The sequence below is a fragment of the Ornithodoros turicata genome, chromosome 1, assembly GCF_037126465.1.
Source record: "Ornithodoros turicata isolate Travis chromosome 1, ASM3712646v1, whole genome shotgun sequence".
Lineage (NCBI taxonomy): Eukaryota > Metazoa > Arthropoda > Arachnida > Ixodida > Argasidae > Ornithodoros > Ornithodoros turicata.
The window spans coordinates 83,203,251-83,264,198 of NC_088201.1; the positions used below are offsets into that span (position 1 = coordinate 83,203,251).

Consider the following 60,948-nt stretch of genomic DNA (forward strand, 5'->3'; position numbering starts at 1 on the left):
GAACTCGCCTGCAGTTTTTCGAGTACTTAATCGGTTTCGGTTTGCATAGTTCTTGCGCGGAGCAGCGCACCAATGCACTCGTTCGCTCAGGTATACGGCTGCCACTTACGTAACGTAGTAGGTCAGTGCATCATTCATTGCCCATTACGTATTCATCCGCCTGTTTCACACGCAGGGATGACGGAAGATAAGGAACAGACGTAAGAGAGCGCTTCGGTATGTCTTCTCCTTCCCTACACGACCAGTACACAGCGCTCGCGATGGACTCGCATGGTCGAGATAATGGCACGCAACCTCACCTACCCAACGGCGCACAGAGAGCGCTAAGTACCAATCGGGTAGAAAAGGAAAGGGAATACCGAAGAGACCCTGGTGGTTGTTCCTTACCCTTTCGGCCCTGGAGGTTTTAAATGTTCAGTTGAATTTTTTCGACCAGATTTGGTTCAAGGAACCAAAAAATACAAAATACCAGGTTCCTATTTCTTGGTTATAAAAGATGGCGTCCTGTATTAAATATAGTACATCAGGGCTCAGTGGAAATATGTTTGACGCTATAATTTATTTTGGACCCTGTACAAAAACGGGAAATTGCACACGATGATCATCTTGAGGTAACAGTTGTCAAAAATACTGCAGCGCATGTGGAAATCCTTCTAGAAGATGAACATTTATTGTTTTAGCCCCCAAAATTAGCCGTTCGGCTTCTTCATTAGTCGGCCTCGGTGGCTCAGTCGGTAGCGTGTTCGCCTTCTGATCCCGAGATCGCGGGTTCGACTCAGGCCGAGGACGCCAGCAACTTGGTGGCAGCGTACAAGTTGCTTAGGCACGCCGTCTTTCGCGAGGGACGTTAAATGCGGGGTGCCGTGTGATGAGCTTTCATCGCACGTTTAAGAACCCTCAGGTGGGCAAAAGCAATCCACAGACCGACCGCTGTGGCGATGTGGCATGATCTCAGTTGTCTCGCGACGTAAACGCCCAATTATTAATTCTTCATTGGTTTATTTCGCCATTATACCTTCCCTGTGATTCGCTTTCTTCAAACTTGTCCGTTAGCCCATGTAATACATGATGCCCGTCGTCCGCCGCACCTTTACGTGCGTCTTCACCTTCTTCGTCGTCTTCTTCCTCTGTTCCAGGACACGCGAGAGCGCAACAAGCGATGCAGATGTGTATTAGCATGCCTTACGAATATTTTCGCTTCTTCTTTGCCAATTTGGGCCATTTCATTGAGGCGTCAAAACAGATCTTTGTTGTGTACTTTTTTAGTACACCAGGGGTGCTAGACTCGTCCCATCTTGAAACACGAAGAAAGTTCAAGAGATGGGAAGGAAGGCAACTATTGGATGCTTTCTGTGGCCCACGTGAGCGTGCCTGACTGTCAATCAAACCGATACGCGCGTACTTGGAAATATTTCGTGACATGAGAATGATGTTTTGGATGCTCGGGAGGATGGTGTCTTTGCAGATTTCGACAATGTAAACAGTTCTGGAGATATGGGGAAAGACAGCCGTTGGACCGTTTCCCTGGCCCACGTGACGGCGTGTGTTATCAATCAAAGCAAAGTTAAGGAAAGAGAAAATGCAGCTTTTGGCAGAAGTTCGGTTCCGCTGTTGAACGATTTCTTTCTTTCTTTCCCCCCCTCTGAGGCACAGAAAGACGGGTATAATTGGCGTGAATGCAGAGTAACGACCGGAGTAACGCGTTACTTTTCTACTCGTTACTCAATTACATTTGGAGTCCAGTAATTGGTAAGGGTAGTCAGTTACTTTTTTCGTACAAGTAACGGTAACGGTAATCAATTACTTTTTTCGAGTAACGGGCACAAGTCTGGTTGTAATGCACTATCGTTACTCACTACTTTTTCAAAAGGTAACGCGTTACGCTATTCGTTACTGTTGCGTTAGTATGTGACGCATTACTAACGCCGTTACTTCTGATAAGTAATGCCATTACTTTTGCAATACTTCACCAGGAATCCTTATAATATGTACGATATTTTGGTTGAGTCACATAAGGGCATTCCGCAAATCAACGCCAGCAATGTTAGGCACAAACAACGATCACATGAACACAACTTAAAGATAGGATGTATTACAACGCAGAAGTAGTTGGTGTTCAAAATTTTCGTTTGTGAACTTCGCCCATTTGGTTGAGAGGACGCCCTTTGCCGTGACGTGACCTTTTATCTCACACAGTACAAATCCAAACAGCCAATCCCTACTTTTTCACTTGTTCAAGGGGTAGAGGCTATTTTTCTGTCGCTTTCGCCCCATTCATAAAAAAAAATACCAGAGGGAGAGAAAAAATAAAGGTGGTGAACGAATGTGACATCTCAACAGGTGTATGTCAATAATACTTCTTTTGCGTTCTTCGTGGGTGCCGACGTGACCTTCTTGTCATTGTTAAAGGCAAATAGAAAAATTCGAGATTTTCCCGGATTCTGCAGGCACGGTCCTCAGCTCAAGCTTTCAAGTTTAGACAGTGAAGCAATGTTCCGGAACGCGCAGTAACGCATGACGCCGTTACCCGTTAGTTAGTAAAAATGTAATGACGTTACGTTACTCATTACTTTTCTCCCAAATGTAATGCGTTACCACATTTCACTACTCGAATGTAAAGCGTTACCGGTAACGCACTACTTTGTAACGCGTTACTCCCCACCTCTGATCATGAGCATGAAGACACGTTTGAAATGCCAAACGAGGATCTCCGCCGGTGTTACCGCCTGTGGAAGGACACTGTTCGTTGACTGTGTAACCATCTGCGCAGCGCCTACATTCTCAGAACAGAACTTCACCGCATAGCACGTTGTGCGCCAACCACTTCCACGAATGATATGGTTATCGCTTCTGATTTGAAGAGAGAGAGAGGCGCGTACGCCTTCTTTTTTTTTTTATGTAGCAAGTATCATATATTCAAGTCGCTACAAAAAGGCGTACACCCCCCTCTCTCGTCAAATCATTCGTGGCAATGGTTGGTGGACAACGTGCTATGCGGTGAAGTTCTGTTCTGAGAGTGTACGGTTCACGCAAGATGCGCTTCACGTCACGGATAATGATATAATTGCGCACAAGGTTGTTGTGTTCTCCACGTATTACACTGTACCTCCCATGGTTGCAGATTCCGTGATGTTCTCTTGCTGTTTCCTTGCTGTACAAAAATTAGGTTTTTCATTGAGAGATTGAGAAAGACAACAGCTTACCTTCTGATTGAGAAGTGCGGCCTAAATATGAAATGTATACAATAGAAACCTGAACACTGCACGTGCAGGGCGTTGCAAAGCCTCGGTGCTCTTCCATGGAGCGGAGCAGCACCTCGAAATCAGCGCTTGCAAGTGCACGGACCCAGGGTTTTTCGGACATGCGACTTTTCCACCGTTTTTACCATAAAGTGGTGGTGTCGGCGCAGTGAGGGCACTTGTCTGTTCACATGTGCTCAAATTTACACAAGGCCATTTTGAGAAAGAAGCGAGGAGATACATAGAAAAAGGAAATACAAGCAAATAGGTTTATAACCAACCCGTTGTTGTGTTCACTGATCCCGAATACATGTATAGCGCACATGCGGATACAGTGGGTAAATCATGTAATGTGCCACAAAATAGATGTTTAAAAATCTACTTTGCGGTGTCACTGGTGTTTGTCATCGACAAACTTTTGGCGTGACTTGCAAGCATTTGATCGATTTTCAGTCGCGAGAAATCACGTTTTCTGGATAGAACTCGAAAATGTGCCAAGTAAGCGCAACTTTTTTTTATTTTGTTCGTTGCTTGCATCCTTTTTGTTTTTCTTGTCCGAAACATAAAGGGCATTTCGTCTTTTCCCCCAATTTCAACACAAAACACGTTACCCTACTACAATGATAGTAGCTCTCTCTCTATATATATATATATATGAATGTATAACTGAGTACAGATGGACGCGAAAACAAATAGACTACAAGTAATGAAGAGACTTAAGAGGTCGTATGAGGGTTAAAAACACTTGCTACTTTTATTACATTAATAATTAAGGGGGCGCTAGGAATAGATTTACAGTTAGGGGTCGACGTTTCGGCAGTCAGCGCTGCCTTCAACAGAACTGCCTTCTGTTGAAGGCAGCGCTGACTGCCGAAACGTCGACCCCTAACTGTAAATCTATTCCTAGCGCCCCCTTAATTATTAATGTAATAAAAGTAGCAAGTGTTTTTAACCCTCATACGACCTCTTAAGTCTCTTCATTACTTGTAGTCTGTATATATATATATATATATATATATATATCTTGAAAAGTTGGAGTTGGATCGGATGGCTACGTAATTATAGTTGAAATAAATGGGAGACAGAAGACGAAAGTAGGGGAAGTAACAAAAAAGGGGTTTATTAAAACTTAAAAATTATAAAAGTTAGGGAGGATGTCTACGTTACGGCGGAGGCTCCGCCTTCTTCGGGACAAAAGAGCTAAATGTGGCCACGAGGCTGATAAGGGGCTTGAGAATGACGTGGTCGGTTGGGGGAAATTCCCGCCACCTGGCGGTTGTCAATTGGGGAAACTCCAGAGCGCTTTTGTCTCAGGTCCAGGAGTGGGGTCATCGTCCTTGTGGGGACCTTGTGGGGACCTCCGACCGCTCCCGGGAACAACGGGAATCTTACCTAATTTACAAATTCCGATCGGCCATTAACGAGGACACTGGCATGCTGTCAACAATAAGAAGTTTAACAACCTAGATACGACCCTGTTGCCTTTTTTCGTTTCAGCCAGATCAAAATCCCCACTGACCCACAAGGACGATGACCCCACTCCTGGACCTGACACAAAAGCGCTCTGGAATTTCCCCAATTGACAACCGCCAGGTGGCGGGAATTTCCCCCAACCGCCACGTCATTCTCAAGCCCCTTATCAGCTTCGTGGCCACATTTAGCTCTTTTGTCCCGAAGAAGGCGGAGCTTCCGCCGTAACGTAGACATCCTCCCTAACTTTTATAATTTTTAAGTTTTAATAAACCCCTTTTTTGTTACTTCCCCTACTTTCGTCTTCTGTCTCCCATTTATTTCAACTATATATATATATATATATATATTTATAAGTCCCAAACGTCGCCACACCAATGCTGGTGTGGCGACGTTTGGGACTTATAAACATATGTTCAACGTGCAGCCAAAGAGCGTATGCTATTTTTCTTCATTTATATATATATATATATATTTGATCGGCAAATTGTCGACCTCGTGAAGTACTCGGTCACGTAATGTATAAATATGTGGAAAGGAACGATGAGTCTCCCCTACAGTTCCCTCTTCCATGCTTCTGCGCATAGCAGCAGCAAGGTTGCAACGACACAGCCATATGAAGCAACAGTGAGGAGATAACAAGAAAAGGCGGGTCGCCGGGTGTTGCGTTTCGTTTCGGTTCTTTTTTTTTTTTTATTGCTGTTGCATAACTAGACGGAGGACTGCCCGGCCGGCAATTTCCGCGAATCGGAACAACGGTTTTCCGTTTTCCGTTTACTATTATTAAGTAGCGAGAGTGTTTTGTATTGCTATGGGACCAATCTTCAAGTCGTGCTGTTTCTGTATTCGGTTTGGAAGAAACATTGATTCGATTCAAAATCCGTGCATACAATTCCGTATTCGATTCGAGACACAGTTATGCGCCCCGATATCCGATATATTCCAATGTTCGCACAGCCCAAATATATAATATTTGACAATCTACGATTTGACCTGAAAGCTTTCAAGGATGTATTGCTGTACATTTCAGTCTTCACCGGAGCGGTCAGAAGCGTTGCACGTTCTCGTTCTTCATTCTATCCCGCTCGTGCCAGTGGGCGGGTCGCTCCCCAAGCAGCACGCCAATATTGGACCCATATGGGCTGCCAAGATTGCCAATATTGGCCCAATATGGGCTGCCAATATTGGACCAATATGGGGAGTGCAACCAGGCTCCATATTGGACCAATATGGGCTGCCCATATTGGCAAGCCCATTTTGCGCCAATATTGCCAATATTTCTGTGATAACACCTACGGGGAGCCCGTGTAATAATAAAGCATTATGCTGTATAATATTCACTACTTTTGTATGATTTTTGCTTTTTTATTTCTGCGGATCTAATTGATCCACGTTCACATCACTGCAAAAAGAAAAAGAACGAAAAAAAGGAAAGAAACACGGCATTGCCCAAACACACAAAAAAACGAAGAACAGGTGCTACGCCCGCGCTGAAGATCACAAGCAGTCCCACAGAACTGCCAATACCTAAGATCCCTCAGAAGCCTTCATTGGGATCGCAATATTCTGTGGAGCAACAGTTTCCACCCCTGCTCCGAGAATACAAAGCAGCGAAACACTTTCGTGGCGGTGACGGACACACGCTAGAGCAATTTACACTGCTTGCAGCAACTTGAAATCACCTAACTTTACAGAATAGCCATCCCTTCTTATCAAACATTGTGTTTTTTACTTGACCTGCCGCAATTTCGTTACCATTACAGCACCCAGCGACATTTTAGCCCTATGAAACGTCCGTTCGGGCTGTCGCGCATGCGCATTAGTTGTAGGACGCGTGATCACGCTCAAACAACTCGCTTGCTCACAGTCGGCTCGACCGATTGGCATTGGGATCGCGAAGGAAGATGGCGGCGACTTTCAAGACGTGGAATGTTGAGGTGTCGAACTCTAGCGAACTTTACGTTGGGAATGCCAAGTACGTTGACTGTTTCGAACAATGTGTATCATCTGCGGGAAGTTGTTGAATGTAACGATGTAGTGAATAGGGTATTTCACACGCTTCAACGTTCAATCTTGCCGTGCTGCTTGGGCATTTGTGCAACACGGCTACGTACCCTGTTCAGTCAATATGGGGTTTACGCGTGCAATATGGGGCCCATATTCCCAAGATTTTCCCAATATTGGCTCAAAGTGGGCAATATGGGGCCCATATTGCCAGGATTTTCCCCATATTGGCTGAAACTGGGCAATATGGGGCCCATATTGCCCATTTTCAGCCAATATGGGGGAAATCTTGGCGAAACGGGTCCCATATTGGACCCGTATCGCCAATGACCAGCCAATATGGGTCCAATATTGTGTGCTGCTTGGGTCACAGACTGATTTCAATCCGCACTGACGTAGACCCAACTTCAGTTGCCGAGAAAGGGAAACATTTTTCTTGAACATGCAATGTTCAAAACTCCTCCCCGCACGATGTCACCTATTGAACTTAGTTCAGCGTTGACGAGTTTAGCACCCCAGAGCCGAAAGGGTTAACTTCCGCTAACCCCGTGTGTGACCTAGGCGGATGAACACCTAATCTCGAGCCGGATAGCTGAGCGAAAGAGTGCATTGGTTGGTACGCAGCTACCGCGCAGGATATATGGCAACCGAAACCAATTAATTACTCGATAAATCACTAGTATCGACGCGTTTCTTTATTGCATTTTTTTCCCTTTTAGCTGGAATATTTTTTGCTCGAGATTCCGATCGCTAAAACAGAGGTTGCGAAAGCGTACGAACAAGTGAAATTTAAAAGTTAGAAATTTTACATAATTCGCGAGCGTATGCAAATGAACCGCTCACTGCTCCGTTCTTGACCGATGTCCTAGGCATGCTCACTGAAAAAGAAGGCTTTTCGATGGGGCCACCTGTTTACGAATTATTCAGCCGGGGGCCCTTCGTGAAACACCCGGTATAGCCTATACCAATGCAACATGCCACTTTTCTTAAACAGTTTTATGCAGCGAATAGCGACACAGCTTTGTAATTTCTGCAAGAGTTGCACCGATGTTGGCGTCTCTTTAATGCATATCACTAACATAACTAGAAAAAGTGACCCTAAACTGCTTACACTCCTGCAGTGACCCGTTCCCACCAGCAACAAAAAAAAAATCATTATTTTTTTCTATGGGCTCGCACAACAGTGTTAATTGCCACACCGAAAGAAGCGCGTATACGCCTTCGGTCGAGGAGGAAATCAAATATTAGTCCTTTTTCCTTTTTACCGCATATTCAATGTGCGTTAAGGACATCTTCCTAGAGTGTCCTTGAGGTCAAGGTTTTAATAGAAGCATTGATTGCCAACTAAATTGCCTTAAGTAATCAGGCGATAGCTGCGATACATAAGTAGTCCCAACGTTGAAGGCTGACATGCCATTTAGCCTGCGAAAAGCAACTTCAACGGCAGTTATCAATTTCTTTTTTACACTAAAGAGTTAGCCATGCCAAATATGAACCAGAAAAAAACGTGAACGGGATGTAAAGGAAGTCCGACAATTACAAAAAAAAAAAAAGCGCAAACGTTTGAAAGCAATGGCACAGCGAGTGTGTTCACAGCCCAGAGACCCTGGGCTGCTCCACGTCGTCACGATCGAATAACATGGCGTCGCCGAGCGGCAGCTTCGTAAAACGGTGCATATGATTCTGTTTGCACGTCTGACAAACAGTTCGGAGGTTAATACACGCAAAAGGTTTCCACCAAAAGCAACGAAACCGAAAAGCAGGGATGGGGAGTATTTGAAGTACAAACTTTACGTAAAGTACATTGCAAACCGTGTACTTTGTACTGTACTTTAAGAATAGTTCTTCAGCCATCGAGGAGATGCAATAAAAGCGAGACAGTTCAATATACAAGACGAACAACACACTGAGGCTTATATGCATCGATAGGACAGGGAAAAACACGAACGTTTTAACTATAAATACAAGCGCTGACAACACCGTCGGGTACGTCATTCGCTGAGTAGCATCGATGGTGGTAACGCGTAGGGAATACAAAGGACGCAGGCAAACAGGTGGCAGAACGAAGATTAGCCGGCTTGTGGATGTCGACTGAGCCACATCTGAGCCAGATGTGAGTGCTGTGTAGCATGGAGGCTGGGCTGAGAGCGTTTATGAAACGGGTGTACTCAACTGAGAGGAAGTACAAAGCCCCTGGGATCGCATGGTGGACAACATGTGGATCCCCACAACAGCAACTGACATGACTGACGCGACCTAGGAGTTTAACGGTAACTCCGACAGATGGCAGTGCAGGATAGTACAGCTCACACTCTGTCACAATATGTAACCCTCTAGCCTCTGCGTATTTGATGTAGGAAGCATAATAGCCTACATGACAAAATACAATGTCAGTTGTTTGTGCTCTATTGGTGGGGTGCGATACGATTCGCCGGTTCTCCAGAAAGAGGGAAAAGAAGCACGCGTATAGGCAGGGTGCGCCGGTTCACCAGAAAGAGGAGCAAAAGCACGGGTAAAGCTATGGTATGACGTCACGTGCACGCCACCTAGGTGGGGTGCGATAGGTTTCGCTGGTTCTCCAGAAAGAGGGAAAAGAAGCACGCGTATAGGCGGGGTGCGCCGGTTCACCAGAAAGAGGAGCAAAAGCACGGGTAAAGCTATGGTATGACGTCACGTGCACGCCGCCTAGGTGGGGTGCGATAGGGTTCGCCGGTTCTCCAGAAAGAGGGAAAAGAAGCACACGTATAGGCGGGGTGCGCCGGTGCACCAGAAAGAGGAGCAAAAGCACGGGTAAAGCTATGGTATGACGTCACGTGCACGCCACCTAGGTGGGGTGCGATAGGTTTCGCTGGTTCTCCAGAAAGAGGGAAAAGAAGCACGCGTATAGGCGGGGTGCGCCGGTTCGCCAGAAAGAGGAGCAAAAGCACGGGTAAAGCTATGGTATGACGTCACGTGCACGCCACCTAGGTGGGGTGCGATAGGGTTCGCCGGTTCTCCAGAAAGAGGGAAAAGAAGCACACGTATAGGCGGGGTGCGCCGGTGCACCAGAAAGAGGAGCAAAAGCACGGGTAAAGCTATGGTATGACGTCACGTGCACGCCACCTAGGTGGGGTGCGATAGGTTTCGCTGGTTCTCCAGAAAGAGGGAAAAGAAGCACGCGTATAGGCGGGGTGCGCCGGTTCACCAGAAAGAGGAGCAAAAGCACGGGTAAAGCTATGGTATGACGTCACGTGCACGCCACCTAGGTGGGGTGCGATAGGGTTCGCCGGTTCTCCAGAAAGAGGGAAAAGAAGCACACGTATAGGCGGGGTGCGCCGGTGCACCAGAAAGAGGAGCAAAAGCACGGGTAAAGCTATGGTATGACGTCACGTGCACGCCACCTAGGTGGGGTGCGATAGGTTTCGCTGGTTCTCCAGAAAGAGGGAAAAGAAGCACGCGTATAGGCGGGGTGCGCCGGTTCACCAGAAAGAGGAGCAAAAGCACGGGTAAAGCTATGGTATGACGTCACGTGCACGCCGCCTAGGTGGGGTGCGATAGGGTTCGCCGGTTCTCCAGAAAGAGGGAAAAGAAGCACACGTATAGGCGGGGTGCGCCGGTTCACCAGAAAGAGGAGCAAAAGCACGGGTAAAGCTATGGTATGACGTCACGTGCACGCCACCTAGGTGGAGTGCGATAGGATTCGCCGGTTCTCCAGAAAGAGGGAAAAGAAGCACACGTATAGGCGGGGTGCGCCGGTTCACCAGAAAGAGGAGCAAAAGCACGGGTAAAGCTATGGTATGACGTCACGTGCACACCACCTAGGTGGGGTGCGATAGGGTTCGCCGGTTCTCCAGAAAGAGGGAAAAGAAGCACACGTATAGGCGGGGTGCGCCGGTTCACCAGAAAGAGGAGCAAAAGCACGGGTAAAGCTATGGTATGACGTCACGTGCACACCACCTAGGTGGGGTGCGATAGGGTTCGCCGGTTCTCCAGAAAGAGGGAAAAGAAGCACACGTATAGGCGGGGTGCGCCGGTTCACCAGAAAGAGGAGCAAAAGCACGGGTAAAGCTATGGTATGACGTCACGTGCACGCCACCTAGGTGGGGTGCGATAGGGTTATTCAAGAATGGACCCACGACTTCGAGAAAACTTCAAACTTCTTTATGGAACTGGTCGGAGCGCTTCCATCCAACAACAGCAACATAACAAACAAGAAAAATATCACCCAATCATTGGCTCACACGCTATTTAAGGTCCCCGAGAGCCCACATCGTCCTCCTCGTTCATGCCTTATTTACGAACGACAATGACAACGAAGTTATTTAACTCAAATCTGCAAAAAGGGTTCGCCGGTTCTCCAGAAAGAGGGAAAAGAAGCACACGCATAGGCGGGGTGCGCCGGTTCACCAGAAAGAGGAGCAAAAGCACGGGTAAAGCTATGGTATGACGTCACGTGCACGCCACCTAGGTGGGGTGCGATAGGGTTCGCCGGTTCTCCAGAAAGAGGGAAAAGAAGCACACGTATAGGCGGGGTGCGCCGGTTCACCAGAAAGAGGAGCAAAAGCACGGGTAAAGCTATAGTATGACGTCACGTGCACGCCACCTAGGTGGGGTGCGATAGGATTCGCCGGTTCTCCAGAAAGAGGGAAAAGATGCACGCGTATAGGCGGGGTGCGCCGGTTCACCAGAAAGAGGAGGAAAAGCACGGGTAAAGCTATGGTATGACGTCACGTGCACGCCACCTAGGTGGGGTGCGATAGGGTTCGCCGGTTCTCCAGAAAGAGGGAAAAGAAGCACACGTATAGGCGGGGTGCGCCGGTTCACCAGAAAGAGGAGCAAAAGCACGGGTAAAGCTATGGTATGACGTCACGTGCAGGCCACCTAGGTGGGGTGCGATATTGTTCGCCGGTTCTCCAGAAAGAGGGAAAAGAAGCACACGTATTGGCGGGGTGCGCCGGTTCACCAGAAAGAGGAGCAAAAGCACGGGTAAAGCTATGGTATGACGTCACGTGCACGCCTTTAGGTGGGGTGCGATAGGATTCGCCGGTTCTCCAGATAGAGGGAAAAGAAGCACGCGTATAGGCGGGGTGCGCCGGTTCGCCAGAAAGAGGAGCAAAAGCACGGGTAAAGCTATGGTATGACGTCACGTGCACGCCACCTAGGTGGGGTGCGATAGGTTTCGCCGGTTCTCCAGAAAGAGGGAAAAGAAGCACGCGTATAGGCGGGGTGCGCCGGTTCACCAGAAAGAGGAGCAAAAGCACGGGTAAAGCTATGGTATGACGTCACGTGCACGCCACCTAGGTGGGGTGCGATAGGGTTCGCCGGTTCTCCAGAAAGAGGGAAAAGAAGCACACGTATAGGCGGGGTGCGCCGGTGCACCAGAAAGAGGAGCAAAAGCACGGGTAAAGCTATGGTATGACGTCACGTGCACGCCACCTAGGTGGGGTGCGATAGGTTTCGCTGGTTCTCCAGAAAGAGGGAAAAGAAGCACGCGTATAGGCGGGGTGCGCCGGTTCACCAGAAAGAGGAGCAAAAGCACGGGTAAAGCTATGGTATGACGTCACGTGCACGCCGCCTAGGTGGGGTGCGATAGGGTTCGCCGGTTCTCCAGAAAGAGGGAAAAGAAGCACACGTATAGGCGGGGTGCGCCGGTTCACCAGAAAGAGGAGCAAAAGCACGGGTAAAGCTATGGTATGACGTCACGTGCACGCCACCTAGGTGGAGTGCGATAGGATTCGCCGGTTCTCCAGAAAGAGGGAAAAGAAGCACACGTATAGGCGGGGTGCGCCGGTTCACCAGAAAGAGGAGCAAAAGCACGGGTAAAGCTATGGTATGACGTCACGTGCACACCACCTAGGTGGGGTGCGATAGGGTTCGCCGGTTCTCCAGAAAGAGGGAAAAGAAGCACACGTATAGGCGGGGTGCGCCGGTTCACCAGAAAGAGGAGCAAAAGCACTCGTAAAGCTTCTGGTATGACGTCACGTGCACGCCACCTAGGTGGGGTGCGATAGGGTTATTCAAGAATGGACCCACGACTTCGAGAAAACTTCAAACTTCTTTATGGAACTGGTCGGAGCGCTTCCATCCAACAACAGCAACATAACAAACAAGAAAAATATCACCCAATCATTGGCTCACACGCTATTTAAGGTCCCCGAGAGCCCACATCGTCCTCCTCGTTCATGCCTTATTTACGAACGACAATGACAACGAAGTTATTTAACTCAAATCTGCAAAAAGGGTTCGCCGGTTCTCCAGAAAGAGGGAAAAGAAGCACACGCATAGGCGGGGTGCGCCGGTTCACCAGAAAGAGGAGCAAAAGCACGGGTAAAGCTATGGTATGACGTCACGTGCACGCCACCTAGGTGGGGTGCGATAGGGTTCGCCGGTTCTCCAGAAAGAGGGAAAAGAAGCACACGTATAGGCGGGGTGCGCCGGTTCACCAGAAAGAGGGCAAAAAGCACGGGTAAAGCTATGGTATGACGTCACGCGCACGCCACCTGTAACAGGATAGAAATACCAGCGTGTAATCTTGTCGCGTGTACCCACGAAACAGTGGTGGGCAGTATCGCAGATACATGTATCTTCGATACAATCTTTCGATACATTTTGTGTATCGGTATTAGGTATCGCGTGCCAAAAATGAAAGTATCGGAGTATCGGTATCGAAAATACATTTTTAGTGTATCGTGTATTTTAACGATACTCGATACTAAAAAAAGACGCAAATATTGAGGCTGTTGTGAGACTTAGGGTCGGCGGCGCTCGCTCAGGCGGTAGTACAAGTCAGGCCGCAGCGGCGTAGACATGTCGACCATAAATTCGTTCGAAGCTTACGTCCGCGCGCGCGCTCCATCGTCAAGGTCGCCCGGAGAGGAGGCCCTGGGACGCGCTCGTGGGCGCGCGCGGCTTCTAGCTTGTTCCAGAAGAATCTCTTCCGTCTCTTTCTACGGCGGGCGCGCCGAAAACGCCCTACACAGGACCAACCTCGCGGCTTCTGGAACTGCGCTGCCCGATGTCTCCCTCCTCAGTGCGCAAGAGCACGTCCACTTGACTTGAAGTGTGGATTCCGCGTCTGCCATGCGGAAAGAATAACCGCCGGCTTAGCTTGAGCACTGTACACAGCTACCCCCGTTCTACAGCTACCGTTCTACAGCTCACAATTCACAACGGCCAACTAAGAAAATCAAGTCAGAGGCAAAGTTAGAGGCTACCGGGTAAGTACTGCAGTACCAAACGATAAAAGCAGCAGAAAAAAAGTTTCAGGTTTATTCGTATGTATAGTCAAGTGCTCACAGACCGATACGCACGAAGAACATTGTCTTAAAGAATTGTTTTTTGCTAGGCTGCTTATTGATGCGATCGTTTCAACGTACCCATGGCTTCAGTCTAAAGTTCTAACAAGACTAGCTGCTTAGACAGTGCAGCTTCATTAAATCCGTGCGGTCGGATACGTTCAAGCCCTGTCAGAAAAAGTGCGCTATAAATATACACTAAAGGCTCTAGAAATAACGAATAAATGTTTTTACTTCCCTAATCATATTACCAGCTTTATTATGTTGTTATTTCAGTGATGTAAACTTCGCGAATCCTAATACTAGCTTTATTATATTGTGATTTCAGTAATATAAACTTCGCTAATCATAACACCAGCTGTATTATATTCGGGATTTCAGTTATGTATCGAAGTATCGACGATACAGTACCGAGTATCTGTATCGAAAATCAATTTCGGTTGTGTATCTTGTATCGGCATCGGAAATACAATTTTTGAGGGTATCGAGTATCGGCATCGAAGATACTTTTTTGAAGTATCTTGCCCAGCCCTGGTGCCTGACCTTCCAGCAAAGCAATCTATAAAGGTGATCAGTATTGTGATTTCCCTCCAGTATAGAATTATAATTTCATTCCTTACTCGGGGAGCTGGATTCGAAAGGGTCCATTGGAGGTGGCCATGCCACGGGGTAGTAGTGTTCGTTATACTGACGGGAGGTACATTGGCGCGCAGACTTGTCTTAACCAGTGGAGCGCGTGTCATTGGACGCTGAGACGCAGCTGGAAGCGAGGTTGGGATGATCCACTATCCCCTTGAAGGGAGGTCGATACGCACAGTGGATGAGGTCGCGTTTCGGCATCTCCGTTGTGCGTACCGACCCTCCCTTCAACGGGATTGTAGATCATCCTGATCTCGTTTCGAGCTGTCCATCAGCGCCCGATGACACGCGCTCTGCTGGTTAAGACAAGTGTACGCGCCACTGTATCTACATCGGAAAATATTTGAGAGCTACAACTGGAACGATAACCTGCAGCGCTAGACAAGCCTCAAAATAATACACTGACGTGGAACGCTTCTAGGTTGTTAGAACCCCCAATGCAATCGCATACGCACTCTGGCAAGCTAGCGGTCACAAAGCTCACCCCACATGCACGTAGTTGTAGCGAAAATGAACAACATTAAACAGCAACTTACCATCAGGTGCACCTTCCCGGCCTCTCCATGTCCCTTAACCAGCCAACTTAACCGTGCGAAGACGGCGGCTTCCTGACCATAACCTTCACACGCGGACGCGGCTGCATTTATAACGCATGTTTCTTCCGTAGGTATCAAAAGTTGGATTCGCTAGATATGAGGCAAGATAAAGAAAAAATAAGAAACTGACCCGCCTGACCTCATGAAACCACTGTGGCTTGTCGGTTCGTCGACAGCTTATCTGTTCCGGAATGTTCTTTTTCTTCATGTTGGCCAAAAGAAAACCTGCCTCCTTCACGAACACACGGAGAGAGTTCGATCTCATTCTGTTTTATCGATGTAAATACCCAATAAGCAATAAACATACAGAACGGCATTTTCCTTCCTCACTGTCTAGCCTGTGTTCGTAATATACTTGAAACCGACCCAGACAATTTAAACAAAAGTACCACGGTTGAGGCTCTTTAGCTGACGACACAGACAGGAACGTTTTATCATCTACCGTGAATGAAACAATCATAGTTGTAAATCAATCTTTATCTCCAAGTCCGAGCAATGCATATGCATTATCTGACTGCATCGAACCCTTTGGGGCGTCACTTGAACGCAAGAAGTGCTGAAAGCAGTGGAAAGCACAATACGATTTTGCGCAAGAGGTACTGCTTTACACGGTACAAGACACGGTACCTCATAAACTGACCGTGTACCCCATAAATAGGCTTGTACCTCACACATACAAAGCGAGATCCTTTGTCTCGCCCAGTACCTCTGAAAGCAACTGCGGAAAAGCACTGATGTACCTGATATTTACCAGGTACAGCTCGATATAAGGTACGTTATAAGGCACCGGTTTTAGAGCGCACAGCACATGCCGACACTTTCGGCAATCAGGAAGCCTCTGTCGGCCAGGAGAACGTCATCCTTCTCAAGCTTCGACAATAGTCCACTGTGCTCTGTTATGGTCTTGTCGCTGGTACGACCACTATAGGACTGTGATAGGAAGGTGACACTACCTAGTGGACAAAGAGCAATGAGAAATTTTGCAGTATTGTGATTCTTGTACTGGGACCAGGTCCCAGCCCTTACATCTAAGGAACTCGGCCGGTCCGTGAAGACTTCGAAACAGTCAAGAATGGCTTGGACCTCACATCCGAAGTTCTCTCTGAACGCCATTGGCATGGTTTTCATGTTCTGTTCCTTGCTTGGCCACCTGATTAGAGGGCTTAGCCTGTCACATAGGACATTTAACCATTTTTCCACAATTCGTGATGCAGTAGACAGGGATACTCCAAACCGATATCCAAGGTCCTGGAGAGGAAGGTTAAGCCTCAACCGCATGAGGCACATCACCAACTCCTCAAATTTTGACAGCACATTTAGTTCTTCGTGTGGCACATGTGCCTCGACAATCTAAAAGACAGCTGACAAAGTTTTAAAACTAGGCAGCCCGGTGTAGAAGAGAACTCTCGCATCATCCCCTTCCAGACTGGTGACCGAAAATTTGTGTTTTGAAAGGGCGCTCCTGCACTTGTACAATTCTGCATTGAACCTGCGGACCTCAGCCTGCATGTCATCATGGGGAACAGTGCCTAAGAAAGAGAAATAAAAAAGGAGCAAGTTTATGTGTAAATTCCATATCCTGCAAAACATGGCATATGTGAACCAAAAGCGATTCCTGTGATGCATAACTAAAACATAGTGAAGTTAAGTTTTCATCAAGTGTTATCCAGTCGCTTCTCTAACACCTATGTTCAGGTGTTAACGAAGGCGGGAAAGACAGCTGGACGATGGTCAGACAGCACAAGTGTTCTGTCATCCAGGTTTCGTTCCACACTTCTGAACATGACTACCAGGGCTTGTCCATCCCTTACTTTGGCCCGGTTTCACCAACGCCGATTAACACTTGAACAGAGATCAATGGTTCCGTAACTTGAATTTAATGCTTAGCTCTGCTTGTGTACAGAGAGTTATTGTTACTGAAACATTCATCGCGTCACCATGTAACGTTTGTAAAAAATAATTGAGCGTTAACTTCAAGTTTTAGCAACGCTTGATCTCGATTCATAGTTAACCAGCGTTGGTGAAACCGGGCCTTATGAGCTCACCCATACCTGCGGGAACGTCTTCAACAACTGCAGGTACATCGAGTGAATCAGACGTTGGTGTCTTTGGTTCCATTTGCATGTCACGTCCCATCTGTGCGTCACTGCTGCCTTCTTCAGCTGAGAAAGTTATTAGGTAACCCTAAGCACTACACTCAGAGTAGAGTAACGACAGCGTATAACTAAACACATTCCAGGAAAAAACTCGCTTCGATAGTGCTCACTTAGTGCTTTTTTTTAGTATAATTAATTGGTTTCGGCTTACATAATCCTTGCGCGGAGCAACGCAACGATGCGCTCTTTGGCTCAATTATCCAACACTGGATTACGTGTTCGCCCGCTCGGTTCGCACGTGTGTGTGTGTGTGTGGGGGGGGGGTTACGGAAGATAAGGAACAGCCACGAGTGAACTTTCGCCGTCCCGTCTCCTTCTCTACCTGGCTGGCAGCTCGTGCGCGTTGTATGGTTGGGTGGGTGTGGCGGTGCCCCATTATCACAATCATTACAAGCTCTCCCCCCCCCCCCCTTTCAGCATGCGAACCGAGCGGATGAACGCGTAATCTATTGTGGGATAATTGAGCGAAAGAACGCATTGTTACGCTGCTCCGCGCACGTAATATATAAACCGAAACCAATTAATTACTCGAACAAATCGGGAAGTATGCAACGCTGTTCACGGTTTTCTCTCCTTTTCTATATCTATACTCAGTCTGTTGTATAACCCGCCTCGCTGGATCAGTTGATAGTGTGTTCGGCTACTGATCCTAAAGTAGGTTCGACCCAAACAGAAGACGGCCGCAACTTGGTGGCAGGGTACAAGTTGCTTAGATACTCCGAGGGATTTTAAATACGGTGTGCAGTGTACTGAAATTTCAGAGCACGCTGAAGAACCCTCAGGTCGGCAAAATTAATCCACAAACCAAGCTCTGTTGCGTCGTTCATGATCATAGTTGGCTACATGTGGAGATGAAACACACCAACCAAAATAAAGTCGTTGTGCTGTTGCCTGTTCCGTGTATTCCTCATTACTATATTATTCAACATTACTAATATTATATTCTAATTATCTATGTAAACCAGTGCTGTGCGTATTCCTTGGCACGGGTAATCTTTTGGGACGTTTTTATAAGCGGCAAGCCTACTGAATTCGACAAGCTTGGTTTTGACAACTTTTTATGACTTCGATTTGCAACGTCAAATTCGTCTGTAACCGCGTTAAACGGGTACTCGTCGCAAGGAGAGCCCAGATATCTGAAATACGCTAACGCGGAATGAAATAAAGAAAGAAAAATACTAAAGAATGGTGTTCGAAGCGAAGCTTCCGAAACGCATGCAGGACAAGGTGGCTAGAAATAACATATATATTTGCGTCGGCCGGGAATCGAACCCGGGTCAACTGCTTGGAAGGCAGCTATGCTAACCACTATACCACCGACGCACATGTTTCGGTGGGGAAACAATCATTTGCTCTGCGCAGCCGCTAATAGCCAAAAAGAACGACATACTGTAATGAGCACTAGTGTAGTACGCGCGCTACCTAACGATGAGCCAATCTGTGCAAGATCGTGCTAGTGTTTTTGGTGCCCGAACAGCAGCGGTGGGCACCCTCACGAGGGCGTGCGAGGGTGAGGGTTTCCTCACCCTCACCTCACGATATTTGAGGTGAGGGCCAATTTTTCTGGTGATGTTTGAGGTAAGGTGAGGTCAGGAAAATTTTCAAAAAGTTTTTTAGGTGAGGTAAGGTGAGGAAAATCTTTTTAAAAAATTTTGAGGTGAGGTAAGGAAAATCTTTTAAAACATTTTTGAGGTAAGGTGAGGCGAGGAAATTTTCCATTTTTTTAGGTGAGGTGAGGAAAACTATCGGAAAATTTTTTGAGGTGAGGCGAGGAAATATTTATGAACGCGAACTTTATGAAAACTTTGCCCGCGCGTACACGGGATATCTTTCCTTCTTTCCGCAGCTTCTGTCTCTCATCTGGGCTGGCACTGCCCTCCTCTCTCGCCGCTGATCTGACGCCCGACTTTGCGCGTCATTTCGCATACCCGCAACTGAACCTCAATTTCCGCGCAACTTTTACGGGTATAACAATCGTTCCACGAAGCGTTTTCTGTAATTGACTAAGCCAAATCCTCCAGCAAGAAAAAAAACGAAGAACGTTACATTGACTAAGCAATTTCGTGAGTTCAATTTCGAAAATGTATTTCAATGGCAAATTGATGAAACTATTTGTATTTCGTGACAAACCAAATGTCCAGAAGAAAGTTGTTTACCCCATATTTTTCCGTTAAGCCGTTTTCTTATCATGGTCAAATGACACGTTTCACGCTTGAGGTATATGCATTTACATAGGCAGTCACTCAAAGCCAACGCGCATCGAATTCACAATCTTCACATCGAATACACAAATATCTTTAAAAAATTGAGGGGAGGTGATGTGAGGAAAAGTCTCAAAAATTCCTTTGAGGTGAAGTGAGGTGAGGAAATTTTTCAAGGAAAAATTGAGGAGAGGTGAGGTGAGGAAACATTTTCAAAATTTTTTGAGGTGAGGTGAGGTGAGGAAAATTTTCAAAAAAAATTGAGGTGAGGTGACGAAAATTTAGAAAACATTTTTGAGGTGAGGTGAGGTGAGGAAAAATATTCAAAATTTTTTTGAGGTGAGGTGAGGAAAATTTTTCTCCCAGAAAACTGAGGTGAGGGCGAGGCTAGTGAGAACAAACGCCCACCTCTGCCGAACAGTGTTATCCTAAACGCGCACCACTTGACCGCGTACTACATTACGCAGTGCAACACAGTACTTTCGCGCAGCGTGATCGGCATGTTGCAGGTGCATGAACGGCAAGTGGTGGTGCATACTAACGGTAACAAATTCACACTGCTGCATTAGAAGGGCAATTGCTTTATGGATGTTTATAAAATTGCTTAGCGGGCGGCGCGTTCGCTACAGCAGTCCTGCATCTTTTATTCTCAGGAACAAAATCGTTGACGTACCTTCAAGGCAATCCTTGATTTTTTTCTCATTTATCGCGTTTAATAAACTTGAAGATAGAAATCACTATTAAGGAGGCATTAAGGACCATTAAGGAGCATTAAAGTGGTATCTAACATGGCCAAAAACTGCTGTCATCTTGTAAAGCAGTATGTGAAAATCATTCCCACAAAATATTTCTGTCCAAAGTTGTTTCACCACGGTGCAATTAATTTGGAAAATCGCTGCCGCGGTGACAGGCCGGAGCACTCCAACTGCAGACCACACCCACTCTACTGTGACGTTGGTGGTAGAGAGCCCCTCATTCGTGCGTAGGAAAAACAGTCTGCTACGAACATTGCGAGCTGTTTCTTGTTGACTTCTATTCTTTATATGATTTATATCACGTTTTCTAAAAAAAACAAAGGATATATGCATTGTGAGAAAATAATATTACGATCACAAGAGCAATATATCTGTGGCTTCTGTGCAATCTCAGAATTCACGGTAGCAGAAAGCAAGCGATGGCGGCGGTATTGTGGCGCCACGTGTTAGCCACTGACCCAACTGCGCGGTGAAAACGGTCGGATAGGCTGCACACCGTCGAGAAGCACGGGGTTTTCGCTGTACAAGCGCGGTTAATTTCGAGCTGCACCACTCGTTCTTCCCGTGGTGTCTGCGGTCCCAAAAAATCGTGGTTGTGTCGTGGACAGCCTTCATACCCTCCGCTTCGGACATCACGTAGCCGGAGAACGCATGGCGTCTCCGAAGCGGTAGCAGACGCTCCGTCCTACGCGATATTGCTCACCTTGATCATGTGATCCCAGGTCCAATGAGGAGCGTCCTCACCACTTGCGTCACATTGTGACGCGCGTGGTAGCGCTCATCACGTGTCTATCGTGAAGGCAAAGGAGGGTGTTGCGCGCACGGGAGGCTCGGGGAGCTATTGCAGGCGTCCCAATTTCGCTATGGTTGCACTAATTGCGGGAAAACTGTTTTCGGCCGCCTAACATTCCATACTGACCAAAAACAGAAACAAAGTTGTGGGCCTCTAGACTGCTCCTTTAATAATCTTCTTTCGACGCAAAGCTAACGATCGTACAGTCAAACCATAGTCAAACTGTTTTATGCACCTCTTTTCTGTGTGCACCGCCGTCCAGTCGTACGTTTGGCCTTTTCCATTGGAAGTTCGCCGCATTCAAGCCCAAGTGCACACACAAAATTGCAGTGCATGCTGCAGGAGTGTAACACGGTGACAAAAAACGGGTACTCCGCGATATGAACGGTAACAGATGCATGTTCCCTACAAACAGACACCGAGTACAGTAATTTTGCATTAACATGGAGTCGACTGGCGGGTGGAGACAAGCGAACAATAGAGCATGGGGTAGGCGGGAGTTCTCCCATGACGTCATGGGGCGTGTTCTAAGCTGCGCTCCTCCCAATGGCCAAACTGTCTCTATATGCGGCTCTGGTACAGCTCAAACTACGTCACAATCTGTAACCCTCTAGCCTCTGCGTATTTGATGTAGGAAGCATAATATCTTACAAGACAAAATACAATCTCAGTTGTTGGTGCTATATAGGTGAGGTGCGATAGGGTTCGGCGGTTCTCCAGAAAGAGGGAAAAGAAGCACGGGTAAAGCTATGGTGTGACGTCACGTGCACGACACCTATTATTTATTTATTTATGCATATACCTAAGATTACCCCAATGGGGCATTACATTAGGGAGACCTAGCTATAACAGTATAGAAATACTAGTGTGTAATCTTGTCGTGTGTAGCCACGAAACTTGCCTGTTGATAAAAAAATCTTTCGAAGACATGAATTAGATGTTAAGAATGACGCTTCCGGTAAGCAGCCTACTTTTGGAATGGGGCTCTTCTTATACTGCGAACTGCAGAAGAAAAGCATTTGTTAGAAATATCGAACTTCTGACTCGACGCTTCACTCTTGACATAATCTATGGGATCGCTGGACCAGTTTTCTGTGACATGTGATATCGACGAGCAGACAGCTCCATTTTCACAGCATGCATCACGGACGGCAGGGAGGATAGAAAGAAGCCAGTTGCAGAGGAGGCACAGTAAGCCGGTTTCGCCGCCGCGCAAATAGTGTCGCCACTGGCATTTCCCGCCAAATTCCGGCTATTTACTTTCCATTGGCTCCGGTCTCCCACGTGACCCTTCTCGATCATGATTGGCTGAGGCTCATTTATCCGGTGGATCCGCCCGCGTTCGTTTCTCCGAGGCGCCGACCCGTCTGACCGTTGTGTAGCTCGCGTGTGCCTATGTGAGCAGGCGGTGAGTTCGTTTCGTGGATTTCGAAGATCTTCGAGCCATGGATGAACGCCTGAATGAAAGGTAAGCAGACAAACGTATGATGCATGTCAGTGATCATAGATGGGTAGAAATCCAGCGAACCGGTAGAGATGTAGGAAGGAAGTTGCCTCAGGACAGAAGCCGCCGATACTTCGCCCAGAAGAAGAACAATCTCTGTTCGAAATATCGGCGGCTTCTGTCCTGAGGCAACTTCCTTCCTATGTCAGTGATCAGACGTTTAATACTGTCGCCTAACTGTGTGCACCTTGCCCCGTATTACATCACTTTCTGCCGGTTAACAGTCATGATCTGGTTGATGATTCTGCGTGGCGTTGCTTCTTGCGTTTTGTTCCGCTGTTTGAATGTGTCTGATGCTTAATACACTGGTGTGCATGAAAAGGAAAACAGCGTGCATCGCGTACGCAGGGCTCCTCCAATTTTGGCATTAGTCGACATTAGACGCGTAACGCTGGCATGTCTTATAGAGCGTATTCAGCCAATTAACGTTGCCTGTGCTCCGGTTTACCATATCATTAACAGGTTCCCCTGTTTTTTGTTTTTTCATTCAGACACCGCCAGCTCTTCGTGGCCCTGCGATCCGCGAGCATGTGGCCCCTGTCACCAGAAAATTCGACAGTTGTGCTGGGATGAAGTGGATGGCTTCTGCGACTCATCACGTGCTATAGATATGTATAATAATATCTACTTTCTTCAAACCGAATAGGTTCCCTTAAGGATTGTATAATATGATAGTCACGCTTTCTGTTGCTCGGCGCTATTTATTCTCTGTTTATTATGCAGTATTCTGTAATAATCGTGTAGATTTACTTGCATTCAAATGTTGCTTCTTGTGTATATGTTTACCGTGTCAATAAATTTGTACATGTGAATTCCTTCGTCTTCTGGATTTTCATTTTCTGCTTCCCGATAATATTAGCAGATGACCTGGCGAAGCGCTCGGAACAGGGGGGGGGGGGAGGAGATGAGTGAGAGGTTGTGGAGAGGGCACGCAGCGCACATGCGCAGTTCGATCAGCCAGCGCGCGCTCTTTGGCGCCGTTTTCCGGCTATTTTGTCGTGATTCGTTACGGATGATCACGTGGTCAAGGGGGGCGGTGGTTTTCGTGGCGAAACTGTGGAAGCTACAGCTGCACTCCACTGCCAGTTGCGAATAGAGGTGTGTTCCGCCGCGCCGAAGCGGTGCCGCCGGAGGTCTGGACCTCGCCGCCGCCGCCGTGCCAAAACTGTCAGCGCGCCGCTGCTGCCGCCGATGTTGAAAAATCGGCGTGGCTGTATAATGTGCCCATTTTGATCCATTTTCTATGAAAAAGCTCTCTCATACCTAATCTTTCTGTTTCTTTTTCTTGCATCTTAGGTCCCAGGCTTCATTTGTGGTGTTTTTAGCAGTAAGAATGTAATCCCTGATATGCTGTTTATGCTTTACAGTTTCGTTTCACAGTCGACCCTGGAAGCACAACTACAGGGAAACTTGTCATACAATTCCTGCAGGTTGTTTGCCGGTCATCCACCAACACCATAGCACTGGTCATTATCCATATACAGGGTGTTTTTTTTTATTCGTTACAGAACTAGCGGAACAAAATAGATTCCGTTTTTGAGTTGATCAGGCGCATATTATCTCGAAGAAAGTATGGAACTACAAGATCATCAATTACTTAAAACTAATTAATTCTTTAATTATGGGATTTCGCGCAAAAGCGAGATAGCAGAACGGAAGATATTCCTCGTTGGAAGCCATTCCATGTTTAAGAAATCCTTAAACGCGCACGTCTGCTGAAATATCCGACGCTGAATGTCGCTATGCAAATGAGCCGAAACAAGAAGTACGCAATTTCCGAGCGCAGAAATGACGCGAGCTTCACCTTATCTGGGTTGGAAAGAGATCTATCTTGCCAACAGATTAGCGCCTACACCAATCAGCTCGCTCGCTCCAAAGCACGTATTCCTCTCACGTGGGTTGCTTGCCTGTCGCTCTTTCTGCGCTCGAAAAGTGCGTAGCAAATAGTGCGTTTTGTGTGTGTGCCGGCGAAAAGCACCCCGTCAGAGAGGGTGTTTTCAATCGCGGGATTGCGGGACTTATAATGCGCACGAAGCGTTCCAGCCTCAACCCACTTGTTCTGGAGAAGCTTATACTGTAAAACTCTTTTATTTCGCGAGCCCTTAGCTGTTGCGAATTTTGCGAATCGAAAGAACTTTAAGGGCACGCTAAAATTTCAAAGCAGAGAAGGGGGAGCTCGAGGAACTCGAGGAGCGCGCGAAATTTAGTGGTTGCGAATATATCCCTACTCGATTCGCGAAAATTTAGGGCTGCTAAATTAAAGGGTTTTACAGTATTTATTCATGATAACTACAGCCTCTGCAAAACTACAATTCAATGACGTGGTGGGTGTGCCTTATGTCATATCGTTTACTTACGTTTGCATATTTACATGTATTTACTATAGTTTCTCAAAAAGAGCCACTGGATCGGTGGACAAAGCTTTGACGCGTCGTCGTCCTATGAACGTTCGGCAATCGCTATAACTGTTACGCGTGGTTACCATTACAGGGATGGCTCGTCGTTCTGATTGTCTAGCTATGTTGTTTTCTCCAGCGAAACCGGCCCTTAACGGGCCCTGTCAAAGTTCTTGGGCGACGACCTTCTTGAAGTGCTTTACTTCTCCTAATATTCCTTTGTGTGTTTTTGTTTTATTTCATAATACACGCTTATCCAGTGCTAATGTACTTGTTTGGCGCAAGGTACAATAAATACTGCTACCGTCTCGGTGTCTATGATGGAGAAAATTCCCCGCTCTGAGGTGTCCGTGCGTCACCGTCGGAGAAGAGAACACATATTGACAGCCCACGGGGCCCATGCCGATAAGACAGCACAGGCGTGACGCCGCTGTCGCCGCCGGTCCTTCAACGTGCTCTACGCCGCCGCCGGAAAAATGCCCACGGCGCACAGGTCTAGTTGCGTAATCGTGCCCTTCCTTATCACTATCATAGCCTCCTATATACTACATGCCTGCCCAATGAGGCAAATGTGGCCGTTCACGCAACCGTACGGGGAGCGCCAGTTTCCTAGGTTGGAAACACGGACAGTCAGAGCAGTGACAACCTTTGCCCACCCCGTAAGTATACGCTGTCGTACGCTCGGTGCATACGTTGTTCTACAGTTCTTTCCGGAGATAAGCGTCCTGGATAGGCGCATTCTGTGCAGGCTGGGTCATTGCTCGATAAGCCAGTGGTTATCGAAAGACGCCGTGCCAGGTAGCGTTGGTACAGTCTCTTTTGGGCGTCATGTCATTTCTCCGCCTGTCAGACGCCACCGGTCGCAATCTGCAATCTGTGTGTAGGAAAACGGCGTCATGACCAATACTGCTGATATCGCATCGAGGTAGCTATCACCGACCTAGGAAACAAGCGCCACTATTGTGGACGGCCGACACCTGTGTATTCCGGTATCATTGGGCAGGCATGTAGTATATAGGAGGCTATGGCACTATTAACGGCAACACGGGGCGAATGTTCTTTCCGATTTTGAACGTCGGCGTCGGTGGTATAGTGGTTAGCATAGCTGCCTTCCAAGCAGTTGACCCGGGTTCGATTCCCGGCCGACGCACGTTTTTCTTTCATTTACTACTTTTCGGCATCTTTTCAATGGACAACTGTAACTTTATTGATAGTGTGCGAAGCAATTTCCCTTGAGGTGTCAACACAGAATATCATATTCCACTGTTTCCGCCGAATACCCGTTCAGCAAGCTTGTCAATAAATTTAACATTACAAAGCTGGTATATAGATTGAATGACGGCAATTGTAGAAAAGGCACCATCCGTGAGGCTTGTGTTCTGTTTGTCCTTCTGTGTTTAATCGCCTCATCCACTGCAAGTGTCATATAGAGTCACGAAACCAATAGCTGTTACATCCAGCACATAGCTGGACGTACACGGAATTTAACGACGAAAGATGAAAGTCACTGAAAAGGTTAGCCAGCTGTAGGACTCGAATCCACATCTTCTGGATTACCGGTCCAGGGCTCTACCAATTGAGCTAAGCTAACGCACCTCCCCAGCCACTTCCAAGGATTTTGTAAGCGACTTCCAAGCGACTTTGTATGTATTTGTCCTTTCTATGTTGTTCCAGCCTCAGAACATCAGTTCTCTCATGTACACGGAAACGCCCAACACATGGCTGCAAGAAAATAACCAATTCGAAAGAACACGCACAGTGCTGTTTTGATGGAGCGTTAAAAATAGGAGAACAGAATATTAGTGAGGTAGTTAGAAGAAGAATGTCTAAATTAGGTAACCCTAGGCACTACACTAAGAGTAGAGTAACGACAGCGTATAACTAAAACATATTCCAGGAAAAAACTCGCTCCGATAGTGCTCGCTTAGTGCTTTTTTAGTAATTAATTGGTTTCGGCTTACATATTCCTTGCGTGGGGCAACGTAACAATGCGCTCTTTCGCTCAATTATCACGAATGATCGTTCGATACGTGTTCGCCCGCTCGGTTCGCACGTGTGTGTGTGTGTGGAGGGGGGGAGGGATTCCAGAAGATAAGGAACAACCATGAGTGAACTTTCGCCGTCTCATGTCCTGCTCTATCTGGCTGGCAGCGCGTGCGCGTTGTACGGTTGGGTGGGTATGGCAGTGCCCCATTATCACAATGATTTCAAGCGCTCCCCCCCCCCTTCCGCATGCCAACCGAGCGGATGAACACGTAATCTAGCGTGGGATAATTGAGCTAAAGAGCGCGTTGTTACGCTATTCCGCGCAAGTAATATGTGAACCGAAACCAATTAGTTACTCGAGCAAATCGTGAAGTATCAGATTTTTTCTTTTTCCTCAAATATCTTTCGCCGAAGGTGCCGATACGTAAAATAGAGTTTCCGAAAGCGTCCGAAGTAAAATTTAGAAGTTAGGATTATTGTTTAATTTATTAGGGTATGCAAATCAGCTGCTCACTGCTCAGTTCTTGGCCGATGTCACAATGATCTTGACGAAAGTGAAAGTTATTCGAGAGCGCCAACTGTTTACGAATTATTCAGCTGGGGGACCTTCGTAAAACACCCGGTATATGGTTACCTAAATTAAACAGAGTATGCAACGCTGTTCACGGTGTTGTCTCCTTTTCTATATCAATACTCAGTCTGTTGTAAAACCTGCCTCGCTGGATAAGTTGGTAGTGTGTTCGGCTACTGATCCTAAAGTAGGTTCGATCCAAACAGAGGACGCCCGCAACTTAGTGGCAGGGTACAAGTTGCTTAGGTACGCCTAGGGACTTTAATTACAGTGTGCAGTGTACGGAGATTTCAGAGCACGTTAAAGAACCCTCAGGTGGACAAAATTAATCCACACGCCAAGCTGTGTGGCGCCGTTCATGATCATAGTTGGCTACCCGTGGAGATGAAGCACGCCAACTAAAATAAAGTCGTTGTGCTTTGCTGTTGCCTGTATTCCTCCACCGACAACATTACTAATATTATGTTCTAATGATCTATGTAAACCAGTGCTGTGCGTATTCCTTGGCACGGGTAACCTTTTGGGACGTTTCTATATGCGGCAAACCGGGCTAGGTGGGCTCAGTCGGTAGCGTGTTCGCCTTCTGATCCCGAGATCGCGGATTCGAACCCGGCCGAGGACGCCACCAACTTGGTGGCAGAGTACATGTTGCTTAGACACGCCGTCTTTCGCGAGGGACGTTAGATACGGGGTGCCGTGTGATAAGCTTTCTTCGCACGTTAAAGAACCCTCAGGTGGGAAAAAGCAATCCACAGACCGACCGCTGTGGCGTCGCTCATGGTCACGGTTGTCTCGCGACGTAAACCCCCAATTATTATTATTATACAAGCTGAATTCGACAAGCGTTGCTTTCACGACTTTTTATGACTCTGATTAGCAACGTCAAATGCATCTGTAACCGTGTTAAACGGGTACTCGTAGCAAGAAGAGCCCATATATAGGAAATACGCTAACGCGGAATCAAATAAAGAAAAAAAAAGAATACTAAAGAATGGTTTCCGAAGCGAAGCTTCCAAACGCATGTCGGACAAGGCGGCGAGAAATATAAAATATGCATTTGCGTCGGCCGGGAATCGAACCCGGGTCAACTGCTTGGAAGGCAGCTATGCTAACCACTATACCACCGACGCACACGTTCAGAAGAGGAAACAAACATTTGCTCTGCGCAGCCGTTAATAGCGACAAAGAACGACATAATGGCGCAACCGGTTTCTACCGGGAAAACAACATTCTCGTCGGAGTGAGCACAACCTGCAGAGCCCGACGCATTCTGGAAAAATGGAAGGGTCAGTTCGTCGTATGATCGAGATAAAATGATACGTGACACAACAGGGATCGAGCGTTCAGATGACACATATCTGGAGTGAAGCCTCTCGGGTCTTGGGATCGAGTGGACAATTCGAACAGCGACTGTCAGTGACCAAGATAGATGGGGGGCTTCGGGGGTCCAAAACCCCTGAAATCGGACCTCTGCTGGTGCATTTTGGAGAGAAGAAATGAGTGTGAAGCCCTCTCCTCCCGAATGTGAAGTTCTCATGCGACCCCTTCCGAAGTGATTTTCTGGCTACGCTAGTGGCGACTGTGCTCAGCAGATGTGCTCAGCAGAAGAACATACTCTCTTCCAAAGGCAGGCTTATAATCTGAGCCTCCACTCTTAACATATGGGACATGAGGATCAAAATGTACGCCTAAAAAGATGCGTAAGATGTGCAATGTGTCCTATGAGACGGAATCAATGCCGGACTCTTAAAAAAAAGAAAAGACGCAAAGCAAAATGGACCCTCGTCGTGTGCAGCGGCCATTGGAAAAATTTAGGGGGATCTCCCCGTTCGAGAGATCCGCGAGCTTTCGGCGTGGATTTTAGTTTTTGGTGACTCTTTAAAATCAATCAATCAATCAATGAATCTTACGTTATTTAGCTAAATAATCATTAAATTTGAGTTAATTATATTAGTATTAGTATATATTATATATATATATGTATATATATTAGTATATTAGTATTAGTAATTATTAGTATTAATTATATTAGTAATTATAATTAATTAGTTTAACTAATTTAACCCTATACAAATGCATAACGCAGAAACGTTCTGTGATATTTCTCAAGTGTGTGCCATATTAAACGACCGGAAAAAAGGTACGTAAATTGAAAAAAAAGAAGAAAAGAAAGAGGAGCAGAAAGATTACAAACGAAATACTGGACAGAGTACGGCGCCACAATTGTTGTTGTTTCTTTTTGTCTTTTCCTTTTTCTGCTTGGCCAGTGTGCTTACAGGTACTGCTCTATTGCTCTGTTGCCCTCCTGTGGCGCACCCCAATTAAATTTATTATTCGTACAATTTATTATAAGGAGTGTTACCTGCTATTTCACAAAAAAAAGGAACGCTATACTAGCGTCGCTACAAATTTGAAAGAGTAACGCGATACCGCTACCGCTACCAAATACAAGTAGCGTAAATACCATGCCGCTACTTTTCCACTACCGCACCCTTCTCTAGGTAACTCCTTACCTTAGACATCTCCTTGCTGATTGTGCCTAAAAGCGATGAAATATCTATGTTCGCTCGCATATAGCCAGCATATTTATTATATTTTATTGTTTCTTTTATGTACAGCAATACAATATTTATTATACAGCTTAGACACTTTGGTTGACTTTGAGCAATAGCTGGTATTCAATGTTTTCGCCTGTTATCCTTGTACGCTTTCTTGTAAGCGTGTCTGTTCGGACACTGAACAAACGTTCCGCTGAAGTACTAGAGCGAACAGCTGTGTTCACTTTTTTTAATACAAGGTAAACGTTGAGAAAGCTGTCCTTGTCACCCGAAGAACTCTCACCTCCAAGAAGAATAGACAGCCATCTGAGCGATGTTGGCATACTGCACCAAAGCTAAGGGCTCACATGAATTAGGAATTGCTGTTGTTGCTTACCTCCTTTCTTCCATTCCTACAGCCACGCAACCGCAAACGTACCGCGAACCGTTCCCCTCAAGCTGTCTCTTGGAAACGTTAGACGTCACGTCCCTTTACACTAATATTCCCCACGCAGATGATATAGCAGCGGCGGTTTCAGCATACAAAAATCAATGTGATCAGCTGTATGATCCGACTGTCCTCGCCGAACTGGTAACACTTATTTTGACCTCCAATTACTTTGAATTTGATAACCAGCATTATCTGCAAGTTAACGGGACAGCTATGGGTACGAAAATGGCCCCCAACTATGCAAATATCTTCATGGCATCCCTGGAGGAAACATTTCTCGCAAGTTCCGTATTGAAACCACTTGTGTACAAGCGATTTTTAGATTATATTTTTATCATATGGCCCCATTCTGAAAGCGACCTTCTCACGTTCATCAACCGGTTCAACCAAATTCACCCTTACATCGTTTGACGCAGTTGGTTCATAGCCCAACAAGGATTGTAGACGGTCACTCTTCTATTTTGGATCTGTTGTTTGTATCAAGGAGTCTAGCTGCTTCTGTTTGTACAGTTGAGCATGGCATATCTGATCACGAAATTCTTGTGTTTGAAACTAAGTTAGATTATTCTACCAAGTTATTAGATACACGATTCAAACACGAGATACACGAGATATTCATGTCTTTAAGTTTTGCAAAGTACGGGATAATGAAATACTATGAATACTGGAAGAATGCTTTGAAAAATTCCAGACAGAATTCGTCCGTGATGCCTCAGTGGATGACCAGTGGATGACCTTTGGAATGAATTTAAGAGAGTTATATTGCACTGCCTCCAATACGACCCGAAACGTCGCAAGGGTATTGCTATAAACACAGTCAGTGGATAACTAGAACTATCATTCACATAAAACGACAAATTGCTCGCTGTCGTAAGCGAGTAAAATCGGATCCCTCGGTTAACCTAAACTCACGACTACGTCATTTAAACGAAATAATAAAAATTGAAGTTAGAAAGTCGAGATTGTTTTTCTTCAATAATACTCTGTCAAATTTTATGAAAAATGACCCAGCTAAGTCTTGGCGATATTTGGCGTCGAAAAATGAAAAGGAGATTAAGCTCCGTATCGATGGCGCTATAACTGAGGACCCACATATTGTTGCTTGTAAGTTTAACAATTATTTTCACAGTGTCTTCACTAAAGAAAGCCATCAAAACCATCAGCCAAGCCATGAAAGCCATCAGCCAAGCCATGAAAGCCATCAGCAAGCATCAAACGTCGACATACCAGCACTGGACAGCTGTTTCGGCCTTCTTCGGCCTCTTCCGCAGTGCGCAGGCCGGCAACATTTGAGAGGGTGGCGTCAGAAGGTCACGTAGCACGTGATATCCTCCCGTCAGGGTGAGAGACTCACCACTGAAAGCCTTGTGCAAAGCCAGTGATATATGTACGCACTGCGCACTGCTGAATATGTGCGAATAAACTGCTGATATGTGCACACTTTGTCATGTGTGTGTGTATATATACAGGGTGTTCAAAATTAAGCTTTTACTAGCACTTTATAAATAGGCGAACAAAAGAAAACTGGTGCTATTTTTCACGTTCCTTCAGTAAGAAACAGGTGCTACATAATTAGCAGCACCTGTTTCTTACACAAGTAGCGTAAAGTTATCATCCGGTTTCCTGTCATCGCTGTGTTTGCGTAGCGCTCGTGAAAGCTTAATTTTGAACATCCTGTATATATACAGGGTGTCCACGCTAAGTGTGAACAGATTTGTTAAAATATATCAATCACTTTTTCCGAGATGAAATCAATTGCAATATAGCATATGCTGAAGGGTACTCCCTAGGGGGGCATTAACAGACTCCTAAGGCAATGTCTTGATTAACTTTCGATAATTAACTTTTTAATTATAAAAGCTACGAAGTTGCTCCAATGAGAACATCTGATCTCTTCGGTCACCAGATACCAAAGCCGGTTTCAGAACTAAAATCCGTTCGATAGATCGTCCGCAAAAATTCGTGAAACAACGCCATTTTTTCTTTATTTTATTCATTGAGCATCTCTAGAGACGCGTCTTTCCTTCGCCCCCAATACGAGAGGATGAAAGAGCACACCATCGCCTCTTGCGTCCTGGAAAAAGATTAAAAGAAAACAGAAAATGCAGCCCAAGATAAGGGCAGTCGCGATAGAGTCACCCGATAGATTTGTGTTTTTGTTTTGCTTCCGCAAGTTAAAGCTAATCTTCGACGCATCAGGCGGCACTGTGCTCTTTCACTCTCTCACACTGGGGGTAAAGGAAAGCCGCTTCTTTGAAGATGCGCAATAAACCAAATAAAGAAAAAAAATGGCGTTCCTTCACGAATTTTTTGCGGACGATCTACCTAACGGATTTTTGTTCTGAAAATGGTTTTGGTATCTGGTGGCCGAAGAGATCAGATGTTCTCATTGGAGCAACTTCGTAGCATTTATAATTAAACAGTTAATTATTGAAAGTTAATTAAGACATTGCCTTAGGAGTCTGTTAATGCCCCCCTAGGGAGTGCCCTTCAGCATATGCTATATTGCAATTGATTCCATCTCGGAAAAAGTGGTTCCTATATTTTTAAAAAAATCTGTTCACACTTAGCGTGGACACCCTGTATACAGGGTGCGTCACGAAGAACTGACCAGAATTTTTATGAAAACCTTATGAGAGCAGCATAGATGTTGTTTTTGCAGTTGAGTTCTACGGCCAGGCGGACATCCTCTCAAAGAAAGGGTGCAACTTTGAGATGACTAATTACCTAAAATTCATTAGTTAACTTTTTAATTAGTGGATTTCGTGCAAAAGCAAGATAGCAGATTGGTAGACTATGCTCGTTGAACACCATTCCACGTTTCGCACGTGCGCTAAAATATCCATCCCCGAATTTTGCTATGCAAATGAGCCGAAACCGAAAAAGCGCACCTGAGAAGCGCATCACCCACGCCGGCGTAAGCTTATCTGGCCAGCTGAGCGGCACCTACTCCAATGATCTTCACCGCTCCAAATCACGTGGCCCTGTGACGTGAAATGAGCGCTGTACTCCCCGCGTTCCCGGTCGCCGCGGTTTCGGTTTCGCCTTATTTGCATACTGAAATTCGGGGATGGATATTTTAGCGCACGTGCGTGTTTCAGGATTTTTTAAACGTGGAATGGTGTTCAACGAGGATAGTCTATCAATCTGCTATCTCGCTTTTGCCCGAAATCTCCTAATTAAAAAAATAATTACTGAATTTTAGGTAATTAGTCATCTTGTAGTTGCACACTTTCTTCGAGAGGATGTCCGGCTGGCCGTAGAACTCAAGTGCAAAACCAACATCTACGCTGCTCTCATAGGGTTTTCATAAAAATTCTGGTCAGTTTTTCGTGACGCACCCTACATATATATTTATCTTGTAGCTCAAACGCTGCATGTCAAAGGCTTTAAAAGTCAATCGCCTGTGAACCACCACCAAGTAAGTGTGCAAAGACCATTAATATGCATGTTGGCATACACTGACTCCCCAATAATAACCTGCTTGTGTTTCGCAAATGTGAGCTAAAACAGTTAAAAAATTCACAGTCTAACACAAAATATGTTCCTATATATTCCATTGCGCTTCGCTTATGAGAGTTAGTGAAAGTGAGGAAGAGCGTCACGTCAGTCCGCCTGATTAACAAGTAGTAAAAGAAAGAACAAGAGAATACTGGGCCGCCCTTATAGCCCTTTTTTTTCTTCTTCTTCTTTTCTGTGTTCCACGTCTTCCATATTATGAAAAGTAGCGGTAGCGATGAAATTGTAGTTTCGCGCTACCATATTTGTAGCGGAAATACTTTTTCGTTTCGTTGCCAATTTAAACTGTAGTGTATCGCTACTCCGCTACTGAAAACAGACGTTATAAAAAGAAGACAAAATAAATATTTAAAAAATCCAACTATGCGTATAATCAGTGCTGTACATAGTGCGCTACTCTCAAAAGTTAATGGTCAGTACATAGACATCCCATATTTGTTCTACAGGGTTTTTTTTTTTATCTGCAACAGATTTTCATAAAAAGGGGAGTTGCCTTAGGACACATTTACTTTTGTCATTGGATTACTCGACGAAGCTGCTACTAGGAAACCGTATTTTTTCTCAATTAGGGAACTAATTAACAGAGATCTTTTAATCAACTTTTTAATTATAGACTTTAGGGAGCACATTGGAATTGCGATATTAAAGCCTGATCACCACATGATCCGCTCGAATCACTGATGAAACACAAAAGTAATCGCAGCGCGCGGCACAGATATAACTAATTGAGCTCTGTCGTCTGCTGCAAACCGCAAATGATCGACAAAAGAGCGACAGTGACGTCGATATCTCCGCCCTCACTTAACGTCACAGAAAAACGTCATACGCGATTCAGACAAACCCTTCTCGCGGCATGTTGCGCGATCTTTGTTTTGTGTTTCTTTTTTGCTTGCAAGGAGCTTTGCGCATCATCACTACATATCAGCGCTTATCGTAACGGTGAAGGCCAAGAACCGTGCCCAGCAGGATGAAATGAGTAAAGCGGTAACCGCATACGACGATTTCTCGACGGAAAAACGGCCAACTAATCCACCGGCGCGACACCTCGACGGAAAAACGGCGGGATGAACCGCATGCACAGATTTCCACTGCGGCGGATGGTGGCGCCCTGGCGGGCGTTTCGTTACTCCGTGTTAAATTTTGACTGCAAATTAATTGATGAATATTTTCCTACATATAGAAAAGTTATAGTGGCACACAAAAGAAATTCGTCCGGTCATAGCATACTCGCGAAGCGAGCGCTACGAAGGCGCCCTCAGTCAGCAGCGGGCGAGCGACAGCATGCTTCCCACTTCCCAAGTTACCCATACGGGCATTCGAAATGCCCGCCACTGGTCCGGCACATCCGCTCGTGGAACGACAGCGCGTGGAGCGGTCCTATTGGCTGCCGTCGAGCGGCCGCTTCCGCTCTTCGACGAATTTTTCTGGCCGTCGCTGTCGTCGAGAAATCGGTGAAGTTCCCATTGCTCCCGCCAGCTCGCCGGAAAAACGGTGACGGTGGCCGTTTTTCCGCCGAGAATTCGTCGTATGCGGTTACCGCTTTAAGTGGTAACCGCATACGACGATTTCTCGACGAAAAAACGGCCAACTTTCCCACCGGCACGACAACTCGACGGCAAAACGGCGGGACGAACCGCATGCACAGATTTCCACTGCGGCGGACGGTGGCGACCTAGCGGGCATTTCGTTAGTCCGTATTAAATTTTGACTTCAAATTAACTGATAAATATTTTGCTACACATAGAAAAGTTATAGTGGCACACAGAAGAAGTTCTTGAGGTCAAAGCATATTCGCGAAGCAAGCACTTCAAAGGCGCCCTCAGACAGCAGCGGGCGGGCAACAGCATGCTTCCCAGTTCCCAGGTTGGTCATACGGGCATCCGAAATGACCGCCACGTCCGCTCGTGCAGCGGTCCAATTGGCTGCCGTCGAGTGCCCGCTTCCGCTCTTCGCCGGACTTTTCTGTCCGCCGCTGTCGTCGAGAAATCGGTGAAGTTCCCATTGCTCGCGTCGGCTTACCGGAAAAACGGTGACGGTGGCGGTTTTCCGTCGAGAATTCGTCGTATGCGGTTACCGCTTTATACGGCAAGTGCCTGCGAACACACGAAGGGAAAAAAGAAAGCAAAGTGAAAAACAAAACAAAGATCGTGAAACATACCGCGATAAGTAGATGGGTACCCAAGCAGCACAATGTACTGAAAGTCGAGTGCAATAGGGGTGGCCGGTATGTGTTTTATCAACGTTCTTTAGTTTCACAAGTCTGTTCAAGGCCTTCCACCTACCCGTCCACCCCTATTGCACTCGGCTTTCAGTACATTGTGCTGCTTGGGTAGAAATCCAGCGAACCGGTAGAGATGTAGGAAGGGAGTTGCCTCAGGACAGAAGCCGCCGATATTTCGAACGACATTGGAATATCGGCGGCTTCTGTCCTGAGGCAACTCCCTTCCTATACCGCGATAAGGGTTTGCGAGAATCGCGTATGACGTTTTCCTATGACGTTAAGTGAGGGCGGAGATATCGACGTCACTGTCGCTCTTTTGCCGATCACTTGCTGTTTACAGCAGACGGCAGAGCTGAAATAGTTAGGCTGGTGGCGCGCGCTGCGATTACTTTTGTACTTCATCAGTGGTTCGAGCGGATCATGTGGAGATCAGGCTTTAATATCGCAATTGCAATGTGCTCCCTAAAATCAATAATTAAAAAGCTGATTAAAATATCTCTGTTAATTAGTCCCCTAATTGAAAAAAAAAAAACGGTTGCCTTGTAGCAGCTCCGTCGAGTAATCCAAACACAAAAGTAAAAGCGTCCTAAGGCAACTCCCCTTTTTATGGAAATTTGTTGCAGCTGAAAAGAAACACTTCGTATATGAACAGCCCTTTAGTTTCAAAACGTTGGGTAGTTGCACCGTTTTACCATAGGATACCAGTAAGCATGGTATATGTCTAGTAATGATATGGCTTGTGGAGGAGTTTCATTTTAATTCCCTGACTCTGTTTGCGAAGTCCCGGTTGTTATGCGGAGAAGATAACAAAACGAACTCACGTTTGTTGAATGTTCAAGGAATGTAGTTTATTCAATTCCTGTAAAGTGTGGGTTTATTTAAATTGGGTATACCTCCGTATGGTTTAATGAGAGGTTAGGGTGGCATAGAGGGGTATACAGGCTCAAACTTGACAGCGCATTTAAAGGTTGGAGGTTTCACTGAACATTGCCCGTTTGACAAGGGTATTAGTGTTGACAACAACGAATTCACTCTCCTGAGGCGTGTTGTCCGTCAGGTGGCCACAACGTCACTTCGTGTCGTCTCTAGTTAATCGCTCACCTGCGAGACGGAGATCGGGATTCTTTGTTCCTGTTCCTCTACGTCCGAGCAGTCGGTCGGGCAGCATGTGGCGGAGTCCCTAGCAGGCCCCACAGGAGAGTGCTTGCTCAGTTGCCTGTGGGGCCTGCCTGCGTAGTCGGCCCATGAGATTGTCAGCAACAGGTTTTTAATACATCGTCATCTTAATCCTTCTCGCACCGTGCCTCAGAGACGCTATGGCAAACGACAGATGGTGAGTGTAAGTGTGTATTTTTCGAGGTAAACGTACTTTATTAGATGCATTGACTTGTATTTGTAGTGGAAGAAACTACATGTTTTCCAATGTTGAAAACCTTGGATGGTTCAGAAATGAAACGAACCCTGAGCTGAATTCAAACATGGCAATGAAATGGCAATTTGCTCCTTTTTCTGTGAATTCTGTGAATATTGAATGCTTTTCGTATTACTACTAGGTGGGCGACCCCACGCGAAATGATCTAACGGGCCTGCCGGGCCCCCACAAAACGATCCCAAATTTTAACGAAAATTTTTTCAGCAGTCCCTAATAGTGCAAAACGACACACCACGAAACATTTCTTCCCAAATCTCAATGTGGCGGGTTAAATAAGCGTTATTTCCCGTCAGCACAAAGGAGCAGAAAAAAGAAAAGAAAAAAAAGCTGTCACCAAACTTCATCCACACGGGCGACTTCCTCTCTCTCGTTCCGACAGTGAAAACCCCGGAGCTTCATAGCTTTTGTAGCGAGGACAGGTCCTGAGCGTTCATGATGCTACCAAAGGATACACGACAGCAAGTACAGATTTAGCTTCCAGACCAGAGAAAAATTTAAAATAACAAGAATTAAAACAGGAGCCCAAGAAACAAATATGGCACCCCACTTGGACACATGCAACGTGGGTCAGTGGCCGTAATACCCTCTACTACAAAAAAATGATTTTCTACCGTATACGAAAAAACACCCTCGATATTCTTTAATATGTTGTAGAGGAACGCTCGTTCTATAAAACTGCGTTGGTTTCAGGCGTCTCTTCCGACCTCTTCATTGCGTGTTTTACGCTCGATTGTAGCGAATTTTGGAAAAATCGCATACTTCCTCTTTTTTTCCTGCAATGACTAGAAGAATCACGTGTCTTGCGATTTTTCCTGTTGAAGTATTCCACGAGACCTTGTCAGGGAAGAATATTCATTAAAATTTAATGGTTTGATTTTCCACAAAAAAATCGCGAAGTAGGAGGAAAATTGCGAAACTTCCGGCCTTTGTATACCAGCACCGATTACAGCACGACAACCGGGATTTGAACGCTGCGTAAAGCATGGTTTCCTCTATACGCAAAAGAAAACCGCACAGTTCTGGGTGCTTTCTATGAGCCGCAGCTGCCGTTCACGCCAGGCACGGTTTTCGCCAGTGCTGCGAACTTTGCTCGTGTGTAGCACCCGCCACATATAGATTTGGGAAGAAATGTTTCGTGGTGTGTCGTTTTGCACTATTAGGGACTGCTAAAAAAAAATTCGTAAAAATTCTCGATAGTTTTGTGAGGGCCGAGCAGGTCCGCTGGATCATTTCCGTGGAATCGCCCAGGTGCATTTCGTAGATAACGCACATAATTTTAATCACTACTTGCAAAACGCATTATTTCAGATCCCGTGGCTTAGTTGTTAGGATGACCGCTTTCCACGCCAAGACCAGGAGGGTTGAAATCCGGCTGTGCTGTCTGGGGTTTTTCGGCAGTCTTTCCAGACGAATGTCGGCACAGTTCCCTCTGAAGTCGGCCAGGACACATTCTAACAGCATGTCTCCTACTTCTTTCTCTCTCCATCTGTGCACGTCTTTACGCCGCTCACAGTCATAGTTGCTTCGCGGCGCTAACAGGGAATTTCAAAAAGTATTATTTCTGCAAACATGGAGGTGCATATAGTCTATTACAGAAATTATTCAACATTTATTTAGATGAAGCACTGTAGTAATTAAGTGCAAGCAATATTGAATATCACTGCACAAACCTTTGTCCTCATTTGCCGGTTGCCGGTCTCTTGCATTCAAGCATTGGTCTATCTCTTGTCACTGTCCAGCAGTAGCCTCCAAGCATTGATGGGCGTCATTGATCCTGATACCTTTTATGTATAGTCGCAATATCCTGGTGAAATCCCTTCCCATGCTCATCGCTCACTGCTCCTGGCATTTGTTGGGTGCTCTCAACATTGCAATTTTCGTTGCGGTTTCATTTCAACTTTTACTTGCGGTACTGGTTTTAGAAACCACCTTTGCGCCAATGAGGCGCAGTGAAGTGGAGTGGTGGACTTGGCGTCGTTGTTCCCCGCACCTTTAACAAATCTCCCGCTTTTGAAGGAGCGCATCGGAGAATGAGAGAAGGAGGAGGGTAGGTAGTGACGTAGCATATTCCCCTGGCATGTGACTCGTGACGTAGACAGGTGCAGCTCAAGCGGGTACAAGCAGCGCGTGAGCTGAGAAGAGAGCAACAGAGAAGAAAGGCACGGGGACGTGCCGATGTCAGGCGAGGATCGTGTTGACCGTGCGGGGCAGATTTCTGCGATTGTTTTTGTAAATTTGATCCCTCAGTGGCAATAGACCGCACAACGAAAATATATTTTATGGTGACTTCTGATGCACAGCTTGACGAATGAGACAGGCTTCGAGCCATGTTAAGTGTCACATCATTGCTCCTTTAAAGGGGCACTAAAATGCAAAAACAACTTGCTCTCAAATAAAGTCCGTGTTTCAGCTAGTATAATGCAAGCAAAATTGGCTAACAGAGTGCTACCGTTTAGAAGAAAACCCAATGAAAACTGAGCTGTCTTTGGCGGCATCCAATGAGACACCAGGAGAAGCGCGCGAATACCTATCGTGGGCATGTGGATTTGGAACGGGTCCGATCGTATAGTGTTTCGTATATGCGCGGTATGATGCGCACTGCTGCATTTTTCAATGCCGATTCACTGAATTGTAGCCTACAACAGTTCTCGCGAATGTTCCACTGACAACATTTATCTCCACGTTCTTCGAACAGCGACGCCAGTCCGCTTCGCAACGCGCACTCTATTTTTCACCGGGACTGCTCCATGGTGTGGCACGCGAGTGCACGCGCAGTATGGACGGAAAACACCGATGCTCGAGCTGAAACGACATTCACTGCTTAGCACCGAAGCAAGAAAGAGTCCGGTATAATTTCGCTCCGTAACGGAATCAAACTTTTGAATTATGATATCAAGTACGAAATTGACATAGCGTGTAACGTAATTTGAAGTGAACTTGTTTTTGCATTTTAGTGCCCCTTTAAGGTAATCGACGAGCAGCGCATCATCTAACTGAAAAAAAGAAAGAAAGAAAGAGAAACATGAACGTCACCATGCCTGTTGTTGAAGCAGATCTAGCCTTCTTCGGTTGTAATGAGGACCGATGTTTCCACTGTTTGGACTAGGCTTTGCTCTCCGGTTGGACGTGGTACACTCATATTTCACCCAAAGTCGCAAATCGGACACGGAAGTTCCTGGGTCCTGCCCTGAGCAGCTGGAGATTCTCCCCAAATGTGGTGCAAATAGGGGCGTTTCTGATCATTCGTGAGACAATCATAATTAGGACTAATATGGAAGAGACATGCACAATGTCTCTTCCATATTAGTCCTAATTAAGATAGATATAGGGTCAAGGTGGGTTGAAGTGCGCTTTGTGTGCTTGTGACCTGCGGGTTGATCTGGATGTGGCTTTGCATCTGCTATGAAATTATCGTCGATCGGTCACTTCCACGGGCATGCCAAGAACGAGGTCGTCACCGATGCTGTCCCGTCCTCGCTTGAAACCCGGGACACGCTTCTTTACCCGTCATATTCTCATATTTTCCGTAAATTTCTTCGCAAGTGCCGATTTCGGTACAACGAAATTCCGGTAATAGCTATTAATGTATGCGATGACACAAAATATTTTGTATTTATGATCACGCTGCGTAATCATGATCTGACCATGATGCAAAGGGGTATCTACACAACAGAGTCTACGACATAGCAGAAGGGCGCGAGCCCGCGATTTTTATCGTTTTACCGGGGCATGGCAATATTGCTTTCTACAAATAGGGTTGGCCTGCCGATGAAGCCTCGGAAGGAGGTGTGGCTAACCAGAATCTAGTGTGGCTAACCGGAAATCTAGTGTTGCAGAACTCAGAAATCCAGGTGCGCACTCTACAAGATGAATACATTTTTCGAAGGACTTTCTTAAATCCCTGGAGATATGCGGATCTCGATGTACTGTGTACACGGGATTCTGAAGCACTTAGACGAAAGAGAGTGCTGACAAAGCATAAAGAGCCCACTGTTAGAAAGAAAAATATAAATAAGGTAATAATGGGGTTATTATACCTCTTTTATACCTTCTGCTTCAGATGTATACCTTTGGAGGGTATACAAGAGGTACAAATTTCCGATTTATAAAGAGGTATAAAGGAGGGCTAACGTAACATACTTATACCCGGTACCAGGTATACATCACCGGGGCTATACACTCTAAACCCGGTAACGCTTCTGTACCGCCTCAACAAGAGGTACATTTTTTAAAAAATGTACCTCATTATTTACGCGGTACAGCGAACCTCATAGCAGAAGCCGCGATGATGGGGTACAGCGCACCCTTTTATTAATAGGGTACATAAAGGTAGCATGCGCGATTCCCGGTCGACTCGCAGCCCGGATTGGCACGACCGAGCAAGGACAAGCAAACATGTTTGCTCGCCCTTGCTCGGTCGTGCCAATCCGAGCTCCAAGCAGACGGGGAATAATAATAATAATAAAACACGTAGTCTAGATAGCCGGGTCGCCACACAGACAGACTGCGCCATCCAACATTTTATTACATCCACATACCGCACATACCTTTAATGATATCCAGCAGCAAACACACAGTAGCCGCGCACAACACAACATAGTTACTGTGGAGTTTGGAGTCATACAACAGGCAAGAACAAAACGAACAAGCGTTCAGTGCAAGGCAGGCCACACGTCGCTAAGTCACTGTACATTGACGGCAAACTGTGTCCGGGTGCGGGTTGTGAAGTAATTCCGTAGCGCATGTCAAGAAGTGACAGTGCGCCTGGATGACTGCCTGGACCAGCAGTCTCTCTGAAAAGAAAAAAATAGTTAACATTCCAACTCTGTATAGCAAGCTGCTTCGCCCATCCGCTTACCGTTCTTTTTGCCATCACTCTGCAAATACACATAGAAGTTCGCATTGCTTTAGCTCGCACAATCTGCTACGTCAATAACTTACCTCTGTCCGAAACTGCAGTATGCTGTGGGTATCACAGTATTTGAAGTTGATTTTCATGCGCTCAGTGAAAAAAGTTACAACGGCATTAAGTTTTGTCCTTACCTTGGTTCCTGAACTGCCGCTTACCTAACTCGCCGATCTTTGTACGCTCAGTGAAACGTCGTCCAGTCACGACGGTACCCAATTTTGTGCTTACCTCGGTTCCCGCACTGCCACTTACCTAACACGCCTCTGTGGGTATAACATAGAAAGTGGAGGTCAATTTTCGTACGGTCAATGAATCGTCGACTCACAACAGTCATATTTCGTCTTTACCTCGGCTCCCGAACTGCCACCCACTTAACGTGCCGACCTGCGGGGTACTACAACAGTAGAAGTTAATTTCCATATGCTCAATGACACATCGAGTCACAATGGTACCCAGTTTTGTCCTTACCAGTTCCCGAACTGCTACTTAGCTGACACACCGAGCTAAGCCTTGCTCCTTTGTCCGCCTGTGATGATGATGATGATGATGATCATGATTACCGACCGGCGCTGGCGTGTTTATTCCTGGAGAGAGAGCGCTTCACAAAGAGCAATAAAGGGAAACCAGAGGCTGTCTTTGTGGTAAACTTCAGTTACAAACCTGTTACGGTTGATATAGTGCCTGTTTGTAGCTCATGTAGCAGGAAAGAGGCGCCCTGTATCCTTTTATTGCTCTCCTTGTGGAGCGCGCATTTTCCAAAAATAAACACCCATTATATACGAAGGTCAATGTGTTCAGCATGTCTCTGCTACTACATATTAACAACTGGGGCTGGGAGGGGCAAAGAAAAAAGTATTGGCGTGACTTCTTCCTTGCCATAAATACTCAAATCCTGCCCTGATGTGCACAAGATCTTGTTGTGTTGTCAACAAACCAAAGTATGACACCTTAGTGGACCCTCACGTTGCTTACAGACTATGGGAAATGCAAGCGTAGAAAAAAAAAGACAAAAAACTTGAAAGGATGACTTGGTGACTTCCACAACAGTTATGTTCCCTCAGCCACTTAATTCCCTTGTGTTTCTGATAGCGAAATGACTGTGAGGCAGCTCCACAAAGTAGGAGAAAGCTTCAAGCACACACAAACAACACTGGACAGTGTGACCATTTATTTTGTGTACTGTTTACAATGAGAGCTTTGTACGAGTTGACTATATGTAACAAGAATGAATTGAACTTCAATCCTACGGAACATCCAAGACATCAATGCAATATCTTAGCCGCGAACCTCAAGTGATATCAATACCACAAATTATCCCAAAAACGGAGTGCCATATTGGTGGAGCCTAACTGCACTCACTTAGACTTTGTTGGCTACAAACATATTTGAAAATATTGCACTGCACCTTGCGCAAAAATAAATAACGGGCTGCCTTGTGCACAGCCACAAATATATTAACCGTAACATTTGTATCAAACAACACTGTTATACCAAATACGAGGGTCATTTCATAACTAATGTACCATAATTTGCTACTGGCTGGCAATGTTTCACCCGAGCAATACCTTTTCACAGTCCAAATTTGTAGTATCCCTGGATGCTATGCGACTGCTGCGTCTCAACGTCGAGGATGCATTTCTATCCCAATGAGAGCTGCACTTTTGCTGGGTGCTCTTATATCTTGGGTACACACTCTGTTAGGCTCCACTAGCGAACAAAAACGTTGCCCACACATTGATTCTTTCAACTTGGGGAACAGGCCGAAGTCTGATCGACTTGCGTCTTGGCTGCAGTCCAGGTGAGGTAACAGCCCCCACTCGTACTTACTCAGCAACTAGATCACAGATAACCTCATGCTCACCTCAACCCAAGCCCACCAAGTTTCGGCCTGCTACCCAAAGTTGAGGGAGCTGATAAGTGGACGTTTTCCATCCCTGGAGGACACTACAGTATAGGAAGCGAGTGTTTACCTGAGGTGTAAGGACACTCAACAAATGCGCCCCTCTCAGCGGAATAGAAAACGTTCCTCTATTTTGGGACACAGTAATCGCACAGCAGGAATGCTACATAGACTGACTGGGAAAAGGGAGTACTCAAGTGAAAAACTGCCTGCCGTTAAGAAATTACTGTGCGTTATTTATGAAATGACCCTCATATATATATCAGTTACATTAAACAAAGGAGCTAAAAGGGACACAAGGAACAGGCACTTTGATGAGCAGACCAGAAGCCGTGAACCGAAAATTGCAGTCTTTGGTTCCTCACTGTGGGCGTAAAATACGACGAGTGTTTGAGATTACAAGATGAGATCCACTAACCGTCCCTGACGCTGCGAGAAAAAACAGAGTGGTTGACATGTATTTAAGCCACTGTGACAGCGCATAAAACAGCTGCTGAAAGCGTGCCCTGTTGTTTATGTCCCTCTTGGCTTTAACACTTTCAACGAATATGCATTCAAGGTAAAATGAAATGTCGCCAGCAGCTTCTAGTGATGTCAGTAAGACAGCTGTTAGGAAGGCTTGTTGGCTTTGTACTACGCTTATATCAGCGGGAAAACCACAAGAAGCCCAGTCATCCACTACGTCATCTCTATGTTATGGCAATGTGGGAAGACTAGCGGATAAGTGAAAGCAGGCTTTGAGCTTTTTGCGGTTCCTGACGGGACACACCGAGATGCTTCAGCAACATAGCAAGGCGTTTTGTCTGCAGAGCAGCGTTGAAATAAGAGTCCTTCACTAGCACGGTTTGAAGGAGACCCAGCGTTTGGCCATAAGCTTGAGGGTAGCTGAGGTTTTTCACATAGTACACACAGAGTACAAGAATGAGTGCTTTCTCCATACTGCAGCTACTGCTGAGGTCGATCGCTTCATGCCTTGTGCGGATTTCCTTCTTCGCAGTGAAGGATAGGCTGGGACCTGGCACACGCTGACCTTCATTTACGTCCTCCTGCGTGATGGTAAATGTGAATTAACCAATCATGCAAATGTACAGTCACCACAGTAGCTACCACATCAGCTTACCTAGTTATGGCCAACTACGTACGGGCTATCCAGAGTAACTATAGAAGAGGTTTGTCTGAACCAGAGCTGTCAAAGAAAAACTGGTGCCTTTGTCACAAGGACTGTGTTGCAAACAGGTGCTCCATTGTGAGACATGCCTCTTTGCAAGACAAGTGTTGTGGAAAAGACATTAGTTTCCTTTCGATAGCTCTGTTTGCGACGTCACTTTTATAGTTATGCTGGACACCCTGTATATCAGAAATACAGCCAGAGGTTTTTGGGTTTTATTTTTTTAGAAATTCATAGCGTAAAACTGAAGTCCCTGAATACTAAAAGTAGCGACAACTCCTCCTTCCCTCTCCCCCCGTACACGCTTCTCTCCCTTCACCTCGACAGTGGCACTGCCTGGATTGCTGCACCGTAGCAGACGACAGCCATGTTATAGCCGTGTTCAGGCAAGCAGAACATTACTGTTTGCTTTGTTTGCGCGTTCTGGATATGTCTTCATTGAATGACCTCGTCAAATTTAGTCCCTCTATGAAAAATGAAGTGTCAAGGGAAAAATAATTAAACGCATGAAATAAAGCACTCACTTGTCTGTGGCAGTGAGCCGATACATTGTAGTGAGGCACCACTCGCGTTGTAGGTGATGACCGTTAGGGGATTACTTATCAATTTTTACAAACTTCTCATTAAAAAAATACGACTGATAGGACGCCCTTTACCCCTTTTGCTTCTCAGTTTGTCGTTTCAGAAAGCACATTACTCTGAAAAATAAAACCTCTCTTTCCCATAGTAGGGACCTATCGATGTAATAAGAATAGATGTAGGAGTAGCTGTCGTAGAACATTGCTTAAGTAAGTTAGGTCGTGCTTTATTAAAGCTCCGATAAGCCATACTTTGGGTTAATTCGAACTATCTCAAAATTTTGTACGGCCTGCCATGCTTTAACGTATTCAAAAGCCGCTCAATCCACACAGCATGAGAGAACTGAAGTTCTGAGGCTGGAACAACATAGAATAGACAAATGCATACAAGGCCCCAAATTGCCTAAGAAATTAACGATTAAAGATGGAAGTCAAGAGTGAAAGGGGAATGAGTGAGAGAGAGTGGTTGATTTGTCCCTTCAGATGACGTGCCCTTAGAAGTCGCTGGGGAGGTGTGTTAGCTTAGCTCAATTGGTAGAGCCCTGGACCGGTACTCCCTACGCCTTTCTGCAGCAGGAATGGCGGCCCCGAAGGAGGCTCCGCACCACGTGATAGCGAAAGGCCAATGAAAAAGGCGAGACGCAGTAGACCACGTGAGGGAGGAGAAAAGCGGCGATCCTCAAAGGTATGCGCTACTTTTACGAAGCATAGGTGCTTTAGGTAAAACTGGGGAAATCAGTTCATGTTTGAAATACATGCTAATGTGGGTGGAATATTTTGGTACATTTCTTCACAGATCTTTAGCAATTTTTCATGGTCTCAAGTTTTTAAAGTTTCTGTATACCAATATTATTCCCATCCGACAAACAATGCTAAGAAGCAAACTTATAAACACGCAATCCAGAGGATAAGAAATTAGAACATGAAAATTTCCCGCCCTATTTTTGTCATGATGGTGGATTTTGTCACAACAATACTAACCGACAAATATTTTCTGCAATGACCTGAATGCATTAATGCTTACTTTCTCAAATTGCCCTTTTTGCACCTGTACCACTATTGCCTGTGAGGCTTTGATTATGGTGGCCCCCATACAAATTCAGGAAAAATTAACATACAAGTGTGATGAGTGCAGTTTTGCACTTCCTGGACCGTAGGTAGCAGTCTATGTCTGCAAAGCTTTCTCCACCATGCTCCATAATGAACTCTTGACGTACATGGTTCAACTTCGCCACCATTTCTTCGATCGAGAGCTGGAACCTTAGTTCAGCTTCAACGCAGAGCTGAAAGCAGGGGACCATAAGCTTCGACCTCATATGCAAATTCACCACACTTGGCGTGCATTCAATATGTGCTCAAGATCAGCTTTTCACGTGTGTAATTGTGCAAGGTATTTTCAAGTTCCAGTTGGCTAAGGCACATACCGCATCCTCGTTTAAGAAGTACACTGGCAGTCTCTCAGGGTATTCAAGTCTTCTCACTTCATAGGATAGACGCAACAGTTGTTTCAAGCGTGCCAGGTTGAAGCTTACTGTTCCGTGTTCGAAGCTTGCCAGTACCTGCAAAAAATAATGCTGCCATCGGTTGTGGGAACAGTCACCCAAGCAACACGTACACATCCATAGAAAAGGACTAGTCCCAAATTAGGAGCAAGATGGTATTTTTAGATAGGATGGAATTAGGAAGAGGAAGACGGGATTACTGCCACATCATCTGGCTTCTGATGTTCTATTCTGTGTTTCCACCTGTCCTAGGGGAAATTGATTATATCAATAGTAATTAGTAGATTTAAGCTCCCGCATTGATATTCGACCCGATGCCATCACGTCCGCGTCACTATCACAAAAATACAACAAAGATCATCCAATTCCCATCATGAAGATCTTGACAGCACTCACATTCAGCTCATTCTGTGCCTCGTTACAGCTCATGGCTGTCCCAAGAATTTCTACAGCGTGCATGCTGTTCTCTGTCGAAGGACACTGGGTATCTACCCCAGCCATGTTCTTGCTCCACTTTGCCCTTAGCCGCCGTATCTTTCGCTTGAGCGATAGCCGGTGCATGAATACACTCTGGAAGAAAACAGCGTACATTAAAGGGGGCAAGACAGCAGAGGACAATATGTAGCATTTGGAAACATTGATGATGCTCTGAAAGAGGGGTTTCAAACGCCGGGCCCGAGGGGAACCACATAGCCTCAATACCTGCCGTGCGGCCCATGAGCCCACCGCCCTCCCCCAAGGACGTCTACTTGGTTATATATAAATTAACCTTACAACTGCACTGAACTTCCTTCATTTCTTACTTCCGATAAATTGTTTAATTGGCGAAACCTCCCCACCTCACTTCATATAGATTTTTGGCCTGCTGGTAGGAACAAGGAAATTCCATTATTGTTACAGTAATGACAAAGGACCAGATATACAGGGTGCATCACTAGAAACGGTTTCATCCCAGTCCGCCTATTCCCATTTTTCATGATCCTGATTGATGTGTAAAAAGTGGGGGACGGGGGAGCACCATTTGGCAAAGTGGGGCTACTGTGGAATCACATTATGCGGAATAATAACCCTGCTACACTAGCCGTTTCGATCACGGTTGACCTGAACGCAGTTGAGTTCCACCATGGTTGGGGCTGTTACGCCACTGCGCCAACCGTGGTCGAGTTGCAACCGTTGTTGGTTCTTGACTGAGCTCACTGTCCGTGGTTCAGTGCTCAACTGGCCAACAAGATGGCCGCCTCCCATCTCTCACTCTGCTACTTCGAGTTACTCCAAACTGAGCAGTGTGCAACGATAATATCCCAAAAAACGACAAAAAAAACAAAAACGAACAAAATGCAAGGCAGAGAAGCGGTGTAAAGCACAAAACACAAGACTGCGTTACGATTTGTCCCACATGTAACCACGGGAAAGAGGGGAGCAAAAACATCTGCTGATTTGTAATGTTATGTATTTGAGGCAATAATTTAGCAGATAACATAAATGCTTCAGCCATTCTTGCATCGAGGTGACCAATAAAGAGCTACAGATTTTCGAAGGAAATTTCTAGCCCTCAGCAGGACGGCACCGATCACCCGAACGTTGGGATCTAGCCGGTGAACGGTCCCTTATACCCGTCAGACTGGATGATAGGTTATACACAGTTAGAATTCGACGCAGCGTACACATGCGGGCTTGACCCTATCCCAGGACGAAGCTAAAGCAACGGTAATCTCACAACTATGTCCCTAGAGCTCACATTCAACACCTGTTCCTACTGCTCTCCCTTCGTGGTCATCCCTATGAAAACCGAACGTGTTATGGTCGTAGCGTAGTGGTACAGCGCGACGGTTCTTTGGTGGTGTGAACGTTCATGGGTTCGAATCCTACGGCCATTATTTTTTTTCGTTGTATCCTTCTTTTTACTTTTTTTCGTTGCGTTACATTAATGTGGATCATAGTGAGCCGGAATTAGGACACACACGGACCCGTGAGAGACCGCGGTAAGTTGCCTCTAGTCCGTTTTGTAGTCCCATCTGCAACGGGACCTCATAGCAGAAGGCTCTGTCGTATGCCTTTTTCCAACTAAAGCCTCATTTCGAGAATGCTTCTGCAGCTGTTTTGTTGTTGTAGAAGCCGCATGTTTCCTGCCGAACATAGCTGGCGTCGAACGCTGACACAGCAGAACAAAAGCAGTGTTTGCAGATATATCGGGATCACACCAAGCCAAACCTTGCAAAAAAAAAAAAAAAACGGAGAGAAAGATATTGCATGATCTGATGCAAACTGCATACCACTTGAAAGGTCTGTAATCAGGAGCAGCATGATTACTTTGTTAGATTAGATGGCGCTATTTCCAACTGAGTTGTAGGGAGCCTCCATGGGTTGCTGCGGCTTCTCCGCTTTTCAGGGAGGAGACACCCTTTAACCGTGCCAACGCCGCCTTTCCTCCTCGCCCTCGTGCGGAGCGCGCATTTTGACTCCCAACTTGCTACGCGCTGACCATTGCCTGCTGTGTATTTTGCGCGTTCGAGCGGCCATCCGGCACATGTACACGCAAGTGATTGCATTTCTTCTGTACCTTAACGTCATTGTATGTTTTGGGAACAAATATCGCAGCACATCCCTCCGGAATTTTAAATCCAGCGTGCAACAAGCGTGTCAGAACTTCCTCTATTACTGCTGAAATCGGTCGTTCCACGAGTCATTTCCTCGGGTACCAGTGTTCCGACCCATTTTTTCTGCGTGTACCACGTTCGGGTCACAGTTCTTTTGCATTGGAATTTACGCATGAAAGTGCTCCTCCTTTCTTTCCTCTATTTCTTTGAGAACCACTGCTAGGGCTCAGTTCATCTCCGTATTGTTGGTATGAGGTCGTTGATCTGTCGGCTAAAGAGCTAGGTCGCGAACCAGCGTTTGCTCTTGTTTGAGCAGTTCCTTTTTGATTGAGCAAATACATTCGGTTGGTGGACGAAGACCAGCGTGCGTGGAGATCTACAATGCGCGTTGCTCGCATGATACGTCGTGCAGCAAAATGCCAGGGTGTTGTGTGCCCACTCTCCGAAAGGTGCGCATTTGTATCGCGTCCCAGCATCAAAAAAGCGGAAAGATGTTTGGCTCGCGCAAGTAAAGATAGCAGAACGGGAACCAACAAGGAGCTCGTACGTGTGCGATGTAAGCAAGCACCTTTGCAGCGTACAGTGTGTACCGTGTATTCCGGTATTGCTCAGTGGTCGTTTACGTTAAATTAAATTAAATTACGTTAAGTCTCCGGAAAGCCACAACAAGCTCATGGAGCTTCGTGAACACGTACGTGGTGCAATGAATCTTCGGTATATTTCGGGCACCGTAGCACATTTCTTCGTACAATGCAATGTGAAGAGGCATTCAGGGCGATATCTGCTTCGAAACGCATTTATGCGATGCACTCACCTTTCAAGACTGTGTCGACTTTTATTCATAACAGTGGCGTATCTAGAGCTACCGGCGCCCATAGCAACATGGTTAACATGATGTCCTTGGGGATGCGTTTTCGTGTGGTCCGCACACTGGCGGGTGCTTTAGATCATTTATGAATGTGCCAGGTTGAGTGCCCGACCTGGCACATTCACACCCGACCACATAATGGCGCCCCTGTTCACCTGGCGCCCATGGCACCTGTCCACACCTGCCACACCCTAGATACGCCACTGATTCATAATAACGTGGACAATAATCCGGCTTGTGACCAACACAAAGAACTATATCATGTAATCGTGTACAAATTTGTACAACTCCGATTGAGGGTGCACTTGCGACAGGAGCACATGTTGGTAAAACAACGTCGTCCTCAAGCAAAACGGCACCAATGCGACCTAATTTCCATTTTTTTCTATTTCTATTCTATTTTATTGAATGAGATGTTGTAATAAAATCTGCTTGCAATTAACATATTTCTGTTGTCTATACACATTCCCATGTTTACTATTGTAAATCGTTGGTCGATACACGACTGCATGTGCAGGTGCAGTGATGACTTTAGACAAACGTTACAAAGCATTAACAACATATTTTACAACCCATGACCAGCTCTACTAGCATATATGACAGTTTCGCTACGCCAGTATCCTTCATTCCGCTTTTACCCTCTTCCTGTCGCGAAAAATCGAGACAAACGCAACCCCGCCGCTGACGCCCAATGCGATGTGGGAGTCAAGATGCCGGCGCTCGTAGCAGACGACGGAGTTGTCGCCTCCCTGAAAAGGGGACGCGCATGGAGGCTCCCTACTGAGTTGCACCGCTGCTGTGTAACACATCTGACCCTCTGACTCAGCCTCATATATTTGCTGCGTGACAGTCGAGCTTGCATTCATGAAAGGCAAAGGAAGGGGGCCCGAGTGAGGAGGGCCACAGGGGCCTCTTGCATCTGGGTGCCGCGGACATAGTTATACTACTGCTCTTCTGTCCCAAAACACTTTTGTGAGACTGCCCATTCCTGTGCAACTCTACTCTGGTATTGATTACGCTGCAGAAACGAAGACTCACCCAACAGTACTTTGCATTCCTCTCCGCTTTCGAGCCAGGTTTGGCGCTAGGCCACAGTATGCATGGGTGACACTTCAGCAGGCACCGCCCAAGTGCTTTATATTGCTCTCTCAACTGCCATGGTGCTTCATTTATTATGAGTTGATTCTCACTGGGATGAAAGAGCATCACAACGTATGCCCACATTATTCACATGTCAGTCTAATCCCAAAAATTTTATCCCACAATCTTGCTCTAATATTGTGCCTCATGCATATCGGCGGAAGCCACAGCACAGCCACTTACTCATATAAGAAGCTGAAAAACAAGAACACAAAGGCAGAAGGGTTTGTTTCGGTCTCAAACACTGACAGATATCTTCAAGCTCTTCAATATTGTTAGTCTGGTGCAAGCAGTTACTGTAGAAGTGGTTTTTTCCGCGTGGAAAATATTTTCGCGTTTTCGAGCAGAGCTGCTTTGTGGATTGATTCGCGAGAACTTAAATTCGCGACACCGGTTTCCGGGAGTGCTTTGCTCTTGCATATCGTGCCGCCGTCAATACTCGGGCATATTTCGGCACGTACTAAGACATCCGTTGTTCACGTGGATTGCGGCATTCTAGGTCTATTCCTTTCTTCTCCTCACAGAGATGGGAGGAAAGGCCCCGTAGGAGGCCATAGTACTGGCCGCGTGCAAGTTAGCCAGTTTATTTTAGCAGTTCTTATTAATTATCACTCGGGGCACTGACCAGTTCGGTTGAGATGTGGTACTATCATTCAAGCTGGTTTTGAGAATGCGGGGAAAGGCATGTTCTGGCTTCGTGGTATAGTGGTATATTGCATGTATAGTGCAAAGCGTTTATAGGAGTAACAAAAGCATGATGAATTTTCATTTCATTTCATCTTGCCTGATGGGATAAATCAATCTTCTGCGCTTGCTTAAACTGCCTACGCTACATGGAGTAGAAAGGGTCTGGTAGTCGCGGTATAGCGTCGAACGCCGAACGATTTTCGCCCTCATATGGCCAGAGTTATTCGCGGGAACTTAAATTCGCGATTTTGGAGGTGTGCGCGAAAAACGCGAAAAATAATTCCGCGCGAAAAAACCACTTCTACAGTAATTTTTCTAATTAATACTCACTCTAGGTATTCTATAAGCTCATCTTGGAGTTGCTGCTGAAGCATTTTTTCCATCTTCTCGGACAGAGATTTTCCTTTAAGAAGGGGTTGCACCATGGGTGAAAACTCTGGCAACGTAAACTGTGGGCGGCAATAAAGAGAAAAGAAGAAAAAAGAAACAGTCAAACACGTAAAACAGACTACACAGCGATATTTTAATATGAGTATAGTATATTCTTAACTGTTGCCGAAATTGTCAACCACTCACAGGGTGGCTTAAGGCACAAAATGTAAACATCTGGGTATGCAAATGACTTCAAGGTTCCGGTTGTAAGAAAAACACGGCCAGGGGTACAGAAGCTTGCCAGGATGCACGATTATATTGTGTTCTGTGAGTTGAAGAACAAACGCATTGATTTTACGTTTAAACTCCTTTTGCACCATCAGTTTTGTGAGGAGGTACTGATCTCTGTCACCACGTAACACCTGCACTACTTTCACAAACCGGATTTCTGCTGTTGGGGAACTAGCAATCAGAATATCTCCTACTCTGATATCAACGTTGTTGATCACCGTGCTAAATGCACCCATCACATCGGCACCAAGTAACTCAGCTGGCATGCCTGCTGAGACCATCTGCTCATTTACAGACACAGGAACTGTCAGCTGCTCAACATCTTGCTTGATACAGTAACCCTTCTTTGGTGCACCAGAACTATTCCACAGAGCCACAGATGAGTGCACTTGGTAAAGCTCACTAACAGAGTATGGCAGGTTCTTAAAGTTACTGAACTTCTTCGATTTTGGGATAGAATTTGTCGTCTCACAGCTCATTGTTGAGTGATGCTTTAGTGGTCCAAATTGTCTGACTTGCTCTACTAGGTGCACCAGCATGTGCATCTTTGGGATAAAATTGGATGCACCATAACATTCAATGAACAGATTACTGTGATCTGCCACTGCTGTTTCTAAATCACTTAAGCAGTCGACGGTCATGACTGGTGAGAAGCACACCTGAACGATCTGACACAGCAGCACAAGACATGATGCATGTGTACCTTCAGGTACAAGGTCATCTAGCAAAAAGGGAAGATGCAAAATGAGCACCAAGGCTGCACTTGCTGACGTGACTAAAGAAAGGTCAGCCTCAAGTGCACGTGGGTGATCGCTAGAGCTAACACTAGAATGAAACTTGAACTTCTGCAGACAGTCATTTAGAGTCCTACGCGTGAACAGGCAAGCAGTTCGTACACAAAACCTGAAGAAGAGAGACACTTCCCTAATGACAATTCCTTCTAACAGGATGTGCATGGGATCAAACAAAATGTCACCTGTCAGTGAAAAGTGCTGAAACCTGTTCAAAACAGAGTCACCGTTTAGACCAAATGTGGCAGAAAGCTTTTTGCGTTCACCTTCTGTTGATGCACTTTTGAGCTGGTCAACTTGTTGATGCACCTCACTGTCTGTCCTTAGTGGACATTGTGTGTGGTAGCTGTACCCCGTAATTTCAGAAGAGGGCACTTTGCATCGTCGACAACTTAACTGCACATTTGGCCCAAAAGACTCCTTAAAGCCTGCAATATTATGACAGGCAAGGCTGTCGCCCATCAGTGCAATAACTGCTCCGTTAAACAGTTCCGCACCTCTCACGGTAACAAAAGTCATTCCCTCTGATGACAAACGGTTTACGGTCTCAATGCATTCCGCAAGAAGCACTTCCTTAGCCGCTGTGGATTTCAAGCTTTTCGCATTGCCAATAGCAAGCAGGAATATATTTGACACTTGGGACCGCACAAAAGGTGGCATATTTGCAAAAATTATGTAAAATATTGTCAGTTTTCCTCTGTTTCCTCTTTTCATTCCTAATGGATTTGCTACTTCAATGTCGTCACAGTACAGCAGCATCTTGAGGGTGTTACGTTCTTTCCCCAGCAGGGCAGGATGCGACTTCACCCGCAAGCCATCATGAAAGTCTTTCAGAATACCAGTAGGACTAATTTCGCTATTTTGCGACAACCAACCATACAAATCAGGATGCTTTAACAAGTTACAAAGCAGCTGGCTGACAGGGACATAATATGCTTTTTTCCCATCCGGTAAAATAACCTGTTCTGGTTGAACATAGATGCCACGTCTGATGTACTCACGTTTTCTATGCTTGTCGCAAGACAGTGAAGATAGCTCACAAGGAATACTACAAAAAGCCATAATACTTGCTACAGATACTACAACTGCATCAATGGCTTTCTTTGATGAACGATGGTTCCCCTCTAAGTTGCGACAGAGGTCTAGAAGAAGTGACTCAACGTCATCACATAGAATATTCTCAGCAGTGTTTGAGCTGTCATGACCTGGAGGGCTACTTTGACTGTCACATACATCAGATGTGCCAAATTCTAAATTTAAGACTGGAGCATCAGTCCTTGCGGATAGGGGCGATGCAGGCACCATTGCACGGCACACAGCTACATGTTCCTTAAAACGTTTAGCGTACCGTATGCTGCTATGGCAGTGCGAGCAAATAAATGAGGTGCGACTACACTCTGAGCAATTTTTGGAGTGCACCCTGAAACGCTGATAGTTTGTCGTAGAGAATCCACAGTATCCACAAGTGTTCAGCACCTTTTCTCTGGAGGACTGTTCTACCGCGGCACGACAAACATTTTCAACCGCCTGCAGTATCGATGATGTTCCAAGGGGATGCTCCTGAGAAGTGCTTGGCATTTCTGCAAGTACGACAAGTTTATGTTGTAAGTATATAGCACTGATTTTTGCTTGTGAAAGCAGGTAGCAAAAGTTCACATACATACCTGCCATACCCGAGCTGTCATCCACCATCATATTACCACCACCAGTTCTGATAGCAGATGTGCAACCTGCAGTTCCTGCGAAATAGACCACTCATTAGAGCACCATCTACGCACCAAAGTCAGCCGCTGGCTATCTGTGGCGCAGTTCTTTTTTTTTTTTACTTCGAAAACATGGCTGAAAAATTTCACACACATGGTATGGCTGTGATACCTTGACATCACTTATCGGTAAAAAAAAGCAGGCTACTCGGGCCTTGGCAAATTTTTGAAGCGGTGGAATATTACTCCTTGTCGTAAGGAAACTAAACGCCTATTTATCTACAGAATGCTGGACAAACCTGCTGCAGCCGTTGGGCCCTGACATGGTTCTTCTGTGGTGGAACTCTGACTTCCTGCAAAAACAGATGTAACCTCAGCAGAGGCTAAATTTGTGTTTAGTTTAATTTTCACAGAACAAAACAGTTATGATATATCACTCCTTTACCTGAAGTGTTTAGAACAGAGTGAGCAGAAAAAGGCAGGTCTGGTTGTCTTCGCCCTGAAGTGATCAACTCTAATGTGGACTCTGTTCGCTGGGTGCGTTCTGTGCTTGCAAATATGTCTGAAACAGATACTTTAATTATGCAGTGGCGGGTGAGCTCATCATACACAGCCTGTAGCTGTAGCAGAAACATACTTATTACCCACTGTTGATATGTGGCCTAAAACTACCAACTTAATTTGAAAGCAATTGAAACTACTTTTTCATTATAAAATAATGAAATAGCACAAACTCAGTAGTTAGATTACAGTATTTAACAAGCTTTCATTTACTTTCGATTAAGTAGCTGCTAGCATGTAATTACCTAAAGAGTATTCTAACTAGTAGTTTAACTACATGCAGTTGAACTGCTGCTCATCACTGTTTATAACCTTGAACCCCCACTTTGAGGTCTTCTCTACGACAATTCACTTTCAAGACTACTCACCAACCGCGACGTGAGACACAGGGGAGTGTCCACAATATTCGCACCATCCTGGCGGGAAAGGCCCTGACGTCCACAGCTCAGTGCTCCTCATGAATGATGTGCACTCACAGGTTGTGCACGCACCCCGGACGGTGCCTCTTACGTCCTTGTTCGTGCTCATTGTATGAGGTCCAGGGCGTCTCGGACGTAAGATGCGTCACGAACGCTAAATGGAAACTACGTGTCCCGAAAATGCTCCTAGGAATCCCTCATGGCGTAGATAAGCTTTACACTCACTCACCTGAATACCATTAACATGTGTGGGCTAAGACTGCCGATGGGGGAAGCCAATAAGGCAGATCCTCTGCTTCACACAAAGCAAAACGACGGCAGACGAAACCGCGGAACGCATGCGAAACGTGAAACCACGACGGACGCACGGACGTGAGACGATAGGCCGCATAAACGATTTTATTACTTTCGACACAGTCAGCATACGTCGTCAGGCAATTCCAGAAAAACAAATTAGAAAAGCAAATTAAAAGTAATGTCGCAGTATAAAAAGGTTTGTGGGCTCCGTGGAGGTAGGAAAGCCAGGAAAGCTTTCCTACTCCGCAGTCGTCATCCGGTTCCGCCGAGAAAATCTAATCCGAAACCGCACGCAGTTCACACGTTGTTTCGTTGTTTGTAGGCCGTGTCACTCGCGCATTACAGATCGACGAAAATTTTGTCATCTTCATCAGGTACAGAAGGGCCGCTCTCCCGTTTCATTTAGCAGGTACATGCCTCACTCAGCGGGTACAACGCCCGGTACCTGACTTGTACCCCATGGACTTAGAAGCTTGGAAACTTCTTTTGTGCATGCGGCTCTGTACCCGTTGCAAAGTTCCCTTCGTGTTCGCGTGTCAGTTGTGTACCTTTTGCGGTGGCGCCTGGTACTACAGGGCCGGTACACGTGCGGTACCCAACGGGGGGCCGATTTAGAGTGTACCTCTCACGGTATAGGTGAGGCTGCTTATACCTTCTGCGTTTTGATACATTCATGTTTTTTTATACCTTTACTTCCGCAACGTGCTCTATAACATCATTCTTTTTTTTCTTGAGACGGTATCAGCTAAGTTAAACCGATATTTAATTAAGAAACACAGACATCAGTACAGTAGTATCTGAATCCACATGGTAAGTTTGTGGCTGCATAATATCTGTATTAAACCTGCGATGATTAAATCTAGACGTCCTCACCCTTAGAGCCGCTTACCAGGCGAAGGCTGCTTCACAACTTGTCAAGTCGCCAGCGGTATATCAGTATTTGTTGCCCTGTAAATGTCTATCTCGCGATACACACTACGATGACTGCGCACTGCCAAACTCGCGAAGCGGTCTTCCTGCTGGAAACTTTTCTTTTGTTTTTCACTCCATATCTTTTTTTTTTTTTTACATGGGGAGTAATGTGGACGAGTCTTGCTTTCTACTTCACATCCTTATGCGTCTGCGCGTGTTTGTAGCACGTGTGTGTGTGTGCGTCAAAAGAAAATTTGTTTGCTTTTCTTCCCTCCAGGGGCTAGATTTTGAACTTTTCGCTATCCCGTAACGCTTGCTAAACGCTCGTGCTCCCCGGTTGACGGCCAATGCGCGTGACGGAATGAGCGCGCAAATTTTGAAAAATAGCTATAACGATCGCTATGTGCAGATCAAGATTGAGCCCCAGATATGGTTTTTCTCGTTCCCTCCTCTAAAAATTTGTCGGAAACTGGATTAGAATCTACCTTTGTAGCGGTATAGCTTGTGTACCCAAGAGGTATAAATTCTAGACCTCCACTAGGGTATAAACTATTTATACCTTTTCGGAAGGTATAACTTTATACCCTAAAAGGTACGAGTTATTGCACGGGCGATTTTTACCTTAAAAGGTAAATTTTTTTCTAACAGTGACTGTGTACTCGCAGTACCAGAATAGCCGTTCCATTACCGGAAGCAGTAGCCCAAAGATTGCGGAAATAAATGAGAGTTCAAGGTGGTATCGGAAGCCACAACGGGGATACAATTACTTCAGCAACGAAAATGGAAACGGTAACAAAAGAAATCGCATTACCCTTCCCTAATTATATTACAAATACCGAAAAGTATAACTGCTGCCTCTATTTTGCTGGCAACCTGAATTGCGTTGCCAGCCAGGGATATTTCTTCGGGAAATATTTAAGGCAGAAAAATAGGCGATGTCAAGTTGCCGGTGATGAGAGAGTGATATTAAACGGTAAGAGCAACTTATTTATTTACACATGGTAACGAGACTTTCGTGCACAAGACGGCACTTCTTCAGGTTACAAAAATATGAACATGGTACAGGAACATATATACAGTTGATGCGGCAGTTTTGGCATGAGAGGGTAACAGGGTGATGGAAAGGATGCAAATACAGGTAAAAATGAAAAGAAAAGAAATACAAACGCAGGGTTATCAGAAGCGCAACATACCGGAGTCCAAGGGATTACACAGGAAACGAGAACGCATGTAGGTGCATTTGTGTAGGTGTATTGTAGGTGTAGGTGTACCTGTATTTGCATCCTTTCCATCACTGCCCCATCAACTGTATATATGTTCCTGTACCATGTTCATATTTTTGTAACCTGAAGAAGTGCTGTCTCGTGCACGAAAGTCTCGTTACCACGTGTAAATAAATAAGTTGCTCCTACCGTTTAATATCACTCTTGGAAATATTTAAGGGACATTTCATCCGGGGGCATCTTTTCCGGAGTCTCATCTTCCGGGGCCATTTTTTCCTACAGCCATTTGACGGCAAAATGGCATAAATGCAGGCAAGCTGGTGGATCATATCCATAATTGGGGAAGTCATTTGACGGCATAACTTGCAACGATACAATCAATGACCATACTGCATGGGAGAAAAAACGAAGCCTCGGCATGCTACGGGAGTACCTAGACATCGGCTTCTAGACAATACTGATTATCACGTCTTTTGTACACTAGGCTAAATTCTCCTATTCTGGAGATTCTCAACATCTATCTCTGTTCCATTATTTCCCTCCAACCCACGCTTCGCTGATGTCACCGGAGAGGCCATCAGACCTGGCCCGCGAAAACCGGTGTGGGATAGGGTGGTAGAACAGCTGTTATATTCCGGAATTATGCCTGCAATGAGACGCTACTGCATGTTGGGAAACCGGCCCCGTGGGCACAGTCGCACATAACTTCAATCCTAATATTATGCGTGATCAGAGACGCGGAAACACATGATACACGCATCGAAGTGTTCGTCAACATGTATTTCTCTCTCTCTCTGTTCGAGAGAGACTCGCGCAGAAGAAGCAGAAAAAAACAAAACAAAAAACAGTTGACATTTCACCTCTGTGCAAACAGTTGCACACTACGGAAGTTAGCGGTCGGATTTTTTCAGTTTTGGCAAGTTATGCGAAGATACAAGTTATTTTTATTGATCATCACATTGCGTAATGATGATATGATCACGATGCTAAGACATGCAAAGGGGTATTTGCACAAGAGATTGTGCGACATAGCACAAGTGCGGCATTTTTGTCGTAACTTGAGGCTTGTGTTGTGTTTGTCTGTTTCTATGTTCCAGCTTCAGAACAATTACTTTCCATCAGGATTATTTACTACTGATACTGTTCACCCATGGTTGTAGCCTCGGAAGGAGGTGTGGTTACACGCATCTAGTGTTGATGAACTCAGAAATCCATCTGCCCACTCTATAGGATGAAGACGTGTTTCTGGGGACTTTTTTAAATCCCTGGAGATATGCGGATCTCTA

General features: G+C 45.8%; 1 protein-coding gene, 2 long non-coding RNA genes and 3 other non-coding genes across 7 annotated transcripts; 2 read left to right on the forward strand and 4 right to left on the reverse strand.

Annotated features, from left to right (window-relative positions):
- Positions 1-18,629: 18,629 nt before the first annotated feature.
- Trnag-ucc (transfer RNA glycine (anticodon UCC)) lies at positions 18,630-18,701 on the reverse strand. Its single transcript has one exon. It is a non-coding gene; the product is annotated as a tRNA-Gly (tRNA).
- Positions 18,702-25,597: 6,896 nt separating this feature from the next.
- LOC135401642 (uncharacterized) lies at positions 25,598-32,010 on the forward strand. The gene is made up of 2 exons (XR_010424873.1): positions 25,598-25,686; positions 31,702-32,010. It is a non-coding gene; the product is annotated as an uncharacterized LOC135401642 (long non-coding RNA).
- Trnag-ucc (transfer RNA glycine (anticodon UCC)) lies at positions 26,106-26,177 on the forward strand. Its single transcript has one exon. It is a non-coding gene; the product is annotated as a tRNA-Gly (tRNA).
- Trnag-ucc (transfer RNA glycine (anticodon UCC)) lies at positions 28,643-28,714 on the reverse strand. The gene has a single exon. It is a non-coding gene; the product is annotated as a tRNA-Gly (tRNA).
- Positions 32,011-42,249: 10,239 nt separating the features above from the next.
- Positions 42,250-43,174, reverse strand: LOC135401648 (uncharacterized). The gene is made up of 3 exons (XR_010424874.1): positions 43,122-43,174; positions 43,001-43,047; positions 42,250-42,916 (listed from the first exon to the last, which is right to left on the reverse strand). It is a non-coding gene; the product is annotated as an uncharacterized LOC135401648 (long non-coding RNA).
- A 632-nt stretch (positions 43,175-43,806) lies between these two features.
- Positions 43,807-58,128, reverse strand: LOC135378440 (uncharacterized). 2 transcript variants are annotated; one of them, XM_064611480.1, is made up of 12 exons: positions 57,460-58,128; positions 57,180-57,384; positions 56,696-56,812; positions 56,550-56,603; positions 56,212-56,286; positions 56,024-56,127; positions 53,424-53,542; positions 52,305-52,455; positions 48,198-48,371; positions 47,724-47,858; positions 47,418-47,582; positions 43,807-45,599 (listed from the first exon to the last, which is right to left on the reverse strand). In XM_064611480.1, exons 2-12 carry the CDS (start codon positions 57,337-57,339, stop codon positions 45,267-45,269), a joined length of 1,587 nt encoding a protein of 528 aa, XP_064467550.1. In that variant the 5' UTR covers positions 57,340-57,384; positions 57,460-58,128; the 3' UTR covers positions 43,807-45,266. The 2 variants fall into 2 exon arrangements, with proteins under 2 accessions (XP_064467550.1, XP_064467549.1); XM_064611479.1 differs by having other exon boundaries at positions 56,550-56,633.
- Between the last annotated feature and the right edge of the window lie 2,820 nt (positions 58,129-60,948).

Bases quoted from the DNA above. Each gene is read 5' to 3' on its own strand.
- LOC135378440 (XM_064611479.1), bottom strand. From the start codon at position 57,339: ATGAGCACGAACAAGGACGTAAGAGGCACCGTCCGGGGTGCGTGCACA. The intron at 56,287-56,549 runs GTTTGTCCAGCA...TCTATTTCGCAG, and splicing joins GGGCCCAACGGCTGCAGCAG to GAACTGCAGGTTGCACATCT. The intron at 53,543-56,023 runs GTGCTGAACACT...TGCCGCCCACAG, and splicing joins AACAGTCCTCCAGAGAAAAG to TTTACGTTGCCAGAGTTTTC.